Source organism: Corvus moneduloides, chromosome 3, assembly GCF_009650955.1.
Source record: "Corvus moneduloides isolate bCorMon1 chromosome 3, bCorMon1.pri, whole genome shotgun sequence".
NCBI classification, from domain to species: Eukaryota; Metazoa; Chordata; class Aves; order Passeriformes; family Corvidae; genus Corvus; species Corvus moneduloides.
The window spans coordinates 104500367-104572455 of NC_045478.1; the positions used below are offsets into that span (position 1 = coordinate 104500367).

The window sequence follows — 72089 nt, forward strand, 5'->3', positions numbered from 1 at the left end:
ATTAAATTAAGGCACATAAACCTGTTTTATGTGTTTCAAAATATTTTCAGCTTGCACCCTAGTAACTGTTACTACTTACTAGCTGGATGAGTTCGTGCATCACTAGAAGACACAGTTAAACTCACCACACAAAATATTTGTAGTACAGCAAGTGAGACAGGATTTTATTGAATAGCATTGCAATTATTAACCTCAAATGCTCTGCTCAAGTTAGGCATCACACTTCAGTAGAACAGTCAGTAGAAATATGTGTTATATGGAGTTACGGCTATGTGGGAACGATACATCCAGGGAAATGGAATAAATACCAATGTACTTTGATGGTGTCTTGGCTTGATCTTAGATAACGATGCAGGTCCTCTTTCTGCTATTTTCCCTAACATCTGTATTATATGAGGGATGTTGTTTTAAGCTTTTGATAAAGTGCTATTTTGTTGTCTTTGAATTATGAAGTTTCACAAGCAGAGCTAATGTCTGAGATCACTTCAGAATAAAAAGGAAAATAGAATAATAATTTATTTATAAGTTAAAGATAATGAGTTATACAGAATCCTTTCCTATATCTGTATCACCAGCTCTTTCATTGTCAACACAATTAACCCCAATACAGCTTTATTTATTATTATTTATTAGAGGCAAAATGAACATTACAGTTCCAGGGTTTTAAAGAGTTGCTTACCCACTAAACTTGTTGCATTGAATTAAGCATACTAAAGTCTAATTTTGCCTTAATATTTAGATGACGTACAGATTGTGAAGATGGTAGAAATAGTGCCTAGGTGGATTTATTGCTACATATCTAGATTTGAGGCAAAGGACAATAAATATTCTTTGTGCTAAACAGAACCACGGGAATAGCTATGCATTAGTAATAGTAAGTTTTATTTTAATAGTTCTTTAGCACCAGAGTTTCCATATAACTAAAAAATGGCAAATGTAGCAAATACATTTTTTAAGGAAAGGTGGAGGGGATGGAGGTTGCAGGCAGCTGTAGCTCTGTTAACATGACCTTAATACTATGCAAAGCTTTAGGAAGAAAATTGACTATGTAGCAGATCTGACTACAATAATAAACATAGGGAATACACTGTATTCCTTTTTCAAAGGAAGAAAACAACAATTGTACTTAAAGAAGACACACTCGACTAATTTAGCACCAAAGGAATGCAGATTAAAGTAGGTAAAACTCCTTAAAATCAAAATCAAAATAACTTTTTTCTTTTTTCCCCCGAGGCTTGGATCCTGCAAATTGTATTAGTGCTTCTCTGTGGGTTTTACACTTTTAAATTGTTCCAGTTCTAAATTCTTACCAAATTATGCAGGGGAAATTTATTTCTAGTAATCAGTTGTCTTACTACTTTTTAATTCAATATAGATTTTAGCTTGGAATGTGGATATAAGTAAAATGACCCATTTTAGCTGAACTGGAAGCCTTTGTGTCTTTTCCAACACATGTCTTTGCAAGGCGGACTTACATCCTGATAAATAATCACCAGGTTGAAAAATTCTTTGGAACTGTTGTTTATCTATAACAGATTCAGTATTTCAGATATCTCTTGTTAATGGGGATTTGGTTGAATTACCTGTCCTTGCCTGTTTTCTTGTGGGTATAGTGATGAGCTGTTAGCTGTGCAGGAGGTTTGACATTAAGTGATAGCTTGGTGCTCTCAGCCATTCTGAGGTTTCCATGCCGCATCACTCAAATTAGGACTTCTGTGTTCAGAGAAAAATTTTTCTCCTGATCCTACATTTAAAAATCAATCTGCTGGTTGCAGTTTGAAACAAGGCAAAAAAGCTACCCCATATGTATTCTAGTTCCATGTAAAGAGTGTTAAAATTATAAAGAAGCCATCAGTAAAACAGGTAAGAAGCCATTTTGTTGATTGTTTTTTTTCCTCAATCTATATTGTGTATGGTTTATAGGCACAGGTTATTTTTCTTCCTGCTTCTGTAAGTATAATGCTGGATGTGAGGACATATTGTACAGCCAGATTTTTAGAACGTGTTTCAGAGAAGTATTTCACTGCAATTTCTGTTATGTGTTTTTGAATGTTCAGTGTTTTGCTGAAGCCCTATTTTCCCAGCTCACCGCCACAGGCCTAGAACAAAGCTCTCTCTTCTAATGAAAAGGTGAAATCACAGAAGAGAAAGAAGTTTATGACCAGAGCCTTGCTCTTACAGGCTGGCAGGCTATTTTAATCATCAGCCAAAGCACAGAAGCCCCTGCTTGTTACTGAAACCTCCTCACCTTTGGGAGCAATGTTCTGTGACATTAAGGAACTTTATGACAAAATAATACCACCTAATGAGCTACAAGATAACAGACATTTAAGATGACGGCTAATATTGAAAGACACTGGAGTTCTTTGTCTCATCTTCCTCTTCAGTTTGCCAGGTGAGTGTTAGATTGTGCCTGTCTGCTCCTACCTGAGGAACGAGCAACGGGCAGCTCTGCCACAGCAGTTGTGACTCAATGCCTGCCACAACATTTTCCCAAGGAGGAATCATTTGCTTGATTTTTTTTTAACCAAAGGTGGCATACCTTCTCCTCTGTTGGGATAAGCAAGTCTTTTCCACCCCTTCCCTTCCTCTACTCATTTGTTCATGGAAATGTGTGTGAAGTGTGTGTGTACAACCAAACAAACCATAGCATGTCATCACTCATCCCATCATAGTCTCCTTGGGAATGCTGCAGTAATAATATTTAATTAGTTTTGGTTTAAAATTTAGAACTAGCCTGAGACTGGACTTTAAAGCATAAGTAGTTCATTTCATAAAGGGATGACTCATTTAACCAACACGTGGAGCCACTAATGAGGTGACAGGGAGCAGTAGGGACATTTTGTAGGTCAGGAGAAGAGGCTAAAGTTTAGCCTTTAAACTATGTGCACAGAGGTTTAATATGTTTTCTCTTTGTGTCTGTACAATCTTCTTGACTTAGATTTGCCACTTATTTTTATGGCCAAATAAGTTTAGACTCATGGCACAAGTCTCAAATTTACGTACACGTACTGTAGAATCATTTACAAACACCACGGAATGAAAAAATTTACAAGTTCAAGCCCAGCACTTTCAAATCTCAGTCTTTTGTCTACACTCCATTCAATAATTTTCCCCCTAAGTCCTTACACACACTGCTGCAGCCATTTAGCTTTGACTGCAACACTTTTTCAGAGGGAAGTGGACTGGCCCATACCAATTTGACTACCTTGGACTGAGATGGGGGTTTAAGATGTCTCAGTCATCAAATCCTAGCAACTCATGTCCAGGCACCTTCATCCACAACCACCCCACCAAGTTCCCGCATTTTTCTTGGGTTGGCAAAGGCAGAGCTACTTTGGGTGAGTCTGCAGAGGACTACTAAAACAGGAACTAAAAACCTTTCTCTGAGTGTCTCTTTACTCTTTTGTCAGAGCAGTACATTTCTATACCATAAAATATGGTTTAATGAGTAAAAAATTCCTTTATACATGTTTGATTAGTGCCAGATATAATAACGTCTGAAAATTAGATCAGTTCCCTTGATCAACATCCAGATAATTGAGACAAAAACTATTCTTTCCATTCTGTCGCATTTTTGAAGCATGAGGGAAGGATTTAAACAAGATGTTCTCTGTCTTTTTCAATGGGAAATTATAAAGATACTAGCTAATTTATAGCAAGATAAGTTTATTCTGTGGAAGTATCTTAAAGGGAACCTCCATCACCCTTCTCTGAGTGGGAACACAAGAACAATTCCCTTCAAAAAATGATTTTCAATGGAAATGATATTCAGTGGAATACATTATTTATATTTATAGAATAACTTCCAAAATGCATTAAAAAAAAAAAAAAAAAAAGAAGTTATGATAAGGAAAAGTGATGCAATTTGCAGCCTGAGTGTAAAGTACAGGAATGAGCTTTTGTGAGGAAGAAGCTGCAGAGAAAATGCATGTACATAAACAAAAATCCCATTGTTTACTAGGAGTTTGACCTATGCTCCAGAGTGTATGTAAAAATAGAAAGTGAAGTATGGTAGGACGGGTGTATAATCTCTTGCACAAGCTCTGTAGATTGTGTTTATTATATGTCAGAGTGTCAGTAGTTCCCACCACTTGCACTTCTGCCTCTTTGCTCCCACTGCAAGTTCTGTTGTCTAGAGAGGCTCTGAATGTTGGATTCAAGGCCTGTAGCAAGCCAAGGGGCACTTGATTTTCCTTTTGTTGCTGTTTGTTCATTTGTATCTTCCCTCTCACTTAATTGTGTCAGAATCATTGAATCCAGGTAAATGGAGATCACCAGGAGAGAGATGGCAAGTAAATAAATAAAACCCCTCCTCACAATCAGGGAATATTTCTGGGTAGTCTGGTTAAAGAAAAACTTTGCAAGAATCCTCTACTTGTTGCTGTGAATGGACTTTTAGCTTATTTCTCTTTTGTTTTTTCTCAAGGAATGTAGGGCATTTTCTCTTATTTTCATAAGGTTAAATTAATCAATGAACTGTGTTATCTTCATTCATGGGGACAGCACAGATGACCAACTTGCTAAAATGTTGTTGTTTTCCTCTGCCAAAAAGGAGTAAAAGGCTTCCACTATGTCTTCCTGCATTTGTACTTTATTGGTGAATCATGACATTTAGGATCAGCATATTAATTCAAAATACAAGCTGATGGCAAGGAAAACTTTTGAAGATAGGTTTCTTTTCCCAGATTTTGACTTACAATAAAGATTAGCTGGCAGATTGTGTATTAACTCTTGGCATTACTGGAGGGTATTTCTATTTAGGTCTGTCAATTAAAAGAAACAAAACTTAGTTTTAGGCGCTTCATTGCTTTGACATTTCAGTGCTAACTAGATTCTAGCTGCAGTGCAAATATCAAAAAATCCTCATTAAGTTTTATTAATTATATCATAGGTAAGTTTATTTGACATGTAATCAATTTAATATCACACAAGCAGCAAATACAGTTATACTTCCTAACACATTAACTTAATAATGAAAGTTACATAACATGCATTTAAAGGGTATTTAAAAATAAAGCTGGGCTAACTTGCAAGTAACAGTGAAAAATTATTAACTGGTGAAGTGACATCAGTGTGAAACTGAAAGAGTTGGACGAGTCATGAGACTGCTACTGATATAAGGAATTTTCATAGCTATTTTTCTGATCTGTAAGATTTCACTATTTTATGCTGATTTGGTTTTTAAATTTTCTATGTTCTTTGTCTTAATAAAGAGCAGTTATCTTTGGTCAGAGTAACCACGTGGGTATACTTTAAAAGCACCATTTCCCCTGTTTTTCCCATGGGTATATTAACAGGAGGTTCAGTGACTGTGGACATAAACAGGCAAAATATATTTTTGTGTGTAGATCTGTACATCCCTACAAAGACATAACTGGGATTAAAATAGAATTCCTCTTTTCGGCTAGCAGAACAGAGCATATCACTTCCAGGTATATAAAGGCAAGAGCTCAAATATTTCCACAGAGGAGAGTTTAAAAAATCTTTGGTTTTCTCAGGAACAATGGATCTGATAAGTGATTAAAAGTGAAATGAGAGTTCAAACCTTACAGGTATTCATATCTGTGAAGTACCATAACCATCAGAGCCTTACATTAAAAATTCTCTCCAAGAACTCTCAGTGGAATGACAACTCCTAATTTCTGTGGAGCCAAGAGAAGCAAAATATTTGCTTTTTATGTCACCTGTCTTTAAACTTCACTACTTCAAAATCCCTTGCTTCCTGCAACAGAGGAAGCAAAAGGGACACAGAATAGACTTCTTTTTGCACATGGAACAAAGCTGGGTGGTACTTTTATCCTTGGGTTCTTTGTTGCTCCCCAAATCTATCCCTCTTTGAACAATCTGCCACTACTCTGTGCCAGCAGGAGCTTTAGAAGAAGGCCATCTGCACTGATTGCTATGTTAGCAGACAGATTCTCTTAATTCCTGATGTACTGGAAAGGGTCTGTGTTCAGAATGTGATTTCTGGCCATCATGTTTTGGGGATGGGGCAGGGGCAAAGATCTCATGGACCCTGGTAATGCTGCTGAGTGAGAAATGGCCATTTATTCCCAGAACTGCAGAGCTGGATACAGCACACACCCAGCCTGCCCTTCAAAGGTAAATGCAAGGCCTGTTATCATTTTGTGTAAGTACTGACAAGTAAATGGGAGATTTTGAGGAAGATTTTCACAGTAATGCTTTAAGTGGATCACTGATGTTCTGTGGTTCACTGAAGACAACGGGAAGCTTTCAGCTGCAGCAAAGGGTCACCAGTTGTTTATATAGTGGCAGTACTCAAGAGGATCCTGTTATGCTATGCAAGAATGGAAAAGAGACAATTCTTGCCTGGAATGTGTTTCCACTGCAATAAATCATACTCCATCCTGGCTTATATCTCTGCTGTATGCCAAGAGAAAAGGTTGTTTGGTTTAATTTAGACACCAGGCAGAGTTTTGTTCTGTTTAATTCACTCCTCCAAAATATGAACTCTCCTAAGTGTTTTCTGGACGCACATCTTCCTGTTCCCCTCCCAAACTTTCTCCTATGTCCTTATTGCAAGCCCAGTGTTTTGGAAAGACTGTTGGGGTATTCCCCATGAAACAGAGAGCAGATCATCTTCCCATATCCCTTCTATTCAAGGAGAAAATTACATCAGTTAAAAGTTCTACCTCTTCCAATGAGCTCATTGACCTGTCTTTTCCTCCTACCCTTTGTGTAACACGTGAGCTGCAGATTGGTGGGGACTGTTCCCCCAGGAAGAATGCATGTTTAAATATTTTTTTTTTTGACAGACTCTTGTCTGATTGACTATACTTAATTGGCATTTCATCTGTTTTTCTCATCCTGAATCTTTGTTACGTAATTGTCATTTTTAAAAGACAAAATGATTTTGGTAACTGAAAGACCCTCTGAAGATACAGATATTTATTAATCTGAGTGACAGAGGGGAGGCATCAGATATTGACGCTTATCTGTGACCTCTTTTGAGGTATATACAACTTCATTGTAGTAGTTTAAAAATAGTGAGTTCTCCTTCTTGTCTCATTAAGATATGATAAAACCAGGTAGTGCCCTTTTGGGACCTGTTAACAGAATAGTTTTGGTCTTTTCACAAGGTTCTCTTCAGTGCTGAGCAGGAGTTGCATGGGTTGCACTGCAGGTACAGCTCTCTTTAAACCAGGGGGATCATAGGCAGTGCTAAAGGAAGGAGTCTGTCATCAGAAACACAGGACATCAACATTTTTAAGGAAACATGTAGGATGGGGAGTCCTTAATTAGATTTAAAGTACAGAGTTGAGTTTGACACCTTACTTTAAGTATTATGTCCAACAAGGAGAGAAATCCAGGTCACTGCCAACATATGCTTGTTCTGCACCGGGGAGCATTTACAGAACATTCCCACTATTGCAGCTCCACTGACATTAGTGGTAGGACGAGCTGCAACATTCACAGCTCTCCAGCACCAGCAGCTGTTTCAGCACCGTGCTAATTAGATTGGCACTGAGCTGGTTTCATAGGCATGATGCTGCTGACAGCTGCTGGGGTGCCATCTACACTAGGGCTGCCAGCACTGATAAAGCTGTAGTAGTGTTGGGAGCTGTGGCAATTATTTGTAAGTAAAACTGAGATATGTGGGCTGAAGTTGTGGTATGTGTATGAATGCATGTATGTGATTTAATTTATTCCCAGTTTCCCCCTAGCATCCTACTCACATGTATATGCTTTGCTGATTGTTTGTGAAAAACTGAAAATTTCTTGAGTCATGTACCTTCTGGCTTGATGGAGGAAGAGTGGAGGGAGCAGGAAGGTTTCATGCTTGGGATCGAGGATCTGAAGTACAATGAGTCTGGGTGAGAGTAAAGAAGGGACAATAATGATCTCAATGTGCATTGTGCTAGTGGTGATAAGCTGTGTATTGACTTTTAAAAGACTTTAAAAACCTTTCTGTGCCCAACACGAGTTCGTTGTGGTGGTCTTATCCACATGTATCTGTGTGTGATACCCACTTTCCTTATCAAATCAAGATCTGTTGGCATGAACAAAGCATATTTCTGATGGAGTATCATTTATAAAGGTAAAGGAATAGAAAGGTGTCAGTGCATGTGAATGTGTCAGATCATTCATTTTTCCTACAATGTTTTGTCATTTCTCTTAACATTTTAAAAGAGGTAGAAACACTGTTGAAATTATGGGTCTAATCTTTATTTCAATTTTCCTTATTCTTTTACTCAAAGCACCAGAGTACTTGACAGGTTTTTTCCTTTATTGGAAATAAGCACTGCTTGGCTCGGCACAGGTGAGAGGTTACTTAATAAACCCTTAAAAGGATAGGTAATTAAAAGGATACTGTAGGCCAAAGAAAGGACACCATTGTCCTTCACACCAGTCCCTTTCTAAAGCAATTTCCTTTGAACCAGCTAGGGCAATATTTTTCACAAGTAACTCTTGGACCTCATATTGAAATAATTTTGAGACATGGCACTTCTGCAAAAAGATTTTTCTCTGCATGCAAAACCATGTAAACAAGTGAGAACAAAATTTCAGAGAGAGGCTGTTTAAACCATCCTGTACTCTGAAGAATAGTTTAAGGGAGACCTCAGACATTTTCTACATTTATGGATGTCAGCAACATAGCTCTTTAAATTGTGTGAAGTGTCAAGACATGTCAAACCCTTCCCGTCTTCCCCCAGTATATTTTAGTATGAATTTTAGCATTTAGGTTAACAAAACTAGCAGGGTTCCCTCTGCTCCAATGCCTGTACCCATACAGAGGCCCAAAATCAATGCCCAGCTCCTTTTCCAGAGAAATGCACACACACTCAAGAAAATGAAATAGTCATTTGCAGCTAAATTGCCTGTGGCAGACATTCAGAAGAACTGTACTGGTTGCCTGATCAATCACCCACCCAGCCATGTGAATGCTTGGTTCTAACCATTCTTTTACACAACCCCACACTCAGACAGAGTTTAGTTTAAAAAATCTTATAGGCTACATTGAGTAAATTTTGTTGAATGTGAAAGAAAATTCTGGCCTGTTTGAACTGTTCTATGTAAAATATCTATGAACCCCTTTGTCTTTTTTGTACATCAAAATTCTCCTTTTTTTCTGAGGAAAGTTAATTGCTTTGAAAAATATAATATCTATGTCAAATGTAGATTCACTGTGTTGATTATTTTGTTGTATTTGAAGCATAAAATAGAAATAAGAGTGTGTATTAGAGAACCTATTCTGGATTCATTAGAAGGGAATACACGCAAAGAAAGTTGACTCCTCCATTTTTTGTGTATCTTAGTATGTATTATCTGTTCTGGAACATGACAAAAGCAGTTGTGAACTCCAGGCATTCAAGACCATAAGAAAATTGTAATGAAAGATCTACCAAAAAGCAATCTATCAAGTGACAAGCATATTTATTAGAAATCAATACAAGTATTTTGCTAGGTGAGGCCATGCATTAGCTCTGTTGTTGTTTTGTGTAGTTAATTTCTAGTCCTTAAGCCTCTGGAACACTTCATAGTTAAAGAAAAACAGTTTTGTGCAGTGGGCATGATAGAGCTACCTGTCACATGATATTCTTTGTCTTTTCCTTGTTCTTGTAAACATAATCCTCAAATAAATATAAATATTTATGTTCACAAGTAATCAATAAATATTCATGGCTGCCTTATGTGTGGGGAAAAAAATTAAACCCTTCATCAACTTCAATAGTGAGATTTTTCTAGAATTAGTGAATTTAAACTGAAGTTTCCCATGGTTTGATAAAGAGTAAAATATTACAAATCTGTGCATTGCAATGTGAACCTTGGATGACCTAAATTCTCTCATCCTTCACTCATTGTGGATGATATTTTGAATGTGAAAATAATTGAAGGTTTCTGTAACCGGTGGCTGTTCAGTGATTTCACAGTATATTCCTAACCCCTGTTAGCTTGTATTACTCTTGGTCCTTTTCATCACCTGCTAGTCCATATTCTTTTCCCAAGGGGTTCCAGCACTTTATTCCTACAGAAGGATGTAGTTTGCAGCTGTGACACTGCAAAACTCTTTTTGCAGAGTAGGATCAGACCCAGGAGAGCAGAAGATCAGTACTGTTGGTAGCACACCTTTTTTTCCATAGACAAGGGAGGGCTCAAGACTGACATTGCAGAGGGTTATTTCCTGATTTCTAGCTCCTAGACCTTATAGCCAAGAGAAGCACAGACAGCAGGAGACCTCAACCCAACCACTTGACAAGGGCTCTCAGCAAGCATTGCTTGGGAGGTGCTCCACAGATGAGAGGGACCAAGGCACGGTCGAACCACTTCAGGGATCAGAAGTATGACCATTTTTCCTCATCCATCTCCATTTCTCTTTCCATTCATCATTTCTGACTCGGCCTAGCTTTGCTCCATAATTCATAGTCATAGCATTGAGGAAGTAAATAAAAGAAACCTGAAAATAATTCTTCAAACAATGTTTTCAAACCTTACTGAAAATTGTGTGAGACATTTCTAATTAGAAACATAAGTAGAAATCATACACCAAAAGGCAACATAGAATAAAAATTTCACCAATAATTTATCATGGTTTAAAAAATTTAAGGTTTTAGTTCAAGGTAAAGAATAATAAACAGTGGTTTAGTCTGATTAGTCTCTGACAGACAATATAATTTTGCTTTCTTTCTTACAATACAAAGAACTGTTGAAAAAACTACTGCATTAAGAACAAGGTTTTTTCATGAGCTACTGAAATTGTCATGTAGCTGTCATCAACACTAATTTGCAATATTACATGTAAACAAATTAGCAATGGGCTTATGTTTAAGACCAGTGAGAAGGGATGGTAAGTGTAATGTTAAGTACAATTAAATGGGTCAATGAGCTACTTGGGGTAGTAGTTTAATTTAGTTTCTTAAAGTGAAACAATTTGGGTAGGATTTGAAAGGAATTGAAGTTAGTACTAAAGGGAGAATGGGAAGCATGAGAAAGCAGAAATGGAAAAGTAATTTTTACAGTAATGTGGCACCTGTGAGTGTAATCCGCTCTTGCTGATATGCAGCTACAAAGTTAAGAGTGTCTTTTAGCTGGAGAATGTATTTTAAACTGGCTATCACCAGCAGTAAGGAGTAATGATGATCTCAAATAAAGAAGAAAGTGTCTGGTAGGATGTACTTCTGTAGGACCTGCTGGAAGCCAGGTGGGAGACCCATGGAAGAAGGCTTTTAACATAGTGATAACTCGTGTTTCTTCTTCTACAAGCATCTGATGCCTCTCCTCTCTTGAAATTCTAGTAATACCAATATATTTTATTCAGAGGCCTTTTTTGTTGTTGTTGTTGTGTTTTTGTTTTTTTAAGAGACACAAGACTAAAGTGCAAGTTAAGTTTTTTCATCAAAAAAAACCCCTAGTGTCTGAAGATAGGTTTAAAGGGTTTTCAGTTTTACCCAAACTCACCTCTAGTCAAACATCTGTAAGAGCAATAAGTCTTACTTTCACCATATGGTACATAAAGTGTCTGTATGTCTGAACACAAACTGATAAATTAATTGCTACGTGCATTAAGTGTGACTGTAAGTTTGTCTGCAGAGATAACACTACTGTCATCCTTCAGCATCATACCAGATTTGATGTTTTATCTTTCCCCTGATATATTAAAATTCTAACCTCCAGCTAGATAGTCCTGCAGGTGGTGCTGTGGGAAATGTTTGCAGTTCAGAGACAGGGCTGGAACAGGAGTGGAGAAGAAGATTCATTCCTCTTCAGCTTTTTCCAGAACAGAAATATTAAGGTAATTTCTTTCAAAAACTTCAAGGCACACTACACTCACCTCTATGGAGCACTCAGCCAAGGATCAACAAAGTATACAAGGGATGCAAGGTGCCTTTTTCACCTTTTAACTGACTTCCTATACTGTGAATGACTAATATTTGCATTTCAGCCACTATAACTAGCCTTTAGCTTCCAGTAATAAGAACTCATGGGACAAGAAAAGCAATGGAAAAGAATAGCCTGAAAAAAAGTAAAGAGAATAAAAATGTATTCACAGAAAGATTAATGGATGTTAACAGTAGAATTTTACTACCCAAAGGCAAAAGGAAGTTTTCTGCAAATGTAAAGTAATAAGTGACCTGGCTTTGAGTTTTTGCTTGTTTGTTTTGGGTTTGATTTTTTTTTTTTTTTTTTTTGAAAGTTTAAAGCTGTTTGCATCAAACTGATATAGTGTGTCACCTTTTTCTGAACTGGCAGCTGGCTGGTGAAGTTTGATTACTTTCATTTTGTATTAGCAGCAAAACTGTGATGTAGTTCACCAACCAGAATGGTCAGAGACATTTGCAGGAAACTTCAGTGTTCAGCAAGATTAGTACTTGAGTACTTTTGCTACGTTTAATCTGTAGGAAATATTTCAGATCTATGCCAAAATGTCATATTTTTAATATTGTTGAAGATTGTTATGATTATAATAGAGGAAAAATATTTTATAAATCCACATATGAGTGCTTGTATTCATGTGTAGAAGTATGCTATCTTATATTATCCACTAGATGGACTCAGGAATAGTGTTCACAATCCAAGCTCAGACTCCTGGTAAGGAGGAATATCTGCTGTGAAGCTGATTGCTGGAGTCTGGCACACAGCAGCAAAGCTGGTGAAAGGAGCTTCTGCACCTGCACCTTCTGTCAGGCAGTCAGGGCAAGGTCAGACTACGATCTGGTAGGAGAGGGGTTCTGCTTGGCTCCCAGTGCTCTTGCTATGATGGTATAGAAAAGACAGGATTATATCCAGCCAAGAATCTTGCAGGCTTCTGCATATAGAAAACATTATATAAATGCTTGAGGTAATTTGAATGAGACCTCTCATAGGTGCTCTGAGTGCACGTAAGGCTGCCATATGGCCATAAAAGTGGGAAAAGCATGTGCTGAAATGTTCCAATAATTAGCTTGAGCAGACAATTGAATATTCCACTTCAAATGACAGGCTTATTCACAATCATTGTCTCCAATTACTTATTTCTTTTTCCAATCACGAGCTAAATTATTATTGCTCTTTGTGTTGGTTTGTTTCCTTATCATAACCAGCTGCTTTTCACTTTAGTTGGTGTATTTGTTAAATGATGCAATATTTTCTCAGCCCATAAAATGTGGACGGTGAGCAAAGGCATCAGCAGTACTCATTTCATTGAAATAATTATTCTCAAATCACCTGGAACATCCAGCTGTAGTTATGCCTACAGTAAGGGATGGAAATAACCTCCAGAGAACATGCTTGTGTTTCCAGGTAGCACAGGCTCTCAGAGTAGCACTGTATTGCCTCCTTACTCTATTCAGATATCAGAAACAAGCCAAGGGATAGCCAAAAGAGAAAGTGGAAAAAGACATCAGCAAAGCTTGGTGACTAATACCCACTCTTATTCCACCTTCCTTCTGTTTTGTGCAAGCTGAAGCAGTAGTTTAGCAGCTGTAATGACACTGGGCCTTGACAAAGGTCCTGGGATCCTTCACTACAGGACTGATTGCAGACTATCCAATGCCTCCGTCTGACGCTTGATAAAATAGTCAATGAAGTCAGTGGGTAAGATGTCCCAGTAGTAACAAGACAATACATCTTAGAAAGCAGAAGTGCTTAGACCTGTGAAAGTAAAGTAAACTTAATGGAAATAAATAATGCATGCTGCAAAGGAAAATAAACACGTGCTCCTACCACAGCCATTCAATCCCCAGAGTTGGCTTTAATAATAAATCACCCCAAATGCTTCAATAATTTTTGGGGAGAGGATTACACTTAATAGAATTTTTATTTCAAATACCAGTACAACACCAAGTCAATCTTTTTTCTTTGCTTCAAATGTGTAGTTGTTTATTGATGTGTCTTTCCATAGTTATTTTTGTGAGAAATACAGGACTAAATTGCTGGTATAATATCTGCTATATGAGTACAAATGGCCAGACTGATAGGGGCATAGGACTACGAGGAACTTCATAGGGTCACCTAGTCCAGTATGATAATATTTCCCCTATATCATCTGTGATGGATTTTCCATTCTTATTGCTATTAATGGCTATCCTTTCCTTAGCAACTCCCAAAGACAGTGACTTGGGACTTGCACAGGCAGTCTCTGACAGTAGTTCATTATCTCTGTCATTGAGGGCTGATTTATTTTTTAATCAAAATTCCCTTCCTGTGTCCTGTTTTCTGTATCCTGTATCTTATGTCTTTCATCTAATCAACACACATTTCTTGTCCCTGTCTGCTGTGGACATGAAGACTAAGATTATTTCCTTCATTCCAGTAAAATTCTGTGTCATTGAAAGTGTTACCATGTTCCCCTTTTCCCCTCCTTTCCTCTATTCTAAACAACCCTGAGTCGAATGATCATGACAGTTCTCGAGGAAGAAATCTTATATTTCAATCTAAGCCTAATATTACTAGATACATCAAGTGGATTTGAGAGGCCAACTTCATTAGATTTTGAGATGAAATTGGGATTCACTGTTCCTTGCAGCCCTGGATGACTGATCACTCTCCATATCCAATCAGCCTGTTGCTGTGGCCTTCTGTGGGATTTTTGCTGCAGTGACGATAAAATATAGTAAACTAAAGAAACAAAGACATGCTTGAAATACCACAAAAGAAAGCAAGAGGTTTGGGGAGAGATTGTGTGTTCTCTGTGGCCTTTCAAATGTGAAGAATCAGTAGTGAGAAGGTATCTCTGAGGCAAGGTTGCTGGTTAAGTAAGGAGGATCAAGGTCACAATGCTTTAGCTGGCTCAGCTGAAGGTGGAGGGTTGAGAAAAAAAGGCTCTTTTGCAACTCATCCAGCCTGACACACCTCTGCAAACAGGTAAAATCAGGGTCTTGGGAAGGTGTTCAATATATTGCATGGTTTTGTGAAAGAAATCTTTGTTTTCTCAGTACTTCCGTGCAAATAAAGCTGAGTTTTGCCAGATGTGCACTAATGGTATCAAGTCTTGAGCATGTTTTGGAAGAGTTCTGATTCACATTGCTAAGCCATTGCTACTTCCCATTTCCAAGGTCTGGTTTAAAAGTGATGATGTAAAAACCCCATCACTTGATGCAGAATATTCACAGCTGCAGTCCCCTTGGGTAGAGTCACAGTAGGAACCTGTGTAAGGGAGTTTCTTGTCTATGGTAGGCTTTCTTTGTGTTGTTCACCAAAATTAATAATCCATGGGTTTACACCCTTCTGTGAAACTCAGAGATGGGCCAAATGCCACTATAATTTTTAATCCCTTCTTAATTTCTCATTAGCCCTTTTCTATTACTAGTGCTGCTGACCTGATGTTGCAAACAGGCATTTTTGTTCTTAATGAAAACACCAAAACTGAAGTAGCTTGCATGATTTTATACCTATATAATGCTACAGTCATTGGCACTGCTGGGAAACATATGAATCATTAAAAAATCTGTGATAAAATTGCAAGAGAGGGCAACATTCTGAATACAGCACTATTCCCAGCTCACACCTTCACTGTCTGATGCTTTCAAGTCTGCCTTTGAACACCAAGAAACCAGTGAGCTCTAGGGAGTGCCAGTAGCTGTAGTTCACTGCATTCATATCATTAAAGAATACATCAGCTGTGACAATTTAGCAGCTGTAAGAAAACATGATCACATTTGCATCTCTGGAATTCCTGTAGCTTTAAAGAAACCTGGTAAGTGAATGTCTGTGCTCCGTCCTACACCATTGCCAATGCAAACTGACTGGAACCTGAGATATGCACACTATGATGAATTAATAATAATAAGATGCTAAACTGGCTTTGCATTTTCTTAATTTTTAAATCCTGCAGAAGTGGCTATTAAATATTCCTCATTACTTTTGAAAAATCTAAAGGCATTTCTCTGGCCCAGCATTCTGCTTCTTTCTCTCATCTGAAACTGTATTTGGCTATACATGTCTCTAGTCATATATACAAGGATATTGGTTTTACTCCTTCAGAATAGAAGAAATTCTAAAATTGATGCCCCTGAGTGAGTTTCTGTTGAATGCATTAAGCTCTCCTCTATGCTTGAATTGATGCTTCACTCATTAGTTGATGCAGAGCACTGAAAACCCTTGTGTATATACCATCCCAGTAGGAAAAAAAAAAAAAGAAGAAGAAGAAGAAAGCACACAAAACCCACAACCAATCACTTGCTCTGCTTAGTTTGGTACTACAAAGCTGTAATAAATCCTGATTATTGTGCTGAATGAGTTATTTCCTTTAGACATTAAAAGAAAACTCAATGTTCCAAATAAGGCAACTTATAAAAAATTCACCTCATATACCCTGAAAATAATTGTCATGGCCTTAGAAATACCATGTGGATTCTGAAGGATTCCAATGCATTGTTTCCAGCTCAAGCCTAGTCCTGTGAATTTCCAAAATCTAACCATTTGTAATATAATCAGACATCCTAGTGAAGGGTATTGGCTAATCAAGCCATATCTAATTAAAAGAGATATTTCTATTTATATTTTGCTGAATGCAAATTTTTGGGTGAATCTTCCTGAAAACTGATTAGAAGTTTGGCAAAATTTTCTGTGTGAAACCCTGCAGAGTTTAGGGTAGAAAACGACACAAAATCCAAGCGTTCTTTGATGTCTATCATGGAAAAGAACCTCATTCTTTTAGTGCACTTGAACAAAAGTGGGTGCTTGAGTTAGTGACCTATGGAGTTATGAGTCAGTGGAGTTTCCAGAGGATGAGTCAATCCACTCAAGTGTCATTTATCTGTCACTGACTATATGGAAGGCAAGGGTCTATTTCAGTCTTCAGCCGAATAAAGCTGCCTGTGTGAATATCCTGCTCAGACATTTGAAGCTGGGCACAATTTATATTTACTCATGTTCTCTTGCAAATAGAAAAAAAATTTTTTTTTAGTGCATACGTGTCTGAAAAGAGATGTGAAGAAGCTGTGGAGGAGCATTTAATTACATGCAATATTTAGTGTTTAAGTTGTATAGCAGTGCCCATTGTCACAATTTGCTCGGGCATTTTGCTCTGTCATGCAAACTGATAAAGTTTCTCATGTTTCTCCATCAGTTGAAAAGGAAATGATTTTCTGGTGAGCTGATGAAGATTTAAGGGACTTTCCCTATTCATTTTTGCCCTCTGTATGCTGAATCTGTGATTTCTCTTTATGATTACTTTAGTCTGACAATCTTATTACAGTTTGGCTGGAAGCTTCTCTTAAACTGGACTAAAAGAGGCCTTTTGACAGTCCCAATACAGGTAAAATTTAGAGTACATGCAGCAGCCAACAGGCAAGGCTCCTTTTTCTTGTATGACCAGGTAGTTTCTTGAATGAAAAGGTAGAGAAAAAGCTCTTATTTTCTCACTTTGCTCTCTGCAGTTTTCTTCAAAGAGCAGTTTCTTTTCACACTGGCTAGACCTTCATCCTACTGCACTTTGGGCTGAGGGATCTTTTAAAAAAGGATGTTTACGTTTTTATGCAGGACATATTGTCACTAATTTAAACAACAGAGTATCTCATGTCTCTTAGAGTACAGCTGCTCATTTGTCTTTCAGTCAATCAGGCAGAATAAAATCTTGTAAGCCAAAAATAAGTATATTAACAACTGTTTGGGGAGGTTTTTAATACCATTCAGGATGCTGATTTTCACTAATATGTTTATTTTACACATTTCTTTCCTTTTCTGCAATGATTGTTTCAGGATGGACTACATTAAACTGAGGCAACTGAATAATGTAATCCTCATTTTTGAGACAGAGAAGTGTATAATGAACTAGCTGTGGATTTTAATGGTGCAAATGTAAAACAAAATTTCAAATCATTTAAATTTTCCAAGAAGCTGTGCATATCTTTGCTTTTCAATTGCATATTGTTCCTCCCTGTTTCTGTTAGTTGTCACCTCTGGTGTGAGTTCCATGAACTCCCTCCTATTGCATAACAGTCTATTCAATGACTTCAGGATAATATCCAGCTGTGGGGGGTAGTCAGCACAGTACCATGCATTGTGGAACCTTGACCCATTCCTTTCTTCAGACTTTTAAGAGAATTTTTGTTTATTTGCTTGTTTGTTTTTAAAAGCAGATACTTCATAAGTATCTCTGCTTTGACTCGTGAAAAAATTGCAACGATTTCCTTAGAGCAGCCCTGCCCAACCTCAATAACTGTCTGTTTTTTCTGGCCATGGATTAGGCTGTCAGTCTCAGGTGCTCTCTGCGATGATTCATTTCAGACTCAAGTTTAGCACTTTTATCAACATCTGCATCACTACTTAATAAATTACTCATTGCACCTTAAAGCAAAATGGTAATGCCTGCAACAGAACCTCAGTATAGCAACTGAGTGAATGAATAATACATGTTTGTGTCATGGGAAGTACAAGGAAGAGCTGCTTCCTTTCACTCTCAGTGTATCGGATGTGCAATTATTGTATAATTAAGTTCAGCTTACATGACAGGTGAATGACATTCCCACGTTGCTGTTCCAAGTTTGCTCCTCAAGCAGGCTAAATATGTTGTACAACAAAATTTCAAGCAGAAGCAATGCAGAACAGCTACTATAGTGTATTTTTGTGAGCCAGAGTGGCTCCTGTCCCAGTTTCTTCTATCATGGTAGGCAAGATGTACTTTTGATAACACATGTATGAACTAGGAGACCCAGTAAGCCATTGAAGTTGCTTAATTAGAGTAATCACAACAATGAATGAGTGTGGGGAACTGGAGTTGCGATGGTTAGAATGAGTGAAGTGTAATCTCTTCCCTGGTATGATTTCTGTCTTTTCTTTCTTTGTTTAAATGTGACTGCACCCATTTGTCAGCTGACAAGGAGTCCCATACCACATTTGCAATTCCAAATGACTGACTCCTATGAATGATTTTGCAAGAGATGTGTAGGAAGTAAATCTCAAGGGAGTGAAAATATTCCTCTAATCAAATTGATATAGCCTATCCCTCATTGCAGCTCTAAGAGTACTGAGAAGAGTTATTTTTGTTTGAAATGATAGAACTTGCAATTTGAAAAAAAAATTACACGGTCCTTGTAGTTGCATGGGAATTCACAAAGCTGTGTATTTAACTCTTAAACTGCTGTTGATTTGGGGAGAATGATTTTCATGTGATAAGTTAGTTAATATTTACTATATGGAAAGGTGTTGTACAACCTTTGCAGTCAAGGAAAAGCAGATTTCAACTTACGAGCATTTCTAATGGAGATTCTGACAACTGAAAAGATGGGAACTATTTCATTCACGGCAAAGCTATGAATGAACTATGCAGAGCTGCAATAAAATCACTATTTCTAACATTGTGAAGATGAGCAGCATTCACCAAGTCTGCAAAAGGGGCAAACCAGCAAATGCTGTTTCAAAGCCGTTTTGTTCAATCCGTTCTCAGTGGGTGTGGCTTTGTTTTAGCCATTCTTTTCCAGGGATTTGTCAGGGCAGCATGGAACTCAAGTAAGAGTTTTGACCTTCATTTCAGCCCATAATGAAGAGCTTCTTCTGAGAATGGAGGGAAACACAAAATGGTGAACCACTGCCTATATGTAACAGGTGTGGATCATTGCTCTGATCCACACCTGTTATATATAAAATGTGGAAAATCAATTTTTTTTACCAAGTGTCCCAGATTTTCTAGTCAGGAACCGTGACATCAGCTAAGGTAACTCCCACTGCCTTCGGATCAGAAAATAGGGTAAATGGGTAGTCAAATGTTTAATCAAGAAAAATTTGAAAGAGATTCATTGGATTCTTTAAAAAATCAGTAAGCAAAAATACACACCAGTTCTATTTACCATATTTGGAGTTAAAACACATAATTTTTTGAAGTCTCAAGGACCTAATTGTGCTTCTCTTTCATTCTGAAACATGGAGCTGATGTTTTGATACACAAGAAGACTGATTGTGCTGAGATCATGTTTTATTACTACTGTACTCACTGAAAGTAGGAGGTGTGAAAAGATGAAAATAAATAGTAACTATTCTTTTTTAATGGGTAGGAGTTCCTATTTTCCATCATGTTGGTTATAAGAAACATCAGACACAAAATGACAACGTAAGATTGACTAATACAAAAATTTTAGGTGTTAGATTAACTCGGTATTTGTTCAGAAGATGTCACTAATTTTGTCTGTTATTTCAAATTGGTTAATACTAATTTTTAGAAGAAATTTGTTACTAATGTTTGATCAAAGGGAAATTTTTGTACAGCGGAATTTCTTCCCATTCTTGCTATTTCTGTTGCCAACATTTGTCCTTTTACTGTACTCATGATGCCTCCCAATAGCTGTGGAATCAACACATTCCATTAATACCTGCCTTGTGCCAGGGTCATGGACATAGATTTTGAGACTTATTTTGAAATATTAATGAGCAAGAAATCACCCTTATACTAGATGGAAGCTTATTCCATGTTTGAAATCTATTTTCATGTATATATATACACATACATATAAAATGTAAAAATATATATGTACATAAATTCTGTATGTAACAGTTACATTTTATCTATTCTCTTTGCATAAAATTATTATTACCGTTACTGTAAAATCACTAGTAAAACATTGTCAAATACTGGTACTGACAAGCAGAAAAAAAATCCTCCAAGCTTTTAATCTCTGGCTTTCCTGCCTATGTTCAGTTCAGTACAGTTCACTTTCAAATGCTTACCCATCAATATTGCCATGAATTAAATACTTCCAGAAATATGACTTCATTCATGTTGCTCACACAGGTCACGTTCACCTTGAATAAATTTTAAAAAAGTATTTAATGGATTAATTGCTGCTTATAGCATTGAATATGTCCCTGTCTTGATACTGAAGGAAAGCCTCAGTAGTCTTCTCTGTTCATGGTTAACTCCTTGGGGTTTTTTTAAAGTACTGAGAGCAGTAAATAAATACTTCTCTACAGCCCTTTTGATATAATATGTGTGTCTTAACAAAGGTAACTTTGTTTCTGAAAGTTCTCTGTCTAATGGGGGTGGAATTAAAAATGAATAGTTATGTCATAGCTGTTTGAAAGATCTGAGAAACTGGTAAGATGCAGCCTGATCTAAGGAGCATTGGGCTCAATGAGGAAGGGAAATTATGAAAAATGCAGGATTAATGATCATCTATTCCTACATTTCATCAGTTAAAGCTTCAGTGTGTGCCTGGATGCACACGCATTATTCAGAAAAACTCTTCCAAGTACTTCATTCCCATAAAGACTATGACAAATGAAGACTATGACAAATATTTACCCTGAGTTTCTCCAGAAACTGGTTTACATTCATTCCATGTTTTCACAGGAAGTCAAAGGCACCCAGCTTTAAATCAGGGCACCCAAAATTTTATTTATTCTTAGATTTCCATTGTTGTCAAGTATTTTCTCAAGTGGAAAACAACGTAGTGGCCTGTAAGTAAGACAACATAAGTCTGGTGTATTTTGTTTCGATGTGAGAATGCCACAGCATCCCACTTGACTATGGATAAGAGAGGGCCTAATCAAACATCACAGCTCCATAATTTTCGAAAGCTCTTCAGGATGGTAAGTCATCCCTTCTAAAGACAAATTGAGAAGGGATGACCCTGGTCTTTGCTGTTTGCATATTCATTGCACTTTGCTGAGACCATCACTGCCTTCTGTTCTGGAAGAAACTCTAGATTCTTATTTTCAAGGCTTGTGCTAGGCAGTGAAAAGTCTCACAATGTATATATTTGAGCGTCATTTAGCACCTTAACTGTTCTACACAGAAAGGAAATTCTCAGCCACGGTGTGTAAAAACCCATACATTGCATTTGACTATTAGTGGTACCCTCTTTACCTGTCTTTATAATGTACTATATTCTCTGCAAAAAACTAGTTAAACGCAAGAAAATGCCCAATATTTTAATAAGGAAATAAAGTGCACAGTCCTAAGTCTGTCTGTTGTGTGTTAACCTTCTGTTAGAAGTAAAGTAAAATGCAGATGAATGACAGGATCCAAATACATTTTTTTTTTTATTTTCCTGGAGAATACAGCACTAATAAGTAGGTAGAGAAAAACTTCCAGGGTGTACGTTGTGTAGCTGCCATCTGGTAGCTTTATAACACAGTTGTGGTGGTCAAGCAGGTAGTGATTAGCCATGATTCAAAATGATGTTTCACAGCAGCCATCCCCAGCAGGGAAGGAAACGTGGCATTCGCAATATTCTGCTGGAATTCACACGCTGGGGAGGTGACACACAATTGCTGTGGGCAGGAGGGATTTGGAGCACATGGGAGATTCTATTCTTTTGAAAATTGTCCTTGTCATTCAACCATCTGATGGTTTTGTAGGGTGGTTCAAAGAGTTGTAGGCAAAAGGATAAGCTGCCTGATGTTTAATTTTCATTGGGATGTTTCTAGAATGCTGAATATATCATTAAACAAAATAATAAAGTAGGACCTTTATTCTACAGTGTCAGAATCAGTCACAGAAAAGTAATAGTCATGCTGGATAGAAGTAAGTACAAATCTTCTTCAAATTTTTCCATTTTGGAATCTGCAGGAGGCCAAGTATTATTAAGAAAATAACAGGAAAAAGTGTAATCTAGAAAAATCACAGATCTGTTAGTATTGCCCCAGTATTTTTATTTTAGAACAATAGGTAAAAGAAAATAAGATGCAAAGATAAATGTAGAATAGAATACAATTCCGCAGTCTAGAAAAACAGGCTTAATGGCCTTGCTTTTTATGTTTTGTTTAGCACAACAGAACTTGCTGATCATCTAATCTGATTGAGAGTGGTTATAGAGTTTAGGATGGAGAATATGGATACTATTAATTTTAATATTATTAATGTTTTGCAGTTGTAAACACACAAGCCAATATCCTCTTAGAAAAGGTGAAGTGTTAGTACCATCCTGCACTGCAGATTCATTCAGCATTATGTGGAATTTTGGCTGTTTGTGTTAGAGAACTATTAATACACACTGAAGCAGACAAAGAACAGCAGAATGATCAGAGAAAGGAAAGAATATCATGCGAGAGAGTAAACAAGCTCGGCTTGTTTGGTTTAGCAAAACACAGATGGAAGGAGGGATATGATTGTACTTGATAAATATGTCAAGGGAAATACCAGGCTGGGAGCTATTTAATCTGAGACTGTGTTTGCACACAGAAAATTTTTATAAAGCTGGCTATAAGTACATTTAGGACTGAAATCGTAAAATGCTTTTGAAATATGAGATAGTCCAGTTGCGAAGGACAGGAAGCAATAGATACAAATTGAAATGCAGAAGATTCCATTTAAACAAGAGGAAAAAAAAAAACCAATATTGTCAAGGTAGGCAGAGAGCATTCCACTCTAACCTCTGTAGAGTAGGACTGGGTAGTTACATGTATTCACCAAAGGAATTCAAGCGTACTCAGGAATAGATCACATGCTCTGAGTGCTTATGCCTATTTATCCCACTAATGGTCTCGATTTATTTTTCAAGTGGCTGCCTTGGTTCAAGACGAGCCAGAAGATTTCAAAACAGCACAACTCCCATCTATGGCAAAGGGACACCTGATACTGAAACCCATTGTCATATCTTTAAAGATTGTCCAGAGCAGGTAATATCTTGATTTGCTATTTCATGGAATTTGAGTTATAAAAATCGTCTTTGTTTGTTTGTTTGCTTTTTAATTAGTAGCATGAAATAAAGGAAAAAATATTTGCTGAAAGACTTTAAGTTTTTATTTGTTGACTATAGCTTTTTACAACTACAGATTGCTGACAACAAGCCTCCATTTTAGGAGAAGGATCAGAGCAAGGAATCTTCTCATCTTGCTCCATTATTACTGTTCCAGAGGTAACACTGTAGACCTTAAAACAAAGAAAAAGAAATCACTACAATGCCTTTCTGAAGAAGATCAATGTTTATCTTACAAAACCTGAGGCTGTTGAAAAGGCACTAATTTTGTCAATCCATCTAAATTTTACAAAACTTTCCTTCTAGTATATCAAGAAGAAAATGGTGCTGTTCATTCATTTATGCACATGAACAGATGAAAAGAGTTTGCATGTGTATGTGTATATATATACACATTAAAAAGTAAACTTTATATATAAGCAGTAATTTTTAAAGATGTAAATGTCTTCTTTTTTCATTAAAAAGTTATTTTGTCTTTGGTCACCAAAAAGAGTAATAAACCCATCCTTGTGACTTAGAGTCACAAAGCGACACACCATGCAGCACACTGAGCTTCCATTTCAGATTATTTTACCAATACTCCAGACTCTTGTGTGGTCAGGCAGATCAAGTGGATTATGCATTCACAGTTTTGCCCAGAGCAGAAAACAATCCTGCGCAAAAGGAGACAAATGCATACGAGAAATCTGGCAAAGATGCAATATACAGCTTTTTCTTTTCATTTTTTCCTCCTGCCATTGGCATCTTTTGTTTGAGGACTACAACCCTGTGAATGTTTGCCACAAATCCTGCTGATCATGTTTTCTTCCCCAGCAGTAGCTACTCATAACTTAATTTCTTCTGCCCTGGTTACAACTAGGTATCATTTTTTTCCTATAAAACACTGCTTATTTTATTTCTAGTTATCTAAACTGGGCTGTGCAGTGTGGAGTGAAACACCTATCTTCTACTCCCACCTTCTTTTCCTGTACAGCAGTAATTTTTTAGTTCATTCAGTTGATGTTTTTTGGACATAGTCATAGGTTCAGTATTTGCTTCCCTGTAAGCCTGGTAATAGGTAGATGATGTGAAGGCATTTTTTTCCAAAGGACCAAGACTTAAGACAAAATTTTTATTTTCATGAGTAATCTTGATGACTTCAGTATAAGAGCTTGGGAGAAAAATTCTGCAGAATCAGATCCAGTTGTTTTGGGGTTTTTTTTGTGGTGGGTTTTTTTGTTGTTTGTTTGGGATTTTTGGGGTTTCTTTTGTTGTTCTAGAGATACCTTACTTGTGAGAATGTGACTACACTGATAATTTACAAAGGGTTTTATTTTTTATATTATGCTTTTTGCCATGCTCACTGAATTAAGAAACTCTGTGTAGCAACTCTGCATTCTAATTTCTGATTTAGATGGGCTCTATTTATTACTCAGTTTACTTCATTCTAGGTCAACAGCTTTAATTAGAGTATTTTTAGCAGATCATGAAATACAAGTGCACACAGACATGGAAATACATTAACCAGTACAATCCCAGCACTAAGTGCTGCACCTCTTTCTTCCTCTATAAGCAGAAACAGCTGTTTTTTTGTAAACATCACTAACTGTTTGTCATCTTTTCTTGCACTCACACTACCATTTCTCCCTGTCATAGCTTTGGTTTTATTCTACTTTTATTTCCCCTGTAAAGGCATATTTCTTACTAGTAAAACTTAATGAAAATTAGTCTTCAAAAGCCATGTTTCTGCTCAAAAATTTGTAACTATAATAGAAAGCTGAACTGAACAAAAGGCCTTTTCTAAAGTATTATGTTCCTTCAATATTTACCATGAACTAGAGCTGAATTAAGGTGCTTATATTTCTAAATCAAATCAAACATTAGGGTGGGATGTGGGAATTACAATTTTGGCATGAAAAACTAGAACAACTGGATTTGATTAACTAATGTGATGGAGATTTTTTTTTTGGTTACCAGACTTGGCCACTTAAGACATGCATAGAAGGTCATATGCATGGGCTGGGAAAAAAAGAAAAAATCATTTCAGTTCAACAATAGGAACTGTGGTACTTGAATAGACCCTGGGCTGGAGAGTGAAATTTTTTATACTTATGCATCCATGATTATTTTTCAAGTGGAGGCCATTGTCTGCTAGTCCAAGGCTCTGATAAATCTTCAGTTCCTGTGCTGATAGTGTTGCAGGCAGGACTATCTTGAACAAAATCCAGGCTGTTTGCACAATGACATTTTTGTAAGGAATCAGGAGTTACCATGCACGGCTCAGGTTTTTCTGGTACTCAGGTCTAGTTGCACCCACACTCTGCCATCCATAGAACCCATCAAGTCATGTGGCAAAGCAGGACTGCAATTCCCATACCCATGACCTGGGAGATGTTCTGCAGGTAATGTTTTGTACCAGGCTGGAATCTCTTTGACAGGGGCTTAGGAGAAATGTTAAGTGGAGGACAAACTACCACTGCTCTCCAGCAGCAGTTAACACTGATCTTTATAGCATTTTATAGCAAAATAATATACATTCTGGCACTGCAATTAATAGATTCTGCATGACAAGTGATAAAAGTTATAAATTACTTCTCTCAGGCTTCATTTTTCCCTGCTTTTTAGTTAATATTACAAAGCCTGATGTAATTACCCATTTGGCAGCTCTCCTTGTCAGTCATCTGCTGATTCATAAGCCTGTCAAACAATATATTACACACCAGATCATCTGTGAGGACTTTGCTGGCACAGGCCTGGCACTGAATTTGGTTTTCAAGGGTATTCCAACAGAATCTGAACTATCCTCATGGTTCCTGTGCCAGTCCTGTCTCCTTGCTGTACACAGAGCAGTAGGATTTTAGGCTGCACTTCTCTTGTTGCCCAAAATGACTTGCACGCCTTTCCACTCCAGAAATCAGCCAGCTGTGCTTCTTTTGGCATTAGTTTGTCATGTCAGGAAATATGTCAGGTGCTGATTTTGTAGCTGTTTGGGGGGATATCTACAGGCAGTGTGGAAACGTGCTGGTTCAGCTTGGAGGCATTTAGCTGCCTTTGTTTCCCGTGGTTTGATAGCCTTTACTTATTGGGGGGCCTGCTTCCCTGCAAATCCCAGCAAAAGGGTGTAAATTACAAACACACCAGAACCAGGGAGACATTTTTTCATATTTTTACTACTAAGTAAAAGGTAGAAAATTTTTCTGAGAGCCAATTATTGGCACACTGAAGTTCCCTCCTCAGCATATTTGTCTCCTTGGTGCACTTCCCTGCTGCAGCTCTCTTTGTGCAGCTCTGTGACTCTCAGCCACTGATCAGCCCTGATTTTGTCCTTCCAGGTAATTAAACACTGTCCAGATAAACAAGGAACACTGCTGAGGCCTACATCTAGGCTGAAAAATGTAACTGTTTTCACCTATTGTTATGAGGATTGTTCCTTATTGCCTTTTAACAGATCTAACTTCAAAGTATCTGGAAAAATATTAACTACTGAGTATTTTTGCATTTGTAGGAGTGTAGCTTTACAAATGATATTTTAAATGATAACTTATTTGCTGGCCATTTTACTAGTAGGGTAGGAGTTGAGAGGTGTTAAACATTTACTCTTCTTAGATTTATGTTTAAATATATGACCTTTTGTTCCAATATTATTTTTCAGGATTTTTTACAGTTATTTGTTTGTCAATAAAATAATTAAAAATCATATATATATGTATATGTATATGTATCTATCTATATATAGATATACATACATATATAGATATAGGAATAAAAACTAGAATGACTTTGATTGGGCAAAGGAGAAATGTTTGTCCAGAAGTTACATGCAACTTATTCTGAAATCAGGAAAATTCCAAATATCATTTTCTATATTTGATTAATTATTAGCTCAATTTTCCTTAGAAGTCACAGAAACTGAAGAAAGAAATGCCAGAATCTCACAGAGAAAGGTATTTTACCTTTAATTCTAGACAGAATGCAGACAGAAAATGCTGAAAACCTTGGTAGGATATAATTTATTTATTTTTCTCTTTTTGTAATTAAATGTGGCTAACTTCCAAAACAGATTCTTTATTATTATTATTATTATTAATGTTACAGGCCAAAGAGCATCTGAAACCTCAAGTTCATATCTCTCTAGAAAAAGGACAGCCCTCAGAGACATCATGCAAACCACATGACAGAGGTAATTTTAGCATAAATATTAAAATAGTAGGTATTACCTCAGAGCTGTAGTAGTGGGAGTTAATTCTACATGGTATCTGAAAACAAAACATCACTTGGAAACCAAGACCATTACCTCAGAGGATGCTGAAGCTTCCTGTAGAAGACTGTTCATCTCTTTATTGTATTGTTTAGCAGTAGTGGATGTACCAGCATTAATTTTGATTAATGTTGCCAAGGTTATCACTCCACTGATATGAATGAAGAAATTCAGGTTCATGCTGAGTCCTCCAGATATGACAGGACTAATGGGTTATAGATATAAAGGTTGCAGAATAATGAAGGGCTGGATGGACTGACTCAAAATCTCAGCAGTTGTGCTTTTCTGCCACATGCCCCTCAGCAAATTTTTTGCAGGACATCTGGGCTGTATCACACTACTTTTCTAATGCTGGAGGAGTAACTGACAGGGGATTAAGATTTTCTTCCCACTGGAAAATTCTCCATTACTGCAGCAGGTCATAATTAAGTCAAAATGGCATTCTTATTCTCTCTCCAGGAAGAAGCTGATACCCTGACTCCTGTGTTCCCTTCTTGCTCAAGTGCTGCTCCAAACCAGCCCCTTATGGCTCTTGGAATGGATGAATTCTGGTCTTTGTGGTGCTGGAGTTCTTTGCTTCCTGTGGCCTGAAATTTAGATAAACTCAGTTTACAAATTGTTGGAAGAATTTGGTGCTGTGAAGTTGTCCAAAATAGTGGCAATAACAATTGCACATGTGCTTGTATTCCAGTGTTATAACTGGGGCAGTGAATTAAACTCATATATGTGGGCAAGAACAGAGCAGACAGTATGATCCTCTCTCTAAATGTGAAATTGATGCAGCTGGTGAGGGGTCAGTAGCTCTGACCGAGGAAGCTGTGACTGGTCCGGAGAGATGGTCCCATGAGGAATCATCTTCCTGAGGCCCGGTGTCTTCCCTCAGCTGCTGGCTGGAGTGCCCTTGCAGAGAAGCTGTCAGCTCTTTAGTGATTGTCAGCTCGTGATTCCAGCTCAGCTCTGCAGGGCAGCCTCCAGGCCGGACCAGAGAGAGACGAGAGGCCCGTGTAGCTGTTCCACACAAAGTAGCTTTATTAGTCCGGCAAAGGGGAGGCCAGGGATGAGCTCTCTCTGGTCTCACAGGGGCAGAGGGCTAGATCTCATAGGGATACAGGGGGTGGGTGTCAGAGGGTAAAGGCCAATGGGTTACAAAGGATCTGCATAAGGTCTCCCAGAATATTCTGGGTCTGTCTTCTCGCCATAACTGAAAAGTGGTTGCCTTCCCAGGGGAGTCTCACTGGAGGTTAAGCACTCTCCTTATCTCAGCAGGCCTCTCTCCATGGCAGGGGCTGGGCATACCCCACATGAAATAAGTAAGAAATATGTGCCAAAGTTTTCCTCTCCTTTATGTCAAAGAAAATGGGATTTGTGAGCGAAGTTCCAAAGACATAGTTCATTTCATTACAGGGCTGAGCACTGTAATCTATACTTTTTTTCCCACATAAAGCTTAACAAGTCTTGAAATGTATCTCATAGCAGATGACCACGACCCAAACAATAAAAATACAGATTAGAAATTAGTTGCATGTGTCTAGCAATGAGGGTTACTAACACCTGGAACACCTTATCTAGTGATTACTTCTTAGACTACCAGTTACTTCCAATATTGAAACCAAGTTAAATCCACCTTTGATTGAAATACTTGAATTTTTCATGCCTCCCTGCATGTGAAAATCATTGGTTTATTGTTGATATATAAAAAAGATGTCCTTTCCGTCAAGTCAGATTCTGAAAAATTCATGAGAAGAAATAGCATTTCATCACTCATATGCGCACCTCTTCTGCTTTTAAAAATAATACATCTGATTCTAAAGAGGAGAGTGCTAAATTGTTTGCCTACTCCCAGTATGTAATATCTTCTTAGAATGAGTGAAATTTAAAATGCAGAAAGTAGTTTTGCCACATGGGAAAATGCAACCTGCTTTTAAACTGACTAGTGTGGTCCTGAGCGGTTACGAAGAGGATTCCCTTGCTACAGAATGCTCTCACTCATTTTAGCATTACTATTTCATCTTACCCTCAGCAGACTTTTCAATTCAGCTGTAATATCTGTCATAAGTTGAACTTCAAGTTCTGTAGTTGGGCTTTACCTTGTAGAATATGTTCCTGCCTGCTTCTGTACTGCTTTGGCCTCACACCTATAATTGATGGTCTCGTTTTCACTTTGCCATTTCACTATTCTACTAATTAGCCTTTCTTCTTACCTAGGGGGATCTTTTCACTTTATTGATACTCCATTCACAGCAAAGCTCAGCTGAAAAAAAATGTTTTCTTCTTTGCCAATGCCCAGACATTTTCTTATTTCCTTTCTGGGTTTTTTGGGTGTTTTTCACATGTAAAGAAATGCCTTTATAAATACCTTTATAAATACAAAGTGCCTTTGTCTTTTATGCTTCTTGTAAATCATTGATGAACTCCAGTCAGAAGAGTGGGAGCACTTTATGATCACAAAGTTAAGCTTGTTACTTTTTGGTGGTTTTTTTCATGTTCTCTGACAAACCAAGACTTTTTTATTGAGATCTGTTCTTGTGAATCCTATTTCAGGATTAAATTTGTTATGCTGTATTTGGATATTCCTGGAAAGTACTTCATGATACATTTTAGAATCTACTGTCAAAATGCAAACACATTATTTTTATGCATTCTGCAGCATTAGACACCAAATGTGGCAAAGTCATTTCTAACAGACTTGAATTCAAGAGGCATCTGCTTTTTGCTGTTTTGGCATGAACATTACTTTTAGATACAAAGGAAAAAAAAATAAGGAGCTGCTGGTAGATTTCAAAGAAAGTTTAAGTAATGGGTTCTGATTAAGCCTTGAGAGTTTTGCTTGACACTTATATTTGATGTCATCAACTCATTAACTGTTGCATTAACATTAGCAATGAGTTCCAGTGTGGCTTGAAGGAAGGTGAGCTATTTTATTTGCCATTATCATTGATTTCCATGCACAAGCAGGAGTGTTACTGAATCAAAACCTGTTTGTGCAAGCTTCCTTGTTACTTTTTCCTTCTTGGGAGAGCATTATTAGCTATATTTCTAGTGCACATGGCCTGCTGATATTCCTCACAGGAAATTCACTTTTTATACATAGGACACAAAACAATGGTCATGGGCATCAATAGGAGATGTTGTGTTTATTTCAATGGACTTTGGATTAGGTCCAGGTTTCTCTAAAACTGTATTCTCTCTGTTTTCATTTGATAAACATCTCTATAACAAAAGAAAAAAGAGAGCATTTTCAATACTGCTGTTCTTATTAAAAGATGTGCTTCACACATCATCCTGCTTTCCACAGCTTCTCCTGTTGTATTCCGTTTTGGTTCCTTCTTACTCTTTGGAGTTCTGTGGGTGTGAGTAGTAAGGAATCTGGTACTCATGACTTGCTTGGTGACGGCTGAGTTCTTGTAGGTGAAGTGGAGAAGTGGTGCCAGCTATTGTGGCATTACTGGCCAGCTTCTGACAATTTGGCCAGCAATGCCACCTTTGAAAATAAATGCACATTTATAAGCCTCAAGAGAGAAATTCCTGAACAAAATTAATCCACAGATCATACTGACATTCTATTTTTCCTGTGGAGTGCTTCCCTTTCTTGATCTGTTTGTGTATTCTGTATTTCATCACCAAGACAAACATCTTAAAACCAGATTTGTAACAGTCTCCAGAACACCTTCTATGTTCTCTATAGAATAGATTTGCACTTTGTCTTCCATGCAAATTTTTTTTCGTTCTGCTCTCTGTAAAAACATTTAAATAGGTGCTTCCTTAGACTCTTTTTCCTCCACATCTCTTCAAGGCAGTTCCTGTTTGTTTCTCCCGTCCTTGGTTTGCGTTTGTTTTTGGAGATTTACCTAACAAATGCAGTACAATCTAACGTAAATAGTTCCCTAGTTTTCCTTTCTTTCACTTGTTTTTCCATTGGAGGGACATTATGGTTGGTTTCCTAGCTCATCTCATTTCATGTCATTAATTAAATAACCTAAATTTTTAAAAAAATGAAATGTTAGAAAGTTTAAATATTTCTGTCTCCCTTGCATGTCTAAGATGCTCCAGAGATGGACATTTTTGCTGATTCAACACATAGGATGGTTTTGTGCAACCTGGGTCTTTCCCTTTGAAACCCATTAGGAGTTTACTGATGAGTTCAGACATAGAGGAGTTTTTCCAAAAAAGCACATGAGGAGGAGGAGGAGGAGGGAATTGTACTGCACTGAACATGTTGTGCAGCCTCTGGTGCTGCAGCTCAGACCTGGAGAAGCCCTTACAGGTGGGTGGGTGGCTCCCAGGGCTGTCCCCTGCAGAACTCCTATATGCACTGGTGAGTACATTTGAATTTTAAAGGTGTCAAGGGGGCGACTAAGGCATGGAAATTATTCCATAAATCAACTCCAAGAATCCAGTTACAGACCACGGAGTTACTGACTTAGCAGTTTTATCTAAACCATTGATTCTTGAGAGCTTTATGGATAATTTGCTTAAATCAAGGTTACCTTAATTATGGAAACTTGATTAATTGCTGCAGTATTTCGGCTTTCTTGAAACATATTAATCCTAATAGAGGCACCTAAGTACCAAAGCCTTGACAAATACCTAGTGTTGTGTATACGGAACATAATTTATGATACCGACGTTGTAGCTGTTACATTCAAAGACACATTGTTTCCACCAATGGGTTTACTACATCATTTTATATAGTTTGTGACTGGCCTAGAAATGTGTATAATAAATGAAATGGAATACAATCAGATACTCAGGGATATGTTGTGCACTGCTTGTAGAAATGCAGCACAAGACGAGGAAGAAAGAACTAAAGTTGACTTTGATTGGAACGTAGGCGAGTAGTGTAGATCTGCTCTCCGTGTAGTTTAAACAAAGTAGAAAAGCAATTTATAACTAAATACAGTACTGTGTGTACTTTTCTGAAATTGCAAAATAGAGCTGCTGGGTTCTGAAGTTCAGATGAAATTGTACAGTGTTCTTTGTCTCCTACTCATTTCACTTAAATCTCTTCTCCCAAGGGACCAGGTAGCTCAGGTCCTTAACAATGAGACCTGACACTTTTCCAGTTTTTGGTGTTTCTTTTCTTTCTGGTGACATGTTGAAAGCATTCTAAAACAATGCTTTAGTTCTGGAATATCACTCAAAAGAAGAAACAGTTAAGTGAGTGAATGCTTTATAAATATTCAATATTAATATTTTCCTCCTCTCTCTCTTAAATTTGCTACCAGTGGTAAAACTGGCAGGTTAATATTCCCCCTGAAAGTCTGTCATACTGCTCCTGTCATAAATGACATCACATTTCAGCGAGATGGTTGCCTTCAGCGCTAGATTCAGAAATGTCTGTTCTAGCTGCCAGCTTGAGCAAACAAATTTCATAGTTTTCTATTGACAAGTCTTTCTTAGCTTGTTAACTTCTTGACTGTTCAGCTGAACATAATGGGCATCAGTTCTCATAGCTGCTCACCATTTTACTGATATGAAAGACAGAAACACTTGGGTTTTCAGCAGGAGCTGAGCAGCCAAAAGCAAAGCTTCAGAAGGGTAGGTACATGAGTGATAACAAATACATACACCCACTTAGAGCATTTAGCTTTATAGGGTAAATTTACAAAAGTGCACAGGTTTACACATGAAAAGCAGGAGACTAATGGACTTCAGATGCTTAGGCACATTTATCAGCCTCACTAAGCGCCCACTTGAATCAGAGGCATCTAAATACCATTTAAAATATAGCCCTGAGCAATACAGTGCTCCTTTGATCCCCAGAATAAGTAGAGAGAGCCTGAAGGCAGTTCCATACCACTCGGATTATTTGAGGTCCTAGTGATTTGTAACCAGTCACGACACTGCTCCTCCTTACACACACTCAAGAGCTTGGGTGGCTGGTGGAGAGGCTGCTGCCATGTGCTGCCTTTGTGCTGTGGAGAGCCTCACTGCAGAGTGCCAGCTCAAGGGTCCTCAGGGTTGCTTGAAGCTGCTCCTCCTACAAGAGAGATGAAATTCAAGACAAAATTCTGGTCACAGATGCTGAACACTCAGAAAGTAGCAAGAAAAGTCTTGGTGTGTGGTTATATAATCTTTATATGCATAGAAACATACTGGTTTTACAAGGAGTGACAGTTTTATGAAGATGTCAGCTCAGGCTTAGTATTGCCAGTATCTAAAATTCATGCTACAAAAATATCATGCAGTTACCATGTTTGCAGATTACATGGAAGAAAAGCTCTCTCTCTCTCTCTCTCTTCAGTTTATTATACGACTCCAGAAACGGGTTCACTGATAAAGCTAAACTACAATCAACACTATGAAGGGTTTCCATCCAGTTAGGCATTTTTAAAAAAAATTAGGAGTGGGGAAAAATGTCCTGAAATCTATGGCCTACATCATCTGAGATTTAAGGAATATCAAGTGAATGGAAGCAGAGGTGGTTAGGCTTTATTTGGAGCCTACTTTTCCTCCTTCTTGTCCATGTTTCTGTGTGATCCTGGCAGTCAGATAGAGATCCCTGGAGAAAAGGGCATCTGTCTGCTCTTTGTTAAGAGCAAAGTTCCAGGCAGTCTCCTAACATGGGATTATAAGGCTCTGTTTGGATTTCATTTGGCATCTAAGTGCCCTGCTCAGAAATCAGCAGAGTGTCTACATTTAATTTGAGCACATATATAAATCTTTACTTTAATATAGGTGCAATAATTTTCACATGGGGTGTGCAAAAATGCAACTTATACATAAGTGTTTTTAGGATAACACAGAATTTAATAAAATATACAAGGTAGCTAGTTAACCAAAAGGATTCTTTCAAATTTAATTTAGCTGTCTTAAATTATTTTTTTAGTTAAATTTTAGAGGCCAAGTCTTTGACTTAAATAATGTTTAATCATATTGAGTCTTAAGTATTGTATAAATGATCCATGGTACCACACAGAAGTTAAATCTGGGCCTTACCCTTTTTATAGATATCCCAACTATAGCAAAATCACACATCATTACTTCAATGATGGGGTAATTGCAAATTTTGTATTCCTTATATTTAATGAGGAATTACATTGTATGGGGTAAACAACTGAAGATTTCAGTTCTCCAAAGATGACAATGTGTGTTCTTTCACTATACACAAATATGTGGGTGTGAATGACAGGCTCCTACCATCAGGAGTCTTCAAAAAGTCTTGGATTATGACACGTGGGAGGTATTTTTTGTGATGATAGTAGTTCTTGCTACATAAATACCCGTGAACATTTCTAGACAAAGAAAAATAATAATTCTCTCTGTGGGCTTTGGGGTAATGTTGCAAGTGTTATGTTGGCCTGAACTGTTAGACATCCATGTGAACAATACTGTCTTCAAATAGAAATTTCAGCAGTTACTGTTCTGTACACAGCTGGGACTTCTTTCATCCCTTGAACTTTTTGGTTTTCTCCTTCGTTTAGGTTTTCACATTGTGATTATCACTGCAGGCTCTTTCATCCCTTTGACTGCCCCCAGACTGTCTGCCACCTGTGGCTGCAGCTCTTTGAGAGCCAGCCCTCCAGATACAGGGGTTGTGTTCATAAGAGAAACGTTCCCCATCTCCAGACCAATGTACCTGGGGTTGAAATCTGTCTTTGCCTGTTGCCTGTGGGCTCCAGAGTTCTTGTGTACATCAGGCAGAACGGTGGAGTGTGAATTCCCAGCATGGAACCTGCCCCTAACTAACCCCTGGCATGAATATTCATCCTACTTAAATCAAGACAGCTTGTCCCACTTTCTGTCAGTGTTCCCTACCACAGTGGCAGTCTCATTCTCACTGTGGAACACTGTGCAGTCTCTTTCCTTCTCAGGCAAGCCTGAAAATATGATTTTTAGCAAAAAATGCTGCAGACGATTGAGTGCTGAGGGACTCGCCCTCCAGGACATAAGTGCTCACAAGCCAAGGGGAGGGAACAGCTTGGAAGTCCTGTGTAGCAATCCTTTCCAACACACTGAGATATTTTATTTATGAAGAACAGTAGTCATGAATGGCAGTTTAAGCATTTACTAATCTGCTTAGCTCAAATGCTAGGACATTTGAATAACTTGCCATGCCACTCATTCCCCAATGAACCATAGGTTTATAGAAGGAAAAAAGGAAACTCCAAACAAAAAAATATGCCCAGGACCTTAGAGTTCCCAGAGCTCAGTGTAAGCCTGAGTCGTTCAGAAACTGAAAATGGCCACAGGAAGGACACATGATTTAAATGAATAATCAATGTAAAACCATATGGTGTTATTTCTAAAAATAACATCACCAAGATTATACATCTATACTGCTGGCATAGTTATATCTAGATTTCCAGTCAATAGTATACACCTCGAGACACTTGAAATGCTAGAATACAGATTAATTAAGACCCATTTTTTTCCTTTCAGACCCCAGATGTTAGAAAGCTTTGACAGCAATAGGCTTTTAAGATCCAAAACATTGAAAATGGAAGGTGTATTTCATAATATCAGCATGGAATCTGGCTAAATTTAAGTGCTAGAAGGAATTTACCATGACTGTGTAAGATCTAAATTTGTACTGAATGAAACAAGGGTCTTTCAGAAGCTTAATTTTGAAATGGCAACTTAATCAAAACCACTTTAATCTTATCCCATAAAAAAAAAAATTTGAACTTGCCTTCAAAGCAAGATCTGGCCATACATCTAGAGCACCATCCTATGGAACAAAGTCTTAATGCTTGCCTGTAACAAAGCCATTTTGAAACCGTTGCATCCATATCCACTAGAACAGTCAGGGAAGGGGAGGATTTCCCTGTGCCTGTGTGACTGGTGTTGGCTTAATTAAAGAAGTCATCATTTCCAGCTCACTCTGTACTCTCTACACAATGTTTTTACTGTACTGAAATGTGAACATTTTTCTCATCTATTATCCAGGACAAAAAGGAAGACATTTAGCACTCAGAGTGTGGATAGCCTAAACCTATCATGGTAAAACAAGTCTGCTCATGTTGAGTTTTCTTAGTGCAAACAATCTGTTTGCCTACTCTACCATAAGCTCAGAAATCCATCAGGCTTGGAAATGTTTCTGCACTTGATGAACTGGTTTTACACTGAACTATCACTAATCAATGCTCCATTATCTTATTTTTCCTAGGTGTTTGTCTGCAAACCAAGCAGTTCTCTAAGTAGTCAAAGCAAGTTGGGGCTGGGGATGGAAGAGGGGCAGATGTTGACAGAATTGCGCAGTAAAGTAATATGATGAGGAGTGTTGTTCTTCATGATATGTCAGAGTTAAGGCTGGTAGGTGAAGCCTTGCCATCCAACTAAATCCAGTGCCACCCTAAAAACAGCCTATGAATTTGCTTTATTCAGTGTTGAGGACTAATATTCTTGCTACTCCCAGAATCTAATAGCGTGTTTCTGTTGGGATTGCAGCCACCAAATGATGATTCCCCACAACTGAGAACTTTCAAATCATTTTTTATGTGCAAGATAAAATTGTCACCTTCAGTAAAGACCTCTGTCACTTGTCCTATTGACTCTTTTCCCTTTCTGCTTTTTTAATACCATCAGATCCCAGGGAACTTGCACTTTAAAAAGTAGCACATAAAAAGTAATACACTGATTTCCTCAGTTCCTGCTGTTACACTGTCAGACAAAAACAAATCACAGTAAGATGAAAATGATAATTTCAACAATTTTTTGACTGTTAAAAGAAAGAAAAAAGCCCCAACAAAACATGACAACAAAACACCCTCTGATTCCCTTGTCTTGAATCTCATCAGTTTACCAGAAAGAGAAAGGACTCAGAACTTTAAAATCAGGTGCTGCCATTCAGTCAGCACTTTCCAAAAGGTATCTTCCTATTCTTAACCTGTATTTCTAAGGTATCTGGGCACTCCAGCTGCTGAATTCTGGTTGTCAGTCATTTGTCTACAGACTTATAAGTTTTAATGATAGTTCAATTTTTCTGGGTGTATTGTGAAGTTGTGATTCAATGCCAATGTGATACTTGCTCCTAAGTGCTGCCCCAGTGGTGGGGAGCTGATGCATCTGAAAAGGCATCATGGGTTATTCTGCCTTTAGAAATCCTTATATTATGGCAAAACTATGAAAAATGGATCAAATATCTAGTCTACTATCTGAAATAAAAGATAATATTTTATTTTACCACTAAATTGTATCAGATTAAAAGCTGTTCTGGGGAAAAGTACCCAGGTTTTTTTGTCTGGAGACATCAACTGATAAAAATCAGTTCTTCCCTTTGAATCTTATTCCAGTAGTTCATACCCTTCATTCTTAGAATCTGGAAAACCAGGTCAGTTTATATTTTCATTGAGCTTTCAGACAATTTCTGCAGTCTGGAATGTCCTTATCTTCCTTAACTAATTTTCCTCCCTGAACAAAGTCCATGGGGAAATCCTCAGAGAATGACAGTTCCAGCTCACCAGACTCCAGAAGGGTCACACTGAGTTGTTGTAGAAGGCTCTTTGTGACATTTGGGGGACTTCCGTTCTGGGTCTAGAAGGATCAGTCCTAGTCTTCCCACCTGTACTAATATTTCCTCATCCCCTTATTGCCACGGAGCACATAAACCCTGTAGTTAAAATTTGGGACATTCCTAAATCAGTGTAGGAAAATGTTCCCTTAGTGAGACTTTATATTTATTTACATATTCACATTGTAAATATGGGAATTTAAAAAGCATTTTGGTTTGCGCTTGCTTTTTTCTAAGACAAAGTTTGAATGACTTTGGTTCCTTCTTTTTTTTCTTTTTTTTTTTTTCCCCAGTTTATTCATCAAGAACACCTGTGATTTTCAAAAGACCTCAAAGTAATAAATGTAAGAGTTTTTTCATACTGAAGGAGAGGATCACTGCCCATCTCCCATATAAATAGAGGCAGAGCACATGACAGTATGGAGATTTTGGTTCAGGCAGGTTTTTAATCCACTTACAATTCTATCAAAGCAGAGATGAGATTGTGACAATTCTTTGCTAACTTACAAACTTCAGGAACACATAAAGGAATTTTTAGGCACAGTATAACACTGTAAATAACTTATCAAGACTGCATAAGTTCAAGATAATAACTACAACCATTAGGATTTGTAGAGTAAATTCAGTCTGTTCTGTTGTGGCAGCTTTATGACATAAAAATTGGCAGCTCTATAATGGATAATTTAATAGCTAATTAAGCCTGTTAGTTCATTATTTTCATCTTGAAAATGATCCCATGCAGATGTAAACCTTAAGAGAAGTGCAGTGTAAGGAATTGTGGTCATTATCAAAGACACTGCTCATGTGCCTGTCAGAATGAAAGCACATGATAAAGTGAAAGAATGAGTTACCTTTCAGAAAAATCCAGATTAGGAATTGTTTCTTTACAACAGAACAAGTGGTTGTAATGGCAAAACTTCCCAGAAAAGAAGGTTCCTATTTTCCTCCCATTTTTTAATAATTTACCTAGTAACATTATTTATTTGTTGATAAATCAGTCTTTGTTTTCATGGAATATCTCCAGGTGGTAGAAAGTTGGTTACAGCAAAATATCAACCATTTTTTTTTCTTCAAATGAGAAGTGATCATTTGGAATGGCACAGTTTAGTCATGGACTTGGCAGTGCTTGGTTAACAGACTCACTGATCCTAAAGGTCTTTGCCAACCTAGATGATTCTATAATCTTTCAGAGAAAAACTCTGAAACAGCTCTTCAGGAACCCATCCCCCAAACAACAATACAAGCAATAAAAAAGGTGACAAAATGTAAGTCTGTCTGTTATTCCTTGGACCACAGTGTAGGACACACTGACATATTTTCCTGACCTTAAGAACTGATTAGATGAACTCTTTACACCTAGGAATGAACATTTACATGCTGGGAATAGTCTGGGCAGTTTTAGGGACAGAAATCCACTTATTCTCACAAGAAAAAAAAAAATAAAAAGACATACCACATTGCTCTGATCTGTACACTACTCCAAATTTTGAAAATTCTGGCTGATTCAATGTCTTTATCCTGAGAGTTAAAATCTCCATGGAGATTTTGCCTGAGAGGAATTTTCACCTTTAAAATTGAAGCTGTCAGCCAAGAGGAAATCTCACAGAAGTGAGTAGCAAATGCCTCAGAGAGGCAAAAATATTGCTATAAAATTCAGTGCAGTGGGAGATCAGACTGGCCATGTGCCTTTTCGCTCTGAAAACAACTCACGGAACCAGCAGATTTTGACTCAATATTATGTTCTCATACAACACATGTGCCCACAAAAACAAGTCAAAATATATAAACCAGATGAGCTATTCCCTGTGACCAATCAAGGAAGTATAAAGTGAGAGCAAAAAGGAAAGTTTTAGCCTTATTTCTGAGCAGTATTTTCAGATATCATAGAGATAAGCACAAAAAAAAGTGTAAAGAGTGAGAGTCATCAGTGCCACATTGCTGTCATGTTTGTGAATAGGTGTCAAACTCAATTACGACTCTTTTATTTCAGCCTTGCTACAAGAAACTTGGGTAGTGACCTACATCACAATTTGCATCTTTAATGTATTAAATTCCATAATATATCTGTGAAGTGGGCATTATCTTCATGCTCATCTCACAAACTGGACACTAGCAGAGAGAACATCTTTGTTTACAGGAGTCCCAGTATCTTTGTTGAGGGTCCCAGTAATAAAATGATGGCTAATGAGATATTTAGAAATGTCTGGGCTCCTATTATGACTTCCAGGCTTGGTCTACATGATTTGCTCCAGTCCCGTTGGCATTAAAAAGAGCAGATCCCATTTCTTGAACGGTATGTCCTTGAAATCTGGCTGGTGCATCATTTGCTTTCTCTCAGTTATGAGAAAAGGCAAATGCCACAGACAGCAAGGCACAGCAAACTGACAAGTTCAGATTATGCAGTGCATCCTGACAAGATCCTAACAAGAGCATTGGTTCTAGCTTCAGTTTTGCAGAAGGAATTTGGTAAGAGAGTATTGTATTGTAAAAGCAGCTGCTGTTTTCACATGAAAAGTGTTTTGTCTAAGTGGTACACTTGTGTTCTCCTTTCTTACTGTGTCGTGCATAGCTATTTTACATTATGCAAACTGACATGAAATTGTGGCAACTGTCCCCTGAACTGTGACATCTTGCCAGCTGGCAGCTGTTACATGGGGAGAACATGCATATTTGCAAGGAGCCCTCCATGAGGAGGAGCAGCCTAAATTTCTCCATGCCAGCTAAAGCTGTGAACGTGGAGAAGGTATGTGGAAGTAAATTTTTTTTTTAATGACTGATATTATATCTGCTTTGCAGCTCCTGCGTGGGCTTCTGTGAAGAGCTCAAGGAAGGCAGAGAGTTTCTGCTCTCTGTCTCTGACCTAGATGTCCAAGGAAGGGCAAGAACTGTTACTACAGAACCGTATTCCCCAGCCACTGTCACTTTTACTGTCTGGAGAAGGTAAAAATGTTCTCCTCTTACACCATCAAAGCAGAGGATTGCTCAGGTTGCTAACTGATCCAGTTCTGGAAAAACAGATCAGTTCCCTTACTCTTAATTTTCTACTGGGACTCTGGTGAGACACTTTTTACAAGGGCATGCAGTGATAGAGGAAGGGGGAATGGCTTCCAACTGAGAGAAGGTAGATTTAGGTGAACAATAAGGAAGAAATTAATTATTCGGTTGAGGAATTGGAGCCAGTTGCCAAAAGAAGTTGTGGATGACCTATCCCTGAAAGTGTTCAAGGCCGAGCTGGATGGGGCTTTGAGCAACCTGGTCTAGTGAGAGATGTCCCTGCCCATGGCAGAGGGGTGGAACTAAGTGACCTCTTCAAGGTCCTTCCAACAAAAACCATCCTATGATTCTGTGCCTCCTTAACTCTTTAAGAGCAACCTCCATTGTGGTAGAGTGTGTGTAGATGGCTCTGCTGCATCCCCAAATCTTTCCTGCACAGCTTAACCTTGCATCACACTGGGACCTTATGAAGCCCAGTCCCTTTAATGAAACAGATTTTGTGTTCATTGCAAGCAAAGGCAATGCATGAGTATATACAGCTATGGATGTGCTGTTGTGGTCATTATTCAACTTGGAGGTTTGGCTCGTTGACTGTATATCCATCAAAACCACATTTCATGTTCATTATGGAGTATAACAGGACATGGATACCAGACTGGGAGAGAAAGGGGGAACAAAAAAAGCCCATAAGTGCTAGGAGCACCCTCCAGCAAAAACATGTCAAATGTTTCAGCCATTGTATTCCCGGAAGTGAAATTTCAGTTTCTATTATTGCTCAGAATGACTAAATATAGAAGCAAATGAAAAATCTGCCACAGAGAGGCATGCTAACATGAAGGGCATCTTTTTCCCCTCACGGCTATATGACCCTGCCTGAATGGGGGTTAAAGGGATGTAAGTAGAAGCAGCATATGACAGATAATCCTTCAGTTTCCTTTGAGGTACAAAAAGCAAGCCTTAGAGGTGTGAAACAAAATCACAATGAAATGGGAATAAAATGAAAATAACTGGAACATTCCCTAACCAGGGTTTGCTGTGTCACCTCCAGCCCAGGAGACAGCCTGAACCATGGTCTCTGCAGGCACCTCTGCTTTAGGATCACTGTCTGCTGCTGCTGCTGCTACCCACAGAGCCTCTTAACAAGTGGAAGCTGTTAGCTGAGCTAATGAGACTGGAAAGGTGCAATGACAACCCCTGTACACTAAAGCTTCCGCTGTAATTTTGGGTCTTTTCTATTCAGAGAATAGAAATGGCAAAAATGTGGCAAAGAAATAACAAACACTAGCTGAATTCCAGTTTTTGGAAACCACTGGAAGATTTTCATAGCTTTGAACAAAGTTTTGCTTGCAACTACAGAGAAGGATGTTTTCTTTGTTCTTTTCACACTGTTCTTAAAATCTAGACAGCTCTAAAACCTGGGGAAACTGAGCACTTCTGCACACACCCTGCCCTCCACATATTTCCCAAACAATTGATACAGATAATTAAAATAGACTTTATTCTAGAGCTGCTTGGTCCAGTTTTGGTCCAATGTAACTTATGCTTTTGAAGCTATAAAAATGATGTGTTACTATGGATAGCAGATGAATTTTGCCAACTTTACCACAATAGTAGAGTAGACTAGGCCATCCTCAGCCACTCAATTAGTATGTTTTGCATGAATTTAATTTACATAGAAATGCTTATCCATTTTCATTCTTCCATGCTTTCTCTTCTTATATTGCGTTATTTTAGCTGTTTCAAAAGAAAAGCTCACTTAAGATCTTCTTCAAATTTTCACAATTAAACACATGGTTAATGGCACCTTGTTTCTCACAATCTTCAAGGCCAGATTTTACTCTCAGTGACTCTAACCTGGAAAGGTATTTTGTCATGAGAAGATATCCTACAGACACAAAATATTGCAAATCTCTATACAGCATATGATTTACAATACCTGGATATTCACCAAAGAAGAGAAACTTTGCCAGATCTACTTATATTTTTTAATCTAAGCAAGATATTAGCATTATGTAGATGCTTCTTGCAGGTGTTTTATGATCAATAACAAACTTACCTTTCCATAATGAGCATCAGACAATTTGATGTGTTTATTAAAGCATGAGTTTCTGGAGGCATGGAAATATGAAAGCCTTTCTATTTTTATTTTAAAACATCTGAAAACCTCCTCTTGTGGCTGCCAAAGAACCTTTGGAAAATGTGTATCATGCAGTCAGAAGTCATGTGTCAAAAGTCAGAAAGAAAACATAAAGGAATGAAAATATACACTTAAAATATCCATAAAAACATAAGGATTGTTTTTAGTGCCTGACTTCAGATGTTTCATTGTTTAGAGTTGTAGAAACACTATATTAGTGAATTTTACCACAAGCAAGATATAGTATCACAGAAGTGAAGTTTAACGGTGTTTGAATTGCAGATTTTTTCTGTGATCTGCATGTAAATCTGAGATATGCCAGTGTTGAATTTCATATGCAATACAAACTTTTTTTTTGCCACTAAAAAACATAATTTCTAGTGAAAAACTTATTCTGCTAATATTTCTTTAAAATTTCCACTACTTTTTGGAATCAAAATTGACCTTTGAAAATTGGAGGACAACTTAGCAGTTATTTTAAGTGCATTACCCTCCTTGACTTGCTAAATCAAGATAAATTATAGTCAGCCCTAGACATGTTTTTGAGCTTGTTGAGATCATAGCCTCCAAACAGCACAGGATATTCCCTTCCACATGCAACTCCCAGGAGTACTTTTAAAGCTGTGAGGAGACACCAGATCTGAGTTCCCCTTGAGCATGAGGCCTTTAAATGGAGAGTGCTGATGGCTAATTACTGGGATGAAAATCTGTTTTCTAAGTGTTTTTCTTAAATATTTCTGTCTGTCTGGATCTGGATACTGGGAACAAGAGGAAACATAGATGTGATGGGAGTGGGTAATTGCTGCCTGCTTTTCTCACCTAAATACTTTTACAAGACATTTTAAAGGGCATAAAGTGCTCCATGGTCAACCACAAGAACCTGTGGAGATGAATGCCATCTTTGCTAAATGTTATAGACTCCCTCTGCACGGACTTTAAATGATAACGGCCTCCTGAAAACATTACACAGTCTATATATAAATATGGCACTCACAATATGTAATATTTTATATATAAACATGGCAATTTTACTGTCATGAGTCTCCAATAAGCTCCTGTGACTTTCAGGTTTCCTCCCTTAACACAGGCCAGCCAGGTGGGCTCAGAATGAGGGGACAAATTGTTTTTTCTGCCAGTTGTGTCATAGCCTTTGATATGATTGACCCATTTTGGTCTTTGCAATGTCTTTGGCTATTCTGTTATTTATAGTTAGTATTTTACAGTCACCCTCTCCACCTCCTTCCACCACAAGAAAATGAATGCTGGCATGTTTTGAACTTATTTACATGGCACATATCTAGAACAACTCTGCTAACTCCATATTCTGTAATTATTTTACAAAATACTGATTCCTGCATTCCAAACAACTTTCCAGCCAACTTAAAGGGATATTTCTCCTCATTGTGACTACAATCATTAACCTGAATGATGATAACACGTGATAGGTAGTCTCTATTTTTTGGGCCCTCCACTGAACTTATTTCACAGATCTACCAGCAGAATAAACTGGGGCATATATACAATGATCTCTTTCTGTTTTATGTGTAAATGTTGGCTTAATCCTCTCTTTATTTTCTCCAGCAGTAGTTTGCAGTATGCAGGTGGACACTGATCAGCCTACACTCCATGGTCATACTGAAGATAAACATGGAATCATTCTTGCAGGGCTGTGCAGTTACAAAATCTGTGCCTTAAGGCTGCGGTAACTCTTGCACTGTTTTCCACATGATATAGTAGCCACCCAGTCTTCCACAATACTCTGCTCCACAGATGACATAGTCGCAATTCGGTATCATGGGCTTTATTTTCTCCCCGCAACAAAAAAAGAATCAGAAAATCTGTGGTGAGCCTTTTTGTTAATACTGAAGTAATCTGGTGGGTTAGCAGATGGTTTATACTGCTTTTGGATGCCCTTTCCACTGCTTGCTGTGAGAAGGTCAAAGCAGCTGATGTAGCTGCTTCTGTTAAGTTCACTGCCACCAGCTGCAAGGGCATTAGTTTCTTTTGTTTCTTTTCCCTTTTCTTTTTTTTTGTAAGCCAGTGATTTTGGGTCAGAACTGAGGAAATTATAAGTTACTTACAGGCGTTTTATCATTATAACACTCTAATCACCTGATCTCCCGGTCCTTCTTTTCCATTATTACAGTGGGACAAACTAAACTGAAAAAAAAAAATTACAATCTTCGATAGTTCTTGAGGGAGAAGCTCCAGATTCATGCCCACAAAAATATTCAGACCACTGCGTTCAAATTTCTCTTCCCTTAGGATGAGCTTTGCACATCAATTGTTCAGTGTTGGTTAAGTGCTTGCCAGTGGAGGACAAGCCCTGCAATTGCATTACTCATTCTGGGCCTTTTCAGAAAAAAAGATCTTGTCACCAAGTCAGTGTGTCTTCATCTGGCCTTGGATTGATCCAAAGAAGCAGGGAAATTTCAGTAGAGTGACGTAACAGGATATGCAGAGAGTTTATTCAGTTTGTGTACCATGGGAACAATTTTGCTTCTTAAAACAGGCAACTTTGTGATACTGACATTGATGTGAATTGTTATACGAGATAAAGGAAAAATTTATGTTTTGTTGTAATATCATATAGTGGTGTCCTGCAAGGTACTGAGTGCCTTTAACTTCCATTGTGTCCATCTGAGCTTGAGATTTGGATTTAATTTTGATGTTATCTTCAGTGTAAAGTAAGAACCGATGACTCCAGAAAAATAAAAGTACGTATTTATGTCTCTACTTTGCTGTATGTTTTTATTTATTTTGCAAACAGAAGCGCTATTTGTGACCTTTGTGAATCATCCAGTGTAGGTCCCATGTCAGTGCTGGAATGGGCATTAACACAGAGAAATGCTAGGAGATCCCCAGGAATTGTATCTTTCTTTCTGTGACTGTTTTCCCTACTGATAAACATTGCAAATAGGTTTTTTTTTTAATATTTGATTTTATGGTGGTTTTTTTTAGACTGGGTTGTAAAGCCCCTGTATTACAGTAAGAACCTCAAGCATTGCTGGGAGAGGGAGAGGGCTGCCAGAGCCTCCTAAAAAAACCCGACAGCCAGGCTCTCATGCATGTGCCTGGCTTAGCTCCCACAACGTGGGGAGGTTGTTTTAGCCATGAGTTTTATGTTCCCATTCAGAGAGAGGGGAAAAAAATGAATATATAATAAATGAATTATATGGGTGTTCATGCTGTGGTGGAAGAGATTTTTCTGTGTGTCCTCTTTGTGTCAAATTTTTTTTGTACTTTCACACTATCAAGTGTGGAAGAGATGAATTTTTAAATCATGTTCTGTTGTCTCAGAAAATGGGACATTTGCTGTTGTCCTGCTTCAATGTTACATCTTATTTCATCATTCAAGAAGTTTATTTTTCCATAATTGCTGATGATTTCTGCAAGGCCTAGTCTCAGTCAAATAGATTTTACTAAAGGGGTTGCCCAAAATACTAAAATCGATTGTTCAACTTACTGTGTAAAGTTTAAAGGGAAAAGCAAATCAACAACAAAATAAATGTTATTAAAAAGAAATTCTTTGAGTTTTGTTAACAATCCTTGATTGATAGAATCATAAAACAGCATTGACCATATTATTTAAACCCTCCCACAACTTTGAAACTATAAATATCATATTTGTCAGTAAAAATCCATGATTTTGAGAAACTAATTTTAAAATAAGTACTTTATAAATATTTTCTAGAATTACATTATTTTATACTTTAAATAGTATTCACGTTAACACAGTATTTTGTTTTGAGCAAAGATAGTATTCATTTGTAGATAATTCATGACAAAGGCAAGGACCTCAAAGTTCAGAGTACTAATTCAGATTTGTCTTTTGACTGTGCTTTTGCTGCTTGATTTTTTTCTTCTAAGAAGAAAGTGTTTTCTTCTTTCTGACTTATGGACAACTTATTTTATTTATTTGAAAGTTTTAACTAAGATCCCAAGTTGTTGTACTTGCAGGTTTTGGTTTTGTTGGTTTTTTTTAAATTGGAACTGATAAAATTTTTACTCAAAAAGAAAAGGTGGCACTAAAGAAGGGATTTCCAAGCTATTAAGACATTAAGAAAATTAGTCAAACCAGAGCTTACTGTTTTCCTGTCACTGACTGTAGGATTGAGAGGCATATATTACACAAAAAATTAATTCTGGGAAATACTACAGTTGTTTTATATTATTTTCTAAATTTCTCTGGTTTAGGTAATAAGCTAGAAAGGTGAAAAATAGAAATACACGTTACAGTTTTGTTAAAAGTTAATGTATTGTGAAAGAATGACCCTGCTCAGAGCCTGCTTTCTGCTCAGGGTCTCCTTTCCGTCCCTCCCTCCCAATTTTGTGCAGCTGCCCAAGAATGGGAGCTGAACCATCAAACATTCCTGTGGTTGCACTGTAGTCTGGCAAACAACTGGTTATTACAGAAGCAAGGAGAGTATCTTAAATCTACTTTTGATGTTTTCTTCCCTACAACATTCTTTCCTATGCAGAAGACGGAAGCAGAGCTTTTTCTCCCCCGTGAAAATCAGGAACACTTCCCCACGTCTATCATCAAAAACCCCCATATTTTCAAACCTTTGACAAAAAACAGTGACTGAGATATTTGAATTCTGGACAAGTTGTGGCCTGGAGAAGTTTTTTAAATTCTCTTCAAGGCTGGGTTTTCTATGCATGGACATTTTATATTTCCACATCGGATTAGTATTGAAAGGAACATTTGTTCTAGATGGCCTTTCCACAGAATACTTTGGAACAGCAAATGTTGGAGCATAAAGAGCATAAAGCCTAAATGAATTTTGGGTCAGATGTAAGTGGGTTTTAGGATTTTCTCCTAAATCCTTTTCTTGATGTTTTTTTCTGTGAGAAAACCTGCTGCTAGCAGGTTATATGTGCCCACAGAAAAAGCAAATAGAATACCCAATAAACAGCAAATTCCATTTTGTCCATGTTTTTCTTTCCTGCTTTGTCAACCCGTGTCAGTAGCTGTTCCAATGCCTTTCAGCTGGCGGGACTTTCTTCCCCCTCAGACTATTTCTGTGCAGACAGGAGGTGCTTTTGGGTCTGATGTGCACTCCAGGTCTTTCTAAACAGGTGCTGCCATCCCTGTTTAGTGCAAGAGGGAAATAATTCAGGCAGGATCTTAGCAAGGTAATTCTCAGACAAGCTTGGGTGGAGATACACCTCACTGTCCCTGATGCTAGAGCTGTCCTGGACCTGTAACCCAGATCATCCTTAATCACTGCTGGAGATGCAGAAGAAATAGATGAGGTACTGGAGTTGCAAGGGTCAGGGTCTCTGTGTGGTAATGGGAAAGAAGGTGGGCAGAGAAAAGGTGCAAGGAGGGCTTAAAGAAGTGCCAGCCTTATTACCTGCAAAAGCAGAGGGGAACTTAATAGGAAGAGGTCAGATGGGCTGGGGTCCAAGACAGCTGCATGGTTGAGTGTCCAGCCAAAGGAGAGCTCTGGCAAGGCTGTGACAATAAGATGAATATTGGCATATTTTTATGAATAGAAAAGGAAGCAAATGCTTCTAATTCTTTCACATAATGCATTCAAAACATATGCTTGATCACCATGAGAACATTTGATGGAGTGTTTAAAGAATAATAGGCAGAACAATTAGGATAACAGAACGCTGTGTGTCCCTGGAACTGCTCCTACTTCCCCCATACCCCCTTTCTTCTGTTCTGATGGGCTTTTTTCCATTCTTAAAAGAGATTGTTGCTCTTCTGGCAGTTTGGTCTGATTTTAAATTTCTCAGCAGACTATTTTATTCTCATAGACAATATATTTTCCATCTTATTCACAGATTACAAAATCCTGCTGTATAGCTGGGTTTGAGCTTGAGTTTGGTTTGTCCCCAATTCCTCTGAATTCAACAAAGTTTATAATAAACACAAATTTTAAAAAAGAAAATAAACAAAATTTATCCAGTTTTGTAATATCTTTGAGCAACATAAAAATCCTGAAGTTCAAGTCCTAAACAGATTTGTCTGTGACATTTCCCTTCATCTGAAAAATAGGAAAATAGACCAAAACTGATGCAGAGTTCATGATTCATCTGAGACTGATGATGTGGGTATAAAAATGTTTCTATGGCATCATAGGAGATCTCTGGCACCATCTTAAAGTGTTGTGTTTATGTTGGATTGGTTTTTACTTTAGAAATATCAGTTCAGATACCTGCAGATTTAGGACAATCAGCAGCTTTTTATAAGGTGAATGTCTCAAGAATAAACATCTTGATCTGCCTAAATGTCTTCACTTTATATTACATGTCAGATTGCAGATGTTTTCTTTTGTGTGAGGAAGCAGCCAGGGAAAGGGAGGAGGGTTGGACGAGAAGTTTAAGACAAATGTTTTTAAACTTTTAAAATATTTATCTACCAAATACAATTTAAAATAACCTGCTTATTTTTAGATGTTGTGCATTGCATGTATTTTGGAAATATTTCTACATTAACAAGAAGCATTTATCATTAAAGTTGCCTCAATGGAATCTTTTGAAGGAACAGAAATTCTATCATGAATACAGCTTTTTGCATAGTATGTGAAGGCATCCAAAATTACATATTAGAAGTAATGTATAGCATCTATTAGAAATAATAAAAATCTTTGTAGTATTCACAGTTAAATGCACAAATGCTGTGTTACTTCCTTTTTGCCTGCTTGGTACATTTAAAAAAGAAACTGTTACCTTGTTATATTAAAGTATTATACAACAGTTTTAGCTGGATGGAGAATATTAACTTTTTTTTTAGTTCCTCCATTTATAAACAGCAAAACTCTAACTATAATCCACTGTATTTCATAGTTCTAAAGAATATACAGATATTCTGGAAGATCAGAAGTAATGCCAAATGACCTGGTTTGATTTGTCTGTACCAGTCTAGGAGATCCATGGTGAGGGAGTCACAGTACAAAACCAGACTGCAGCAATTCTAGAAGAGTTGGAGTTACAGCCCATGCATGACTGTGATAGAAAAGTGAAAAAGTTTTACTTTTATTGCCTTCTCAAAAGATAAAATATGCTTAAAATTCAGCTCTGTACTAGATTTGGTTAAGCTGTGTGTGTAAGGTTGCTAAAGAGGCTGAGAAGGGCAATCTAATATTGCATCCATACAGAGGTTTGTACACTGGGTTTTGCTTCATAAATAATGCGAATTTGGGCAAATCAAAGTTCAGCTATCAGAACTTTCAGAAGTTGGAAAATGAAATTTTCACAGAATAGATTAAAAGGATAACTCAGGTAGGGCGAGTACTTTAATACAGGCAAACACGAAGTACAACTGACACTTTTTTCTAGTGCAGTGCCATTATGATAAGGTCAATAAATTATGGGTCCCTTTCCTTAGTCCCAAGCCAAACACTCCAAAAAAGTAGGGAAATAAGTTTTAAACAGATGGGAATGCATTTTTGAAGCACCTAGCAAATTTACTTTGACTTTATGCAATATGGATGTAGTACATTTTATAGCAATATACATTTTGTTTATAATTTCAGGTTACAATGGTGTTGTGGTTTAAACTCTGCTGGATATTAAGAACCACACAGAAGCTCACTCAATGGTCCTGTGTGTTCCACTCTTACTACCCTTCCCCCCATGATAGAATGGGGTGAAGAATCAAAGTAAAGCTCGTGAGATGGGACAAGAACATTTTAATATTTGAAAATAAAGTAATATACAACAATAATGGTAAATTATAATAATAATGATTATAATGAAAAGGGAAAACAAGAGATGCACAATGAAATTGCTGACCAATTCCACACCTGCCTTCCCAAACCCAAATTGTCCCCCCTTCCAGGTAACTCCCCTCAGTTTATATACTGGACATCACATTTTATGGTGTGGATTGGCCCTTTGGCCAGTTTGGGTCACCTGTCCTGGCTGTGCTCCCTCCCAGGGTTTTTTTGGGTACCTTCTCACTGGCAGAGCATGAGACAAGAAAAAAGTCCTTAGGAGAAACACAACTTAGCAAAACCCAAAACGTCAGTGTGGTATCAACACCGTTCTCATTCTGAATCCAAACCACAGCACTGTGACACCTACTGAGAAGAAATTAACTCTGTCCTAGCTGTAACCAGGACAAATGGTAAGGACAATTTTTTTTCTCAGCTGGAAATTTTAGTGTTGCTTATCCCAGGTAGAGCTAAGGTTCTTTGAGGGACTTAATTTTTCCGTTGTCATACCTTAGAGCATGCTGTAAGACACTGCAGTATTTCTGAATTTTCCAAGAATGCAATTTTTACTGAAGTCACTGAAATATTCCTCCAGTGATTTCACAGTTGAGAAATTAGCAGCCACATTCCCAGACTTAACTTGTGTTGAATGTGCGTTACTTTAGGGATTCTTCTCTTTTTTAATTAGTAAAATTTTCATACAGGAGGAGTAAACAAGAAACCTAGAGAGAATGCTAACAGCTTATATTTCCAATAGCATGTATCTATGTATAAATATGACATGCTGCATCCACTTCCCCTATGGAGAAAATATTTGTAATTGTCAGGATGATTGATGTTGAAATAATAATCAGCTTTTCTTTGTTGCAGTTTCGGAGAGAAGCCATAATTATGTGTGACAAATACTTTGGAATTGACCCTACTGTCTTTAAAAACTTCCATAAGTAATCTCAGTGGGAGAGGTGCATGCTAAGAGATTATTTCATTTTGAAAAGGAGGACATTTTTCTTTCACTGTTCACTGTACATTTGACAATAAATAATGGGGATTTCATTGTGGTATTTTCAGATATTCACATAATGGTTTGAAATGTGGTTGTGAAGAAAGAGAGGCAGACACACTAATTTACTTGCTAAACAGTTCTGTCAGGCTTTTATTGAGCATTTCTTATTTTTTGTAAGATATAAGAAGTGACACTTTCATCTCAAGATTTTGCATCAGGATGACTTGTAACTCTTTATCTTGCACATTTTTTCTCTTTCATTCCACAGAACCTTATATAGTCTAAGTACCTTTATGTTTGAAATTTCCATCAGACTGCTCATTTTCAACTCAAACATACACAAGTGCAGGCTGTTCATGGCCCAGTACCATCTTTGTGGGATATATTTCATTTATAAATAAGACCCTGACTTGGCAGTACCCTGCACCCACTCTGGAGATGGTCCAGCCCCTGTGCTCAAGCAGGGTTACTTAAAGCTGGTTACTCAGTTTACCAGGTCCAGATGGCTTTTGAATATCTCCAAGGAGGGAGACTCCACAACCTCCCAGAGCAATCTGGGACAATGGTCAGTCACTCTCACAGGGAAAAAAGTGTTCCTTTATGGTCAGACAGGCTCCTCTGTGTTTCAGGCTGGGCCTGTTTTCTCTTGATGTGAGGTGCTAAATAAATTGTTGCAGAAAATAAAAGCAGAAATGTAATCTCTGTTACACCTATGACCTAGAGACAGAAAAAGGACAAAAAGGCCAACTACTAGCTGGAAACTTTGTAGTCTAAGTAAATGCCTCTTTGTTGTCGTTGTCAGTTGAAGGAGACCCTAAATGACTCTGTCCACAGGCAGTACTAGTGGTATGCCCTTTATGTGAAGAAAATTTTCCATTAAGCTTACTTTCTGACTTCAGTACAAAAAGACAGAAAAATAGGCTTCTTTTCTTATGTATGGGAGAGGATCATACCTTTGCACGTGCCATGGCCTCTTTTTCCCTTCTATATGACAGATCTTCAGTTTATGCAAATTCTCATTGCTGCACTCCCTTCTGTAGCACTGTACTGCTTCTCACCAGCTTCTCTGCAGCAGCTGCAGACCAATGTCAAATACTCACCTGGTTTGTGCGTGCCCATGTCAGCACAGGACAGTGTTCCTTGCTTTCTGTCTCCACCTCTCTGTCTTTTGATTTCCGATAAAAAGCCTTGTTACTTTTCAGCCCCTGCCAGCACTCTCTGATATACAAAAGTGGGTTGTGGATCAGATGTAGCCTTGTCTAGAATTGGTTTAATGTCAATCCCAAATTGGCTTTCTGTTGTGTTTGTCTCCAAGGATGGTGTCTGCACAGGACTGGGGGGTTTTTAGTGCTGTATTCAGGGTCAGGGTTCTGTTTTGTTAGCTCCAAAGGGGTGCGATATGTATAACAAAGACTGCAAACCATTAGAGCCTCACATTCTGTTGACAGTGCCATTTTATACAGTAGTTTATTGCCTGCATATTATCTTTCAGGAGAGTAGGAAGCATCATTGATTTTAACTTGACTTTTCTTTTGTTCAGCTTAGCAAACAGACATTGAGAAAAAAACCTCACAGCTTTACCTAAAATTCTCTTCTTTAAATGTCACAAAAGACTGAGTTAGGCCCAAAATATAGCCCTTTGTGCAAAATGGATGCAGAACCATAGTGTGAGTATGGCTGTTGAGGGAGTTTTCCTTAAACTTTAGTAAAATATTTAAGTTAAAAAATAAGATGATTTCTGACACTATTGAAAGCTCTGAGACAGCAATATTTTACTGTTTCATAAGGGGACGGATGAATGCAATTCACAAGTATCATTTTCATTTGTCCTAAATCTGCCATCCTCCCTTCTGCTAAGCCTTTATGTCATTAAACTCCTATCACAGCTGCAATCAAAATCACAGGGTAAAAAGTGCTTTCCTAATTTGAACTAGACTTGATATTTTTTAAGCTCTCATTTTATTTTGGAAGTGTGTATTAGCTGTGAGCAAGAAGATGATTAGTGAAAGGGACCTTACAAACAGCTCACAGCACTGAGAGGAGTGTGACCAGTGCCTTCATTTCTGCAGGGTCCTGTACTGTGATGTGGCTCTACCAAAACACAGACAGGCCAAAAATTCTAGAGGGGTTTTCATTACCTCTGGATGTTACCTTGCCTCTTGGTCTTAAATCTATGTTAAAAACATTTTGAGAGGCTGTAAGGACTTAGAGATCACAGTTGCCTGTCCCAAACACCGTTACCACAGAAGGACTTTTCCATGAGATGGGCACAGAATGGAATGACAGGGTGGTGCTGACTCCAGACCTGGGGAGGTTCTGGCTATCATGCCATGGGTAATGCAGCCAGAAAAAAATTCCCACTCTGGCAAACTATGTAAAGAAGCAGCTGCTCATCTATGACCACCAAAGCCACCCCTAATTTAATATAACCAATAGAATAAGAGAACTGTGCAGCCAGTGAACACTAGTCCCTCTGTTTGTTAAAACGTATAAATGACAAAACAAATCAGGAGCAACATGTATAAGGAAGATGGGTTGATTAAAACAATTAATATGACCGTTCTGTCCATTTGTTTGATGTCCTTAGGCTGTGATAAGTCTACAGTGTGTGTAGCTACTTTGCAATTTAATGTTAGATCATTTTAAAGAATGGATTGATCTATTGATGTTTATAGCAAGGTAAGGATTAAAATACTCTGCTTGACTGATTAAGAATTTTCTGTCTCGCTGGAGATGTCTGATATATTAAGTAAAATGAAACTGATGAAAGTTCCCCTCTTATGTCTGCTCTAACCACTGGGTTTATCCTCTACTCTTCTCTTGTTTTATGAGTCTAGTCCTTCTCTCATTTGCTTTTCTTCCCAGTATGAGACTACAATGTTCCAGAAAATCTTTAGCTTTAAAAGTACTCATCATTGGCTTAAAGCAGCAGCCAGATAAACCATCACTTATGCCAGTGACATTAATCTCATTTTCTTTAACAGAGAGAAATGGGAACTAATAATCTATGGAATGAGGCTGTCTTGTCACCTTCTTGTAGCATGGCATAGATTTTCCGCCAGTTTTTTAACATCATTCCCTGTGTTTATGTGGTGTCCAGTCTTCAGACAAGATATCTTGTCCCCATTAAAAGAGTTCAGAGGTGTTACTTTCTGCCACTGTAAGACTGACCCCTTCAGTGCATTTTCTGGGATTTTCTGGGGTGGGAATAACTGTTCAGGAAATTTGTCCAATCACTGAGTGTTGGTATAAATTAGTCTTGCTTTGTTCTTTATATTTTATATGAAAACACCTGGACAGCCATAAAGATTCAGGAAGTCTTAAATTATCATAGAATGGGCTGAGTTGGAAGGGGCCCATCAGGGTCATCGATTCCAGCTCCTGGCCTTGCACAGAACACCCCAAGGGTCACACCCTGTGCCTGAGAGCATTGTCCAAACACTTCTTGAGCTCTGTCAGGCTGGTGCTGTGACCACTGCCCTGGGAGCCTGTTCCAGTGCCCAACCACCCTCTGGGTGAAAAACTTTTTCCTGATATCCAACCTAAACCTCCCCTGACTCAGCTTCATGTTGTTTCCTCAAGTTCTGCCACTGGTCATGAGAGTGAGGAGATCTTTGGCACAGTTATAAAGTTTTGGGTTCAAGGAATATGTCAGAAAACCCCAGGGGAGCTCATCCACATGGTATCACTGCACAGGCATCAGAGCATTGTTACAATACCAACTTTTTGCGGGTGAGGAACACCATTTTCTGTATTTTGTCTGCTTCTATTCTGCTTGAGACCCAGAAATTTAAATGCAGAGTATGTACTTTTCATGACACTGTTGTGGTTTTTTTCATCCATTTCATTGCTAAATTTCTTACTGCTCAAACTTGCTTTCTGTTCAAAGAACTGACCATTTTCAAACTGTTTTGTAAGCTTCAATATTACTGGATGGGCTACTGTAGATAAGGAATTCTCAGTGCTATCTTAGTGGGATGTTGATGCCATGGGATCGTTTTGCTCTCCCTATCAAAACAGCATGGATTTTTTCTCACTGGTCCTGCTTTTTTTCCCTGTAAGTTCTTTAATTCACTGACAGTTTAACTGATCAGTGTGACAAAAATTTGGTTTATCCACTGACTCCTATAAATGCTATAGGCTGAAGCAAAGCATCTTTTCAACAGCTCTTGGAGAACTGAGATTAAAAGCAATCAAAGAATACAGATATTTCTTGACTTGAGGGTATGTTTGAACACATGGAGCAGAAAGGCTCATACAAATCTAGTTAGGCAAAGAGATTAGTTTCCACAAACCCACAAAAAGCATTATAAATGAAACTGATATGTCTGAATTTGGAAGTTTCTTTGAAGTTTGTTTCATAAAATTGGTTTTCAACCCTACAAGGTATTTTCAACTGTCAACATTCCTGCACATTCTTATTTCCTGTCAGCACCATGATATCGCTACCATGAATCAAGGACATGCAGTGGTGATGATCAGAAAGAGCTCAGCCAGAAAAGTCCCTGTGTTGCAGGGCCTGGGCAGCTATCACCTGAGAACATGTGGATTAATGGTGGAAGCCTCATTGCGTCAACAGCTGACAGAGGAAAAATGATTTGGCAGCTAAAAAAACCAGAAGGGCCTCTTGTCCTTCCTTGGATGCATTTTTTCCTTTTTGAGCTGTAGAATGTCAGAAGAGTTAAAAGCAGATAGAAAGATTAAAAATAGGTATGTGGGTGACTGTATATGCTCTCTTTTCAGGTTCTCTTGCATGATAGTAGTAGTAAGCTGATGTAGGCTAATTGGCACTAATAACTACATGTGCATTCTTCTTTTCAAGAAATAAGAGGCTTTTAGATCACTCATACCAAAAGAACTATATATATATATATATATATATACATACACATTTAATAAAAATCAAAACAGTTTTCATTGCCTTGAACTCAGAGGACTTTGTTGCAAATTAACTCTAAGTAATCTGTTAGGTCCTCTTTCTCTCTGCTTCTGTCTGCCTCTTATTTTAGGCCTCTTAATATCTTATACCTCTTAGTACCTTAGGTTGGTCTCTGCAATTTCTGCTGGAAGGATATTCCCCAACAGGTGGAATTGGGGAATAATTCCCCAATTAGCCTAGGTGATTCAACCAGTTATCCATCAAGGACAGTGAGTGGAAGTTGTTCAAATTCCTGATACCTCCTGGACACAGCGTCGAGCTGCCTGAAATCCCCATCTTTTGATGCTGAAGTGTGACAGCGACTTAATCTGAGGAATACCATGTGAAATTGGGTAATATATCCTTTTTTACTCTCTTATAGGAGCTGTCAGTTCTTCAAGTTGATATTTTGACCTTGTCTTTGTTCCTTTTTCAGGGAAAACTACCAAAAGTTCATCTCCTTTACCCTTTCTGCATTCTCCTCTCCTGCATGCACAGGTAAGGCTGAGTCTGCCCCCACCAGAAAAATCTGTGTTTTATGCATTTTTCTCACCACTGACCAGACACTGTTGCTGCAGTACAGAATGAATTTCATCCTTGTCAGGTAAAAGAATTTACTGCTTAATTAAAAAGTAACCCAGTGCAAAGCTTCCAAATAAAACACGCAAATTACAATGCCATCCTTACCTTTTAGGCTTTAGGCCAATGCTACTGCTCACCTTGGAAAATAATCTTCCTTCCTCATAGTTGTCCTGTTTTTTCAGTGCCCTAAAATGATTACAGGATACTACTGCTCTCAAAAAAAATATTTTTTCTTTAATGTCAAGCTAGCCAGCTCAAATCTGGGAGCCTAAAAAGAGATTTTTAGTCTTAGTCTCCCTGATTAGAGGGACTGAGATTGTAGGCAACAGCAACTAAAGCGTTTTACCTCTCATTACTAGCCATATATTTTTGCATATACTCCTAGAAAAAGGCTGAATGACAAAGATCAGTATTTTTGCAGTTAATTCTGTCCAAAAAGAAGCAAAATTCTAGAGTGAAGAGGTTTCTGGGGTTCCAAGTGGATGATAAACCATAGGGAAATTAATATAATGCAAATTTAGCTTTGTAAAAACCAGAAAAGAAACACACAAAAAAAGCTGTTAAAAGAAGATTATAAAATTTTACAATATTCTTAATAGAATTTATGTTACTCTCTTTTCCTCTGCACTTCACCTCGGTTATGAGAGAGGATGTTTTTTTATCTGGGATTGAATCAAAGCTGATTTCCTAAGTATTATTTCCAAAAATGTTTTACATTGTTGTAGGTCCCATGTAGTGAATACACAAGATCTACATAAGGTCATTAAATAATACGATCTTTGCCCAAGATCACTTTCTATACCCCTTCCACAATGGTCATATATGATCCTGAGCAAATCACATTTTTTTTTGTGCTTAGAACTAAGGGATATATCAGACAGGTCCTTCCAACCAATTATCACTTCATTGTATGGTCCCATCTTGAGGCAACTTGGTTTTGCTATGCCAAAGCAGTCTAGCATTTTATGTGAGGCTAGATGGACACATGGTCCTGAATTGCAGATGTGATAAGACCTTGTGACAGAAAATAAACTCCTTTTTATCCAAGCCAATAAAATATAAACACTGTATTTTACACTTTAACATTAAATTTTAATTTTTCCAAAACCCAGGGCTTATGAATTTTGGATTAATTCCATTTTTGAAAGCAACATGGTATTTTTGTGCTTCACTGTTTCTATAAAATAGTGCAATGGTCTGGTGTTACAAAATAAATGTGTATTTATGAACTAGTAATAGCAATTAATATAGTGGAAAGTCCTTGAGGAAATTAATAATTCTGTAACAGGATTTTAATCATGTAAAGAGAAGAAGGCATAGGATTACATATTTAAAAAGGGAGATAAAACCCAGAGGTAGGTGTTTTCTCATTGGGTGGACAAACTCTGTCCCCTGAGTTGATTTGAGTCACCGAATCAGAGAATGGGTCAGGTTGGAAGGGTGCTCAGTGGGTCATGTGGTCCAACCTCCCTTCTCAAGCAGAGTCATCCCACAGGACATGGCACAGGATGGTGTCCAGAGGGTCCTTGGATATCCCCAGTGAGGGAGACTCCACAGCCTCTCTGGGCAATCTGTCCCAGTGCTTGGACACTGCACAGGAAAGAAGTTCTTCCTCATGTTCAGGTGGAATATCCTGGGCATCAGTTCCTGCCCATGGCCTCCTGTCCAATGAGAGATCTGGGAAAGAAATATGAGGTGACAATGTAATCCAAACAATGTCCATGTGTATTAGGCATATGTAATGGATACACACAGACCAGAGGGGATTTAAAGCTGAGTTGACAAGTTCTTGCCTTTTCTATGCTTTACTACCAAGCTCAAAGTTTCCTGATGGAAAAGCTTCCTTTTTTTCCCAATTTAATAACTTTTAATGACGTCTTCTGTCAACAAGCGTATCATACCAACTGCTCAAAAGAGAAGCAAAGTAAAACTTTCAGATAAATACCATATACTAGTTAAAATTGTTTGGATGGAATTAAAACTTGTACAAAGTTTCCATCTCCCTAGGATCTGATCCAGTGTGTTCATTCTGGGTGAAATTAGGCCTTCATTTACTCTCACACAATACTAGTTCTCTGAAATTAGTTTGCACAGATGGAAGGGCAGAATTTGGCCCACTCTGTTTAAACTATATATGTATATAAAAGATAGATTTTATTTATATATGCAATCCAGTGAAGGAGATTAAAGAGTAGGATGACCAGGAACATTTTTGTTATTCAGTCTCTTCCTTCTCCATTTATTGTTCTTTTGTGTGTATACTATACATTCCAGATTCTGGTTTATGCAGGTTATATGTGATATAAAATGTCATTAAAGGTGGTAGGTCTGCATATTCATCCAATAAATAATAACTAACATTGTGTATGTAATGTCAATACAGAAATAACTAATTTTAATAGAATAACTCCTTGGCTTATGTTCTGTTAGTGTGACTTAAATCAACAAAGTTTGGAATAGGTCATTCTCCTTAAGAAGCATGAAAAGCAATTATCGTATTACAATGCTAAAATATTCAGTCTTCAGACAGAGAAATGTGTACTGTGCAGGCATGGCAAAAAAAAAAAAAATTAAAAATAAAATCTGAGACCCCACCTGCAGTGCTCCAGCTCTGGGACCCCCAGCACAGGAGGGACATGGAGCTGCTGGAGTGAGTCCAGAGGAGGGACCCCAAGATGATCCAAGGGCTGGAGCACCTCTCCTAGGAAAGGCTGAGAAAACTGGGATTGTGCAGACTGAAAAAGAGAAGCTTTGGGGTGACCTAACTGTGGCCTTCCAGTACATGAGGGGAACTTAGAGCAAGATAGAGAATGACTTTTAACAAGAACATGTAGTGTCAGGAAGAGGGGGAATGGGTTCAAACTGAAAGAGAATAGGTTTAGGTTGGATATTAGGGAAAAATTCCTTACTGTGAGGGTGGTGAGGCACTGGCACAGGTTGCCCAGAGAAGCTGTGGATGCCCCATGCCTGGAGGTGTTCAAGGCCAGGTTGCATGGAGGTCTCAGCAATCTGGTCTAGTGGGAGGTGTCCCTGCCCATGGCAGTGGGGATTGGAACCAGATGATCTTCAAGGTCCCCTTCCAACCCAAACCATTCTGTGGTTCTATAAAAATTATTGATCTGACATATACATATTTTTTGCATATGCTCCAGTCACTTTATGAGAACAACCAGGTTGCAAAATGCTGTCAGAGATGTCATCTTTTCTTGAACCGAAACTTCTGTCCTTGATGGCCCCTTTCAGGCTGCAGTGCAGTACAACACAGTCTGACTACTGTGCAGCTACAGACACTGGCACTGTGAGCTTACAATGTACTGAAAGGCTTTATTTTTCATATAGTGTGAAATTTGATAAAAGAGTATAAACATTTGTCTCAGAGAAAAAAAAAGGTTTTATACATGAAATTGTAAATCACCAGTATTTACTTTAAATTTTAATGAAATCCAATATGGTACAGACTACATAAAGCACTTTAAACCACTTCTGTGTACATTTGGAAAAGTATAAATAGATAGGTCTTTACTCTGACTCTTCATTTTAGTTATTTAATAAAGTTTTCATAGGTAAAAATTTATGCAGGAAAATAAACTTATTTTGGAATATGATGGCAAAGCCTCAAAACACAGCTTTACAAGTCACACCAGAGGGGGATTGTTTATGTATATGCTGAGTGGAAAGAACATACAATTGAGTTATTGCTGATAGGCAAATGGCTCAGCTTGTAAAAAGGTAAAAGCAGAATTGTTCTCACTGCAGAGTGCTGCAGGAACACATGCAGGCAAACAACATGTGCTTGATGCCTTTCCTGAGGTAGATGACCTTGTAGTGGCCATGAATCTCCTGATAAGACAGGCTTAAACAGTTGAGCATGGCCTAGTTTATATTTGAAATGGGTTCAGGGCACTATTGCTTTGAACTTTTGACCCATTTCCAGTGAAAATGTTTCCAACTGTTGTACACAGTCCTCACCACTGGTCACCTGTGCTTTCACTGCTGGTCAAAATTTTATCGGCCTTTAGGCACTGTCCAGGTTGAGCTGGTCAGAACAGAAAAGGATTCAATAGGAAAATAGGTATATTAAGCAGTTTGAAGTTCACAGGCTTTGAAACCGAGCCGTCTTTTCCCCAACCTTCTTATTCATATTATTTAAAGTAAACTAGGAATATTTTTTAGGCAAAGGAGAAATGTCATACAGGTTGACATCTAGTTAGTGAATTTTTTTAACATTTTTCATTAGATATTGACAAAAAGCAGTTGCAAAACGCTGCAGAAGACTGCAAAAGTAGAATATATTCCACTTTTCCAAGTTTCTATGTACCATTTACATGCAGAGGATCTATTCCTGTGTAACCAGGAATAATAAAAGGTTTGGCCTACAAGATGAGGGGAGAGAAATGGATATTGGCTACCTGGAATTTAGGAAGGTTTTCAATGCTGTGTCCGATAAGATCTTCACAGAGAAGTTAAAAAAAACGTGGAATAGAAATCTCAGTGGCAATCTCACTAACATACTAGAAGAGAAGATGAACCCAGGCTCTTTTGTGGTGCCTAGGGAAAGGACCAGAGGCAATGGATAAAAGCAGAAACACAAACATTTCATCTGAACATCAGGAGACACTCTTTTACTGTAAGGGTGGCTGAACACCTGCACAGGTTGCCAGAACATCTGCACAGGTTGCCCAGAGAGGTTGTGGAGTCTCAATCTTTGGATATACTCAAAACCTGTCTTGATGTGGTCCTGGGCAACTGGTTTTGTAGGGGGTTGGACCACAGGTTCCTCCCAACCTTCACCATTCCATGTTTTTCCGTGATGCAGGAGTGAAAAAAATCCTCTAGAACTTGAGTACAGCCACACACAGAAGTGTTTCCCATTTCACATAACAGGAAAAGAATAGAAGGAACACTCCTTAGAAGCTGCATAAGTTTCAAATCTTTCAAAAGTAGAAATAGTCTGTTTTGTTTATTTATTTTTTAATGCAAAACCAATCTCCTGGAGCTACAGTGCATGTTGAGGCTAAGGTACATGGTACATGTGAACTGATAAACACAGCAGAGGAATGGAGCCCTTCTGTGTTGTAGACTTCCCCCTAAATAAGGAGTTGTTTGGTCTACCTTTAAAAGCATCCATAAAATTTTCTTTGGATGTCACAAAAGGTTTTGCTCATTCTATGGGGGAAATTATGCTTTTCATAAACCTGCTGAGAATTTCCATCATACCTCCCGTGGTTCCTTAGCAGAGTACTGCGCCCTTCATGCCAATCCAGTGCTTCCCTTGTGGCAGGGAACTCCAGAAGGGTGATATACAAGACCAGCCAAGAGACCCTTCACTACGAAAAATAGTTCCCAGATGCATTGCCAGACTCAAAAATGAAAAAGAATAGATTTGTTCCTCTGCTTCTTAAGAAAGCAATAATAAAAGGACGATGTATCTATGTCCCAAAAAAAGATAAGGTTTATCCCTTTCTGAATTCGCAATGTCAAGTGAGGTATGAAGGAAATTCAGCCATGTCTGTAATAATAAAAAAAAAAAAAAAAATTAAAAAGTCTAGCTTTGTTTGTTTTTAAGTGTGGTATAGAGAAACATATTTAGCAACCAGCCACAAGGCAGTAAAATTGATTTCTGGTTTATCTGGTATAGCTCTGAGTCTCTCACTGAGCTGGGAAATAATTGATTGCTTGGAGCCTTGTAGTGGTAGTTAAAAATTGATAAATGCTAAAGCCAGCACAGTGTTTTATAGATTCTCAAGAATTGTGGAGCCTCCATATTTCTTTCTCATCACCAGCCCTAGATCGTGTGGTGAAATTTAAAAGACGCTTCATCTTAGTCTTAGTAAATTATATTCGGCAAATCTAAGACCTTCTACTGTGGGATAGAAAGCAAAATCTTTAGTTACATAGCACTGATGAGCAACATATGAAGCCAAATATGTTTTTGCAGGTTAACCTACTGTTTTAGATCAGCTGATTATATTCCAGTAAAAACCTACAAAATATATATGTCTGTAATCATGGCTTGTTAAATCGATGTTTAGAAAAATTATTGGTATTGATAGCTAAGAAGTTTGTAAATAAATAAAACTGCTGTACTCAATAAAGAAATAAACTGCTGTAAAAAAAAAAATCAGTATCAGGTCCCATTTAGCAAAGAAATCCCTAAAGTTTTCATTAATATAAGTTTTCCTTTATTAGTGCAGGAAGCTGGCTTTTTATATCAGCTGACTTTTATATTGGGGCACAGGTTCTGGTTCTATATGCACCTTAGTACAAATTATCACAGCATAATGATGCTTCTTCCTCATTATGTCAGTAAATAAATATCTTAGTTTCATAGTCATTCGCTAAAATAGAAAACCAATAAGTGAAAGAATTGATTATTGAGGGAAATTTCACTACCAGTTTCTTAACTGAATAGAAAATACAGCAGACAACAGAACCCAGACTCTGCCTCTTGCATCTTATATTTAGAGCTAGAGCTCAAATTATTTATTTGCTGACTATTTTGCTAAGCAAACAAAAATGTTTAAAATTGTTTCTGTAAACTCAGCAACTCAGTACTTAACTTCAACATTGCTGGCTACATCTGGGATCAAGCTGCAGTTTCCCTTTGCAGAGCAGTGAGACAGGTGATTAGCATCAAAATAGTCTGTTTATTCATGAAAATCCTGCTTTCTAAGGCCACGGGATGAAGTCGATCTTCAATTCAGACCACCTCTGTCTTGTTATGACAGAGTCCATAACATTTCACACTGCAATGTTTGTAGCAAACCCAATGGCCTTAGGAATGCTGCAGTGTATTGTTATTTTTCTTGTCATCATTATTAATGTTTTAGAAGAGCTAATGTGATGAAGACCTGAAACATAATTACAATAATGATGGAATTAAATCCTTGTCATCCACTTGCTCCTTCAGTTTTTACTTTGGGACTGTTTTATCTCCTGCCTTGAAGAAGAGGATAGAGAGGGAAAGAAATACGGGCAAACACAACCATATTCTGAAGGAGCTGCTTTCTCACCAAATCACATGACACTGAATAAATGCTAATTAAAATGTCCCTGGGGGGACTGATTTTATATTTTTTATCAGGTTCTCCTTTCCCCATTTCAATGGGGAAGTCATCATGCTTCAAATCATACTGGGAAGTCATCTGGAGCTTCATAAGGATTGTGAAGCCTGTGAATTCTCAGCTTCCTCCTTTTCTGCCCTCTTTTCTATCCCAATTAGCTTCAGAACTCCAGTTTCAGTGGTGCTGGCAAAACAGACATTAAACACACAGCTTTGCAGATAAAAGTCTTACATTCTCCTCATGCAAATAAGTGCACGTGTGTGGGCTTCATCAGCTTGTGCTAGGTGAGGTTTTTTAATATAATAAGAATTACCTAGACTCGAAGGCATGATGATGGCTTGTCACCATGAGTTTCTTGCTGAAGAATGTTAATGTTGCTTTTAAAAATACATAATTCTACATGTATTAAATTAAGTTATATATATCAATGGATTCTCTCCAAAAGGCCAGAGACTTTCTCAGCCCAAACAGTTAGAGTTTGGATGCTATAAGATACACTCAACCTCTTTGGCCTTGTCGTGTCCTAACAAAATATTGTTGACCAATTTTTAAACAAAAACCTCTTTAAACACGAGAATTTTGAATATCAGAATTCTAATGTCTTTTACCCAAATCACTGATTTTGTATTGGCAATGAATTTGCCCTGGGAAAGAGTGGCCCAAATTGAGCAGTAAGTTTCTGATTTCCTGTTTTCAGCTTCAGATTTTAGGGCTTCAGTGGGTGCACAGTTTCATTGGTGGGACACAGTCAGATGCAACACTGTATTTAAAAATATATATCGCCCCCAAATGCAACACTGTATTCAGATGCTGTGCAAAACCTGCATGCAATTCATCTTTCTAATGTTATATCCCATTAAAAGTAGACAAGTGATAGCATAGGATATGAAAAAAAAAAAAGCAAGAAAAAAATATTTTTTACTGCAGAAATCTCTTGCAGGTTAGTAAGCAGTTTGTGGAAGAATCTTCTGACTTTGGAAAAAAAAAACTGGATTCAGAAGTTGTCAAATTTGTAACTGTCAGAAAAACCCAACTTAAAGATAAGCAGAGAACCATCAGTTCCTTCTCAAAGCTCTAAGTTATGTCTTTATCTAAAAAGAAACATGATGAATCATCACATTTGCGCAGCCCTTTTCTTTAAATATTTTTAATTTCTTCACAATTCAGATCACTCTGTTGCAATAAGAATACATTGTCATTATGAGACTTAAAGTATTGCCATATAATATGACAGCGTCTTTCATTATGGAATCTAATTTCATTCTTTTGAATTTAAATTACTTTTCCTTACTCATTACATGTCTTTTCTGTAACTTTCATTACAGGCATTTTTCTTTTGATAATTCACAAACATCCATAACTTCTGATAACTTTGTCTCCAAGGACAGAAAGATAAATAGGGTATCCTTGAACGTTTGTAATCTTCTTGATCTTGAAAATGCAGCTATATATTATGATGGGTGTTTAGAAGCATACAAACAGGAAAAAAGCTGATTAATTTCTCTTTAAACAGATCTAGCATTAGAAATGCAGATAACATCTAATAGCGAGCTAAAATCTTCAAGCAGTTGTCAAGCATGTTTCCACACAATATTTAAAACTTGAATCGTGCCATGTTGTAAGACACCATAAATAGGAATCTTACAAAAGTCTTAAAAAATACTTTTATCTGAAAAAGGGGAGAAGGGGTAGAACAACAACAAGTTGTTGAGTATTCAGACTGTGAACTCCACAGAACAACATGAACAAAATTGTGGGATCATCCTCCTAACTGAGGTGGCACCCTAATGGGCCATGCTGCACATGGGAAACAAGCAGAAAGATATCACCACCACGTGGATTTCTGCAGTGTCCTGCTGGTCCTTCTTCATCCTAAAGTGTGATGGAGGAGGAAGGATGAGCACTCTCACTGTTGGCTGGGTAATTATTTTGCTCATAGGTGCACAAGTCATGAATTGCAAGTTACGAGTTACAAGTTATGAATTAGAGAATTTGCAAATTAGAAATTAGATGAATGAATTGACAGGGAGATGAACTAGCTAATCCACATTGGACTAGTCCTTACAAGTGGGATCCAGCCTTCATTTGATGTGTTTGCTTTCTTTCCTAATGAACTCATAAAATAAAGATTAATTTCATAGAATATGTTATCCTGTAAAACTGAGGGTTCCAAACAGATTTTAATGCACCCTTATAGACTCATAGACTTGACTTATGGCCTTATAGTACAGACTACAGAAGTGGTCGGTGGGGCGGGCTGAAAACCAGCTAAACTGTCAGGGTCACAGGATGGGGATGAGTGGCATGAAATCCAGGTGGATGTCAGTCAGCAGTGGTGTACTCCAGGGAATATATTAAGGCCAGTACTATTTAACATTGTCATAAATGCCTTGGGCAGAGCACACTCTCAACAGGTTTGCAGATGGTATAAAATCAGCAGGAATGGTCAGTATACCAGCTGGATGCACTGCCATGCAGACGTGATGCCTTTTCCTGGTCTTAAAATCAAGAATCAAACACAGTTAGGAGGGAAAAAGGGATTTTACCATTGTATTCATTCTAAAGATCCTTAAGTGCATCACACCCAGGTCGAATGAACCGAAATGCACACCACAACGCACACACACAATCAGGTATAACATTATAGGTGTTACTAATTAGCATATCTATCAAAGATTCCCCAATGAGAGGCCTGAGTGAGCCCCCCTCCCCAAGGAAATTTCCCTTGGATGGTTCAATCTTAGTTTACAGAATGTGTTCTGGAGAGGACCTTGGGGTCTGGGGCACACTGATCTCTAACTACGAAGCTTCTAAAATGTTAAATCTCTCAGCTTGACAAACAAGTCCAAGAATGTAGGCAAAACCCACTAAGAGTACTGAAGTTGTAAAAGGGTATAAAAGGGGTGTAAAAGAAAAGGCAAAAATTCATCATGGCATCAGAGGCATGTGGAGAGGACAGGAGGATGGGGATGAGGAGAAATGGACTGATCAGAACCTTCAAAAAAGTTTCAGAACCTTCAACAAGGGATCAGAACCTTCAAAAAATTTCAGAACCTTCAACAAGGGAACAGAACCTTCATCTTCAACAGAGGGAAAAAAACGCCCTGCAGCTGTGGATGAATAATCCCATGCACCCAGGCAGGCTGGTGGGAGTCTGGTTGGAGAGTAGGTTTGCAGAAAATGACACAGGGGTCCTAGTGGACACCAGGTCGGAGAGAAGCCAGAAATATGTCCTTGGGGCAAAGAAGTCCAACAGCCTCCATTAGACAGAGCTCTGCCAACAGGTCAAAGCAGGTGATCTTTCCATTCTGCTCAGTGTTGGACTCCAGTGTTATAGCTGGCCATGAGGAGATATTCCATATGATGTATGTCTCTAGGGGTGGAGTTCCTGGGGAGATTTGCCTCTGCTCTGAGCTGGGCAAATACGTGCCAGTAATGTTGGGTCTGTGCTGATAACGCTGATAACCCTGCCTGCAAGGCCAGGTGTGTAGTGACAGCCACAGTAACATGGTCATCAGCTTCTGCAAATGATGTTTACAGCTAACAAATTCAAATAGAGAACGTTTTCCCCTCAAGGCACTATTTATTTTTTTCTGTTTTTAAAAATTAAGAACTTAGGTCCATGTCCAGGACAGTGACATAGGAGTGTCTCTTTCTTCTTTTTTTCCTTGTGACTGTAGTACAAGTTAGGTTTCTCACTAGGATTTATGACTTTGTCTGTATATTTTGGCCCCAATTTGCTGTCCTGAGAGAAGGTCCCTGCAGATTATAGAGCTTTCAGAGTGGGCCCATCTCCATAATGTTTAACAAGGAAAAAGGCATACTTAGAAATGCAAAATTGTAAGTAAATATGACTGATTAAAAAAAACCCCAAAACATCTGTTTCTTTTTATGGACTGTTACATTTTTCTTTTGATTCAACATTTTTATCCCTACTACAAAGATTTTTAGTGCTGAAAATGAAATATAGGAGTAATCCTAAAACATTGGGGTTTGGGGGAATGGTTACATTGGTAATTACCCATAAGCCTTCACAACACAAGAAGAAATGTTTCTATGATTTATTTCTATTGCTTAGAAAAGTCTAGAAAGCCTGTACAATACAGCATGCCCAGATATTAGCTTTACCTCAGCAACCTTACTGAAGCTTAACTTAATGAAGTAATAAATTCAGAAAAGTGTTTCTGCATGCATTTGTTTCATAGATTTATTATACATAAATCCACTTATAAAATGCATTGGGATACAAAGTCAACACTGCAGAAACTTCCTAAATACTGATGCATGTATTACAGTCTCCATTACCAATAATATATAGAAGGTAGAACATTTACTTTAATGATGATGAACAGAAGCTAGACACAGACTGACTGATGTATGCATAATTCTCAATAGCTTCTAAAAGAAAAAAATATATTGCCACTATATAAGAGGAAAATAATTTTATATCTGTGCATTATATTTGCTCCTGTTCCTATTTGTCCTATATGGAGACTATAGACTTAAAAGCATTTAGGCAAATCTACTTATACCAGTAGAAAGAGTTTCATTACATTGCATCAACCACTTCTGGGTGAACAGTTTAGGAAAAATTGTGAATTGCTTAAAAAGAATAGAAAGTTTCCACTAACACTTCTGGAATTCTACACTGGCAAAATTTGGGCAGCCTGGGCACACAATATAACAAATTATGCTTTAATTCATAAAGCTTGGCTTTTCTTGTAAAAATAACACTCTCATAAGTTTTAAAAATCACACTTGAAGTTAAGAACATCAGTAAAAGTGTGACAATGACCATGTCTGTGAGAAATTCTGCCAGTAAAACTATAACAATACCTAGCAAAATTTTACTCATCACCTTAAGGAGCTCACCACTGTAAGAGGAAAGAGAATACAATGGCTGCAAGTTAATTTTTTCTCAGTATCACCTGGACTTACATTAATAATTAATGTTAATTCGCAAACAACTGTTGCAATATTTGGGAACCTCCCCTTCTTTTCACCTGTCTTTTTCTTTTAGGAAGCTATTCCTGACATGTTGAGATGCTCATGGTGCTTCAGAGGTTGTCATTTGAAACCCTTCACTCATAGATGACAGTGGGAATTAAAAATATTTAACACTGATTCAGGTAAACCATGACATTGTGATATCTGAGCTGCTATCTCATAAAGCTTTATTCATAAAGTCCCTACAGTATTCCTACTTAAGCCAGCCTTCCAGAAAAACCTATCCTCTGGGATGTGGTTCAGAACACTTGTGGAGGCTGGTTACTGCAGCAGGGTGTGCCTCCCATGTGGAAAGAGGAATAGGAATAGAAGCCCAAACAGTGAGAAGACTGCCTTCTCTTGCGACATTAGGCTTGCACAGGTGGATGTAGGAATCCTTGCTAACTGACTTGAGAAGTTTGATATCCCTCTGAGGAAAAATGGTATATTTTCAACTCAGTGAAAATTAGATCTTTAGAATTTTATTGGATTGCACCAAAAGCAATATATTTCTGCAAAACATAATTTAGTCAAATATGCATTTTTAGAGGAAAGGTGTTTTATCAAGAAAATTTTCCACTTGTTCTCTCATTCATAAACATACTGCTCTCATTACATGATTGCCCACTGTTTATAATGCTAAGCACACAAGCAAGTATAGGCATTTTCAATTGAATTTGTTCAACAGCCCAGTGGATTTCATTTCTGATTTTCTTTCTAAGTAACACCAGAAATGGAGATGAGATATTAATTCATATGCATTCTTTTTGAAATCTTCTATAAAAGCAGGTATTGGTGTGCACACTTTTGAGCTGGTACATTCTTTGGGTTTTGACATACCCATGGACCTTTGAGCTGCACATTCCACACACCTCTGTGTGTGTATATAAATCATAGAAGGAATAGTTGTATATGAATAATAACCTCCATCAAGGCCTGTTGTGAAGGCACACAACACACCTTGAAAACTTGACTGCAAATCACAGCTTCCACAAGGTTTGTCTGTATCAGCCCATTTTTCCTCCATGTCTCCATGGAGGGAGGAGGTTATGCATGGCCTCTAAAGTTGTAGATGTGGAATTATTTATACATTCATGCTGAAGAAGACCATCTGGGAACAGCTTCATTTCCAACAGTGTGTTGCGACTTTCAGTGCATTACCTTACGTTTGGTAGAGGAGGCTACAAGATGCAAATGTACAAATGCAATGTACTATTGCATTTAAACAGACTAGCAAAATTAAGAGGCAGTTAGGATTACGCAGATGGAATTATTCATGTGGCAACTACTATAAAGGTGTGATTACATCCTGGAACTACTTAGTAAACAAGTAGTTTCAAAAAAAAAAAAAGACAAGGTATTTCCATAGGGTGACTTCTTCCTGCAGTTCACATGCAATATGCAGCCTTCAGGGACACTACAGAACACTTTATCCATTCAAAAACAATTTGATGCTCAAATTCACTTGTGAAAACACTGACCTGTTTTTCTTTGCAAGCACACATGTGCATGTAAATGAGGGCAGAATTTGTCCTGGAAGACACAGACACAGTCCACACTGTTACCCAGCTTTTCTAAGAACATCTGCAGCATATCCTGAGACTCTCTTCTGTGGCTGAAAGTGAACTCTATGCTTTTGGCATCTGAATACAGATGATTCAAAGCCTCTTCAGTACACGGAACAACTGGGCATTGTTTATTCTCTGAGACTTCATTTAGTGATCAAACTCAAAGTGCATTTCACTGACAAAGGAAGGGGCTTGCATTGCTACATGTCCCAAGGAACTGGCTATAGATCTATACAATTGGTACATGGATGTTTATACAATTGTATCTGTCTGAAGTTGATATTTCTGAGCTGTATTAAAAGGTTATTTGATTCAGTTGCATTCACATGAATGTCCTTCATAAAGAATACATAATGATAATAATAATCTAACACAAAGAAAGTGAACCTATTTTAGTAGATTTACATTACACAGAGGTCATATTTTGTGTGCATTATACATGTTCATTTCAACTGTGGAACAATTAAACACTCTCATAACATGTTATTTAATCTGGTACTCTTTATAGTTTATTCTATTCAGCAAACTTAAATCCTAATATGTAAATAGATATGCTGATTGATGCTGCTTAAAATCTCTCATTGCTAAAAGAAGCTTGTCATGCTTGAACCCAGGAAGTCAGCCTGGACCATAGTGGGAGAACCACCGGATCGCTAATAAAATCAATAATTACTAAAAATGAGAATATAGTATAATACAGAATAACTGGCTGTAGAAGATCAGGAACGTATATTGATATACTCTGGTCTCAGTGGTGAAATATTATAAACATCTTTACTTCCTTTTCCTAAGGTAAATTGATACACACCTCAGACACACATTCAGCTTCAGTTTTTCATTCTTTTTTTACTCATGTGCAGGACAGAAGGGAACATTTCCACCTGTGCAATTACTTCCT

General features: G+C 37.8%; 1 long non-coding RNA gene across 1 annotated transcript; it reads left to right on the forward strand.

Moving 5' to 3' along the window:
* Positions 1-23374: 23374 nt before the first annotated feature.
* LOC116440853 lies at positions 23375-28635 on the forward strand. The gene is made up of 3 exons (XR_004238784.1): positions 23375-23496; positions 27651-27735; positions 28273-28635. It is a non-coding gene; the product is annotated as an uncharacterized LOC116440853 (long non-coding RNA).
* The last annotated feature ends 43454 nt before the right edge of the window (positions 28636-72089 follow it).